This window comes from Rhipicephalus sanguineus, chromosome 3, assembly GCF_013339695.2.
Source record: "Rhipicephalus sanguineus isolate Rsan-2018 chromosome 3, BIME_Rsan_1.4, whole genome shotgun sequence".
Classification (NCBI taxonomy): Eukaryota; Metazoa; Arthropoda; class Arachnida; order Ixodida; family Ixodidae; genus Rhipicephalus; species Rhipicephalus sanguineus.
In genome coordinates, this window is record NC_051178.1 from 230,978,771 (window position 1) to 231,050,859 (window position 72,089).

General features: G+C 45.7%; 4 protein-coding genes across 4 annotated transcripts; 3 read left to right on the plus strand and 1 right to left on the minus strand.

The window, feature by feature from the left end:
• Window positions 1-7,350: 7,350 nt before the first annotated feature.
• LOC119385274 (zeta-sarcoglycan) lies at window positions 7,351-19,689 on the minus strand. Its single transcript, XM_037652753.2, has 8 exons — window positions 19,509-19,689; window positions 17,927-18,195; window positions 16,404-16,508; window positions 14,417-14,504; window positions 12,926-13,045; window positions 11,698-11,770; window positions 8,004-8,127; window positions 7,351-7,565 (listed from the first exon to the last, which is right to left on the minus strand). Exons 2-8 carry the CDS (start codon window positions 18,113-18,115, stop codon window positions 7,371-7,373), a joined length of 894 nt encoding a protein of 297 aa, XP_037508681.1. The 5' UTR covers window positions 18,116-18,195; window positions 19,509-19,689; the 3' UTR covers window positions 7,351-7,370.
• A 10,212-nt stretch (window positions 19,690-29,901) lies between these two features.
• LOC119386378 (sulfotransferase ssu-1) lies at window positions 29,902-34,340 on the plus strand. Its single transcript, XM_037653693.1, has 2 exons — window positions 29,902-30,086; window positions 33,578-34,340. The coding sequence occupies exons 1-2, from the start codon at window positions 29,902-29,904 to the stop codon at window positions 34,338-34,340; spliced, it is 948 nt and encodes a 315-aa protein (XP_037509621.1).
• Window positions 34,341-42,638: 8,298 nt separating this feature from the next.
• LOC119385276 (sulfotransferase ssu-1-like) lies at window positions 42,639-45,857 on the plus strand. Its single transcript, XM_037652754.2, has 2 exons — window positions 42,639-42,828; window positions 45,043-45,857. The coding sequence occupies exons 1-2, from the start codon at window positions 42,644-42,646 to the stop codon at window positions 45,803-45,805; spliced, it is 948 nt and encodes a 315-aa protein (XP_037508682.1). The 5' UTR covers window positions 42,639-42,643; the 3' UTR covers window positions 45,806-45,857.
• Window positions 45,858-55,425: 9,568 nt separating this feature from the next.
• Window positions 55,426-56,130, plus strand: LOC119386379 (sulfotransferase ssu-1-like). Its single transcript, XM_037653694.1, has one exon. It carries the CDS (start codon window positions 55,426-55,428, stop codon window positions 56,128-56,130), a length of 705 nt encoding a protein of 234 aa, XP_037509622.1.
• The last annotated feature ends 15,959 nt before the right edge of the window (window positions 56,131-72,089 follow it).

The following is a 72,089-nucleotide window of genomic DNA, read 5'->3' on the forward strand; positions in this document are numbered from 1 at the left end:
GGGCAAGCAACGTGAACGACGGCGAATTTCGGCGGCAGGAGAATTCCGTTGGGTTTAGGAGGCGGATTTCTCAGTGTGAACGAGACTTCAGAACGCAAGAACCGCATCAGAAGCGGTCACGAGGACCATCCCTAAAAATAAGAACATCGTCACGGCAAGGAAATCTGGCACATACTGTTTTACGCTATAGTGGATTAGGCACTGGTTATATTTTCATTATTGAGATTTCATTAGGCAGATATAAACAATGTAGCTCGGGAATAGTTGTTGTAATTATTCAGAACTATAGTGTTATGTGAATGAACTGTATTTTGTGTTGTTTCTCGCGTCGCTACATGACGTATATACATGAACTCTCCCTCGGTGCTCCTTTATGCAATGTTTCTTTCATTGCTTGCGATTTTCAGGAATTCTTTTATCCATGAAAAGAAGTACGGCGCGCTATATAAAGGCGCTAACATCTCCTGAACAACATATAATAAAAAAAGTGCTCCGTTTGTAAATTTTAGGCATTTCTAAGGGACACGTACCTACCTATTGAGCTATTTTCAGCCACGTAATAACTGCGTGCTAATTATTTCTTGATTGAAGTAGAAAGACAGCTAAAGCTGAGCATGCCACATGACTACATTGCCAGCTCGCATCATAGCGTAGAGCCCTTAAACAAGCTCACGGTGGGTAGCCATAACAAAAGAAATAAATCAGAAAAAGAAATGTTACCAAGCTGGTGCTTCATGCACCACGCCCCGTCCGAAGCAACGCGTCGCTCAGGTCTCGATATGAAACGAGCTCTGACAGGTGCTGTTGCAGCGTTCGCGAAGTGCACGGATGGAAGCGGGCAATATTTACGCCGACGGATAGGAGCTCAATACGGAGTGCTTAACACCACTGTTACCACATCTAAGCGATGATTACTGCTGTAATAATCTAGCTTTTATCCAAGGTGACTGAGGCTGAATAGTTTGTGCGCTCCAGCTGTAAATGTGTGGCCTGTTTTTTTCTTGTCATGAAGTGTGATGTATCTTTGAAGTGCATAAAATGCATTGCAGCACGTACAAAATAAGAAGTCGGGCAGATAACCACAAGGCAGTGCTTCCTTAATGACTCAGATCAGCTTTCAGGCTGGTGGCAACACAGCTGAGTCCCTGTGTGCGCTTCCGCGCTTGCAAATGTTGCAGAAACGCGTTGTGTGTTGCCAACGCAACCGGCCGCGTAATCATGGCATCAGACAGGAGTAATTTTGCTTCCGGAGCGAAGGCTCAATCATCCAAAGCGAGAGGGTGGGCATCGCAGCGAGTCTGGATTTGTATGGTAATGAGCGGGTTGGCACGCATTCAGCGAGCTAAATCTGTACCGTCCCATTGGCGGACGAGCTCCGGCGCGGCTATCCTTCTGCCCTAATGAGGGGAATTATCTGGATGCAACCAGGAGCAAGCCGGAAGCATCAGTTGCAATGCTTGTTTGAGAGTAAGTTTCGTTGTAACGATTATATTTCTCATATTTAATACCTAGATTTTTTCTCAGTATATTAGAATATGTACATTCATCACGCAATTTATGTATATTGTATATACCTATATATTTATATAGTACATCTTATTCTGCAGTTGTCGGCAGTTGTCTGCTGTACTCGTGCTTTCAGAAGCCTAGTCAAGCGTTCCCTGGCACCATGAAAATTCGTGACTGCTCATGTATTGTCAGAGCTGTCAATAAACTTCAAACTTCTCCAGTTCGTATGAAGAAACAGTGTGCAGAGAACAGAGTAAAATGATGGCGACAATTGAAGGGTTCTCACGATGACATGCAGCTGCAGCAGCGTTGTTTTAAAACACCTTCAAGACCGCACTCTCCTGCTTTCAAAATTGGTGGTATTACAAGAGCATCCAACTTTTTCTGAACGTCTACGACCCAGAAGAGGGTATCGTATCTGAGACGTTGGGACTCTTGTTTGCAGCTTCTGTGCGGTAATGTTGTCGGCCGGAATAGGAATAAAAGACAGATTGATTGCACAAAGGTTAGACCAACGCTCTTCATAAGGTTCCGTATTCACGCCCCGCTGTGGGCACACAGGAACAATATCCGGACAGTTCTATCTTTCTTCGTTTGGAACACAGGACCGCTGCTCGAAAATACGCGTACGATTGCGCTCGGGGACGTGTAGGTAATCGTGTGGGCGTGAGCCATTCAGAACGAACAAGCGTTTTCTGACTTGACATATTCCTTATCGAAAAAAATCTACAGCGATAGTGTTGAAAAAGTAAGGGCCAAACTAAACTGGTGAGCCCTTTACGTCTTCTCGAAAACGTAAACAGCCTGAAGGCTCGGCAGTGAGGCTCGGTGAACCTAAACGGTTCCCCTTCATATCACAAGCATCAGTTCCACAAGTCACCCCTCGAGAAGAAAGCCTTGCGTGCTGAGTATAAACTATCGTAAATTGTAAGTGTAACGCGTATTCAGACCTAAAAGTAGCCACACGAACTAGTAACGTCAGGCTGAGACTGTCTGACAACAGAGCTGTCCGTCTATCCGGAAGTCAAAAAGAAGTCAACATTAAACCAAACAGAGCACGAACGTATATGCAATCTGATACAGCGAGAGACGGAACCAGTAAGACCAACAAACTGCAAAGGAAACAAAGAAAATAGCAATAAAGAAAAAACTTATTCGCAGCTGTCACCAAAGACACCAAAGAAGCGTTCCTGGCTTCTCGCGTTCTCCTCTGCATTTTTTTTTTCGTCTTTCTAGGGAAGAAGTGAGCACGAAAGGTACGGTAGAGCCCCGGTGTCCGGTGGCGGCGTGCTTACAGACCTCTTTTCATGCGCCATGACTCCCCGAGCCCCCGAGTTTCGTATCGCGTTTCAGCCCGAACCCGGTGCCTGCTAAGGTTTCTAATGGACCCTTTTCTGGGGCCTTCGCTGTTAGCAGCGGTGACGCGGCGCGTCTCTTCTGCTTCATTACCCGCGCACACCTAGCCATTTCGCCGTCTCACTCGTGAGTACAGTTTTCTGCTACGGTGGCCGATGCATGTGACGTTAACCTCGTGCAACGTATTGAATTGCGGCGCCAGTGAACGGCAGGGAGGAATGAGTTCCTTTAGGAGGGATATCGTGTGGCCTTGAGGAAAAAGAAGAGAGGCTCTGGTTGTTCGGTTAAATTGGTTGATTTAAGTCTTGTTAAATTTCTTATTTGAGCTAACCACCATGCTTCCGTAGGGTAACAAAAAAGAAGCAGGTCTTTTCTTTCTCAAAGCTCTCAGAATTTTGGTGCCCGAGCTCGCGGGCTCGCAGTTCACGGTCTCCGTGTTCACATATTTCAGTGCAACGCGCGCACACCTGCTGGAAACATATGGTATTTTGGCTTAATGGAGAATACAGACCTCATAGGAAAGAGAAGAAGGGAAAGGCCATGGCGAGTATGCATTACTGAGGTCTGTCCTTCCCTCGCCTCAACCTCATCTCTGTACTGCGGTCTGGGGAGGTTTCATTGTGTTAATAAAACCTTTTTGAAGACGATCAGGCAAACACGCGCAAGAGGACGAGCTGTAGTCCTCGTTTATTTATGCGCATATCTCTGGTAAACGTTCGTGTCTTGAAAAAAAAAATGATGCTACTAAAATGATGATTACAGTGAATCACGCTACTACATAGCAACCATAAGATAATTCGTTGCTGGGATAGCTGGTTCATAATGGTAAACTGCAGAGCGCCAATTAGGTAAGGGACATACAACACACACAGCAAGGGACAAGCGCTACAAGAAGAACGCTACAGCCCAGGACAAGCACTTGTCCTGTGATATGCTTGTTCTATGTCCGGTACCTAATTTGCGCTCTGCATTTTACGATTACACAGCAAACAGTTGATTGTATTTCTTTTTTTATGCTAAATAACCCGAGGCGATCACGACTTAAATGACTGTTAATGACATTAGACCACAGACCACTAAGTTTAAGGAAACTTTTGAGCCCGCGACCAACGAGAGGTTTACAGAAGTGTGCTTTAAAAGCGTACAAAGTTTTTCTTGCATACAGTGGCATTCTTGGCCGTTACTAGCGTATTTAAACTTTGTTTTGTTTTAACGGCACAGTGTATTTTTTGTGTGCGTGTTGACCTTTTTTGTCTTGGTTATGCTATGCAACGGTTGCTCTTCATTTTTTTAACATCACCGTGTGCACACATGTATGTGATTGTTGAATATGTTTTTTTGGTTGTTACGTTATGTCTCGACTGTTACGCTAAGTTGTATATTGTATGTACTGCGGGTTAGTTGTGCTTAGAAATTTGGACCCTAAGTGCCCTATGTTAGACACCTCTAAGAGCTAAGGAGTAGCCGGCGCCTTATTTGTACGCCAACGTCTCCTTACATCACGTCAATAATAAAAAAAAAAACACTAGGTGATACATTTTTTTCCTGGATAATTATAGCTGGTGCATCGCGACGCCAGGCGTACAACATCTGAGCCGATGCAAAGACAGAATACTGACAAGCAAGAAGTTGGGAGACGACGAGAGTAGGAAATTAGCCATATTCTACAGCGTAAAGCAGGCTAATAACGCTTGCGTTGTCATACAGACTAACGTTCGCGAAAAACTTAAGCCTCCTCGGCTCTCGGCTTTCCCGCAACGTCTTTGCGCCTCATTTTGGCTTCGGTGGCGAGCGCTCCCGCTTTTTCTGTTCTTCCTAATCCCCCACATACTGACTTCTGCTCCACTTGATTGAGACGGATGAGCGCGATAACGCATCGTAGAAAAGGAAGAAAAAAAAGAAAGTAAATAATCAAATAGAAGCAAGAAAGGATAATGGAGATACGAAAGAATTGAGTGCGCGAACCGTCGACGGAAGGAGGAATTGTTATGAGCGCACTTGGAAGCGATTAGCGCTAACAATACCCGGCATTAGTCCGCCGCGCCGGGCGAGTGCGTAAACACATGGGCTGCGAAAAGGCAGATAGCGCTGCTTGAGCTCCTGCGGCGGCGCCGGCGGTTGCGGCTTAATTAGAGACGCGCCAGCGCCACTAGCGGGAACGACGCTCGAGTCAGCGTAGCGCTTCTCTCTCCATCCTCATCTCCATCCTCCTCCTTCATCTTGCCTGGTGCACTCTATGTGGTACAGTTGTGTGCACCACCACGCCGGCAAGAGAGTGAGGGCTCCAACGAGGACTGCCTAACCATCAGGGCTAAGACTAACGTTCGCAGTACAAGCATCGACAGCCGAATCGTGCTGACGACAAGAAGAACAGTTGAGATTCCAAACAACAGCTGACACTGCTAGATAGCAAGCGTAGCATGCCGCACACGTGTTAGTCAACAAAAATAGGCCAAGTTTCGCATGATGCATCAGCTGCGTGCAGCGTTGTCTATTACAGGTATGAAGGAGCGAACGTAATCAATCTTCGCGCCGCGACATGACGCCGAGTACTAACGTCTGTCTATTCTTCGGTATCCGCTTGACTTCGCGCCACAGAACTTCGGTGCCTGCCAAGAGCAGGCGCGCGCGCGGTTTCTTTTCGAATTCTGAAGGCGTTTGTCAAACTTTGGAAATTTCAGATTACAGCCACACAATATCAGGATCCTTGGAATTTGAGGGGGCAGCGTTTATCTTTGCATTTATCAGACCACAAGGATGGCAAGAACCCCTGCTAGCAGGAACTTCACTGTCATTGTTCAGTGTATGGCCCCGGGAATACAACGATTTTGTAAGCAACGCTCGCCGTATCTCATCACGCGCGATCTCGGCTTCGGCGGCGCTGTAGAGAATTAGTGAACGCGAGTTATGGTATAACCATCGGCGGGCTCCGAAGATAAGTGGTCGCTCCCGCGGTCGCACGCGCGGGTTAGTGCAAGGCTCGCTCCAAAGCGTGGTTACCGTCCCAGACCCGCTTGCAGATGAGCCGTCGCGTCGGCGCTTGTTGAGCGGCTCTTGCGGCCCATCGCTGGGCCATGGGCTGCGGTTGCCTGTTTCTGCCAGGCTGAGCGGAAAGGCCGATAACCCGCATCAATAGGCAGCATGCCGCGCGCCTTCGCACAATCTCTCCTCGACTCCCGTTGCGCACGCGAGCCCACTTTCAGCCCCTCGGACGAGACGGGCGTGCGTTCGAAAGTGATGGTGGTATAAACTGCGTTTAAATATGAGCGCCGTGTTTGCAAGCGCGCTGAATAAGCGGTACGCGCACTGCGAGGCCTCACTCTACCCCCCGAGACTGCGCTGCTTCGCTAACGGGGCTTCGCAGAGTAATTATTCAAGCGTGCCTTTATCTTTCCTTCCTTTGCAGCTTGAGAGACTGCGAGCTATGAGAGTACTGGGCGGAGTGCTGCAGTACCTGATAAGGGATGACACGGTATTGCTTCTTTCTGCTTTGATTGAAGGTAGCCCTTAGCGCAACAACGAAACGCTGTCCCTTTCTCTCAAACACACACATGCACGCACAAGCACAAACGCACAAGAGCTAGCTAGCTAGCTAGATAGCTCGCTCGCTCGCTCACTCACTCACTCACTCACTCACTCACTCACTCACTCACTCACTCACTCACTCACTCACTCACTCACTCACTCACTCACTCACTCACTCACTCACTCACTCACTCACTCACTCACTCACTCACTCACTCACTCACTCACTCACTCACTCACTCACTCACTCACTCACTCACTCACTCACTCACTCACTCACTCACTCACTCACTCACTCACTCACTCACAACACCTTCTGGGAGTCTGTAACGGGCTGCTAGTCGCATAGATCGGCTGCAGAAATAAAGAACCATTTTGAACCATTCTGCCAATTTTTGCGGGCTTTTCCGTGTAGAGCACCAAGCAAATCAACGCAAAAGAAACGAACAGCCACACGCAATGCACGAAATGACATATCGAAAAGCCCGAACATGTACGCCGTTTTGTGTGGAACCGTAACCACGTTATTTTCCGGTTAGCTTCTGTTGAAATTCGGTCATAACCAAACGGTACCGATTGGTATTCACGTATGAGCAAAATAATGGCTATAAGGTGCACTTTGCAGTTCATAATCGTTTGTGCACGCTGATTTTGAATGTCAAGTGAATAGGTATCTCTATACACCAGTGGACGTGCACTGGAATGTGGCAGCGTTAATTACCCCTATCAATGTTACTTTTTTCTTTCAAGTAGCGCACCAAAAGAAATAATGCGATGCGCAGTAGGAGCCTCGTAATAAGCTTCAGCAGTTCGAATTAGTAAATGAGCACCCTTCCCAGCAGGAAGGTCGCTGCAGTGTATGCGTTCCTTCACAAACATTGTAGGCGTGTTCGAAAGTGTGAACAGAGTGCAAAACACCAAGTACAGTGACGTATTCATTTCTGCGACGCGTATGTGGATTGTTTACAACTTTGGTGGTTTCATGCGGCACTCGATAGCCCAGGAAGGCTGGAGCAGAGGTCAGTTGAAGCTCGGCAGTGTCGTTCGGAAGGTGTGAGAAAAAGCATGCCATCATCGCAAGAGCACAGCTGGTATACACGCATATCCGTGGAACGAACAGCCGGATCAGCCACTTCAAGATCTCTGATCTCCAGTCGGCTGCAGTCCACGACAATCTGAAATAAAACATACCATAATCATCATCATCCTGACTACTCCCACTGCAGGGCAAAGACCTCTCCCAGGTTTCGCCAATCAACACGGTCCTGCGCTCGTTGCGGCTATGTTATCCCCGCAAACTTCTTAATCTTATCTGGGCACTTAACTTTCTGCCTCCTCCTCGTGAGCATCCCTTCCATTGGAATCCCGTCTATTACAAGTAATGACCAGCGGTTATATTGCCTTCGCGAAGCAATGGACATGGGTGGGGCATCTAGCACACCATAATAATGTAAGGTCAGTAATGCTCGACGCTACACTATGCTAATGAAAGGTCCTCAAGGTATGAAAATTGACGTACTATTGAAGCAGGAATCACATACGAGCACATACACACAAATACACGCGCACAAACACGCATGCGCGCACACAGATGTTTTATGTGCCATTTATACCTGTCCTCTCCTGGTGTGCAAATGGATGTCTTGAAGAGATGTAACTAATGTGTCGCCGGCACGGGCAATCATGGAAACCTCTTCTTCTCCGTGGACGCTTATTCTCTTCGTGGGAGATTCGACCCTGGAAAAGAATAAGAACGACACTCCTTGTTATTCTCGCACATAATTTGCTATTTTTCTTGTACTCAGAAACACCCTTCACTGTCTTCAGCGCCCTGTCTGTCGTTATTTCGCTGTCCCGTGTACAGCGCTGTTTGTCTCCGTCATAGCGCAATTTGTCAACGTAATCTTCACATAACATCACAATGTCATACAAATTTCTCATATTTGCTTTCGAAAATTTGCAACGGCATGCTTCGCGCAGTTTGCGAAGAAGTTTCTTCTATGCACAGAGTGAAATATCCCCAGAACTCAACCGGAGTGGAGCTTCAACATTACTGCTAGATTACATTGTATTTCAAGAGCTGCGTCTGCAGAATTACGAAAGTTGGCATCTCTTCGAGTCGTTTGGCATAAGATTGGCATATCGCGGAGACAATTTTGTCTGACGGTTCAACTATAGACGTCAAAATTTGCAATGTATGATAGCCGGTGCAAACGATAGCGTAACTGACTGGAGTGCTTAATCGTGTGACTACGTGCTGTCCACGAGTGTCTAGCGACAAGTATGGTAAGGCGCAGCACCAAAAGATTCTATAAATATCGCGTATTAGTATTCAAGTCTGCGTGCTAGCTCTTCGTGCAGAGAACTGGAGCTGCAGAGGGTCACACGCAGTTAAAAATCATTTTTATCAAGCTCCAGCAGCAAAAGGACATGCGTGTCAATCAATAAGCTTCCGCACTCACATTCACGAGTGTTCGCGGTGCTTTAGGGCAGGCCCGTCAGTTAGACTCAAAGCCAGAAGCTGCTACCAGGTGTTGCACGTGTAGTCATGATTGCTGTACCACTCCATGCATGTGCGACTCAATACCATATTTCTAATAACAAAATGTTATTATTGACAAATTATTCATTCAATGTTAATCAATGCGCAACACATGATTACGCCCAGGGCAAACTTGCCTTCTCCATTTTGTATCGGGTATCTGCAAGCTAATGCTATATATCGGAAAAAGCTAATGATTGTAAAAATAGCTAATGTTATTTTTCTGGTTACCTTTAAACAAACCGTGCTCCCTTTTGAATGGTTGAGTATACAGGCAACACTTTGCTTTTGACACACCTTCACATCACAGACACTTTGCAGACAGGTTCCAGTTGATGCAGAAACTTTTTTGTGGAAGACACTTCGGGCGTTGACAAATATAGTCCATTGAGCGAGCTTCAAACAGCTTCCGTTGGCTTTATGACCTAATCAAACACGTCCGAAATCATATTTATTTTATCGAAGATACTGATGAGATTCTCAAACTGAACTTGGTCGCTACCATGTTTTACCTTAAGTGAAACTAAATACAACAGCGAGTACAAGCAGATAGTTTTTACACAAAATTATCATCAGTATTTGTGTTGTAAGATGAACTTCTCTAACTTCTTACGTTGACTACACATTTTTCTTACGAGAATGCGCTCATTAGATTGGTGCAAGCATGCGCGATAACCCACTCAAGATAGGTCGAAGGCCTTACCTCCAGTGGCAGCTTTTCATAATCTTAAAAATTAGCATAGAAGTGTAAAAAAAACGTCATTAGGAAGACTAGTTGTATGATTTCAGTTTTTACTTTTACTCTTCATATTTATTTATTTATTTATTTATTTATTTATTTATTTATTTATTTATTTATTTACTTATTTATTTATTTGGAATACCCTCAGAGCCAATTGCATTACACAGGGGAGTGGTGGAAAATGCACAAAATCGAAAATAACTCCGGAACAGGAAAACAAGAAATTACACGATATGAGCGGAGAGTTAAAAAAGGAAATTCACAATAATTCATAGGTGAATTAAGAATAGATGACAAGTAATTACACAAATGTCCGCGACACAAAAGGAAAACAGAATACATGATACGTTAATTATTAACTAAAGTGCAAAAAGATCGGTGTATCACTGAAGATGGACACTTCAAATAAGTAATGATGGTGGTGCTCAGTTAAAGAAAAAGAAAAAAAATCTTAGAACAAGATATTGCGTAAGGTCTCTTTGAAGCGGTTAGTATCTTTCATAGAGACAACACTTACGGGAAGGTGATTCCACTCATCACTTATGTGTGGTACAAACGAGTGAAAGAAAGAGAAGGATCTACAAGATGGAATGCCGACTTTGTGTTGGTGATCAATGCGAGATGATATATAATGAGGTGCCGAAAGGAGTTCGTGTCTTAAAAGAGGGTGATGATATATCCTACGAAAAAAGAGCGAGCCGCGCGTGTTTAGGCCGTGAGGCTAAGGATGGCAACCCTAGATTTGCCTTCATTAAACGGATGATAGATGCCCTGTTATAGTTAGATAGAATGAATCGTGTAGAATTGTTTTGAATATTTTCTAATAAATCAATTCATTTGTGCTGACTGGGGTCCCAAACAGAGGCTGCATATTCAAGTTTAGGCCGAATAAGTGTTTTATAGAGAATTAGTTTGTGGGATTGCGGTGCACGTGAAAAATTTCGTCGGAGATAGCCCAATGATCTGTTAGCTTTGATTTTTAGGTATACAAAGTGCGTGTTTTAGGTAAGGTCAGATGAAATGTGGACACCAAGATATTTATGGGATGAAACACAATCCAGAGGGGTGTCAGCGATATTATAGTATGGTGGTTGCTAGTACGACTAGTAACGCGCATTCCCTTGCATTTGGTTATGTTTAGTTCCACCTACCATGTGTTACACCACGCACTTATAGCGTTAAGGTCGCATTGGAGAATGGCCGCACCAAATAATGCGCAGTCGTCAGCGAAAAGATAAATATTAGATGAAACAGAGGAAGTTAGGTTATTAATATAAATTAGAAATCATAGCGGCCCCAAAACAGAGCCTTGTGGAACGCTGGAACAAACCTGACTGGAGGGTGAGTCAAAGTTGTTAGCAGAAACATACTGAGAAACAAGAGCTTGATTTGGGCGAGTTGGTTCACGCTGAATATCGTAGGTGCAGCGCGACAACGCTCTTTGCTGTCTCTGTTGTTCCTTGCAACTTTTGTCGCGCTGCACCTACGATATTCGTACTGAGAACGACTGGACAGGAAGCATTCAAGCCGAGTAAGAAGTTGGGGATCTAGATAAGCTGGCGTAATTTATACATTAGTAGATTATGCGAGACTTTGTTAAATACTTTAGAGAAATCTATAAATACACAATCCGCAAAAGAATAAGGATTAAGAATGGCATGCAGTTGATGTGTAAATGATGTTAGTTGTGTTTCGCATGAATAAGCTTTTCGAAAGCCGTGCTGAGAGTACGTGAAAAAGGAATTAGAGTCGAGATAGTTAACAGGACTAGAAAATAATATATGCTTGAGAACTTTACATTGAATGCTGGTGAGTGAAATTGGGCGGTAATTAAACCGAGAGTGCTTGCCACCTGATTTATGAAGTGGAATTCCCTTCCCTATCATCCATTCCAACTGGATAGAACCCGTACCAAGTGATTGTTGAGAGATTTTGGTTAGTATGACAGAAATTTTCAGAAACTTCGGGCTAATTGCATCGCAGCTAGGATATTATACTGGTTTAGGGTGTTCGGCAAACTCACTTGAGGTCTCTGGCGGAGCCACCTCTGACGACTTCGGCGTGCAGAGATCCGTCCAGCTGAAATCCAGCCTTCGCTGCAAAATTCAAATCGGAGATGCAGTAAAACGCACTATAAACCGTTTTCATTATGAAAATGGCGTGCTAGTAGCATAGTATGCGGCCTGCTGTGTTGCGTATTCTGCAGACGTACGTCCCGCTAGATGTAGTGCCTATTTTGTGCTATCAATCTGGAATTCTGGAATCAATTTGGAATCTGAACGGAAACACAATGAGTGCCTATCCTGGCTGTAGTGCATTAAGAGTTAGCCCTGCAGCGCTATAAATACGACCGATGTAACTGAGTTGCCGTTTGGCATTGAAACTCGGTCTCGCCAATGTCGGATAGTGTAGCGAACAAAAACATATGCGATATGGCCTCTCTCTCCGTATTTCGTTCCACGCCGATAACGTTTGAAACAGGTAATGAGGCGTTGTTTGATGTCTCGCATCGTTGATAGAAAAAGACATTTATTACAACATAAAAGTAGAGAGCATCGACCTAGACTACTGCGTTATAGCATATACCTTGGGAGAGCGAGGGGTTCGATCCGAGGGTCTTCTTTTTTTGGTTATTGACAATAGTGCAGTGGAAAAGGACAATATAGACGCACAGGAAAATAATCTCTTTTGTGTCCTTTTGAAATGTGAAAACAATAATTAAAGTGTAAACCAACACAGACTAAGATACAACTTGTCACAAGGACTCAAACCCACAATTTCTGCATTATGCTTGCAATGCTTTACCTACAAAGCTACCGTAAATCATGACGTAAGCTTTGATGGGCGTGCGTGTATGTGTGGATGTAGGTTCTAAAGGCGCTGGCGACCACTAAGCGGCAAATTTTTCTGCGGACGCGAATGTCCGACGAAGTGAATTGAAGGATGTGAACGCATTTTAGACCTCCACGACATGGACACAGGGGCAGATGCAGGAGCTTCTCCAAAAGGGAGGTGGGGATCAGAACATCAGACCCCCCTCCCCCCCCGCCTCCTGGTTCCGCCAGTGCATGAACACACGTGGCACTGTACATATACTATGCCATTTCTTGCATCCACGTCTGGTTATAACAAACATGACTTATAACGATACAATTACAACAGTATAATTATAGCAATCGCCCTACATAAAGCAGCTTATCCACATCCTCAAGTTGAAGCAGCTTTACATTTCTGCTGGTATATATACTTACTAGAAATCCTGAGATTGTCTGTCGCCACGACAACTTCAGATGGGTCGCTTCGGAATAAAACATTATCTTGCGGATTTCTCACCAAAAAGTGACTACCACGCGATTCCAGGATTCCAGAACCTGCAATATAAGTGATGAGCGCATCACCAATACAATTTCAAAAATGCCACAAATAAAAGAGGGAGAGAAAGAAAGGCCAAGAAAGACAAGGGGGTTAATTAGGTTACAACGATTTGCTACCCCAAATGGAGGGCCGGGAAGGTGGCAGAGAAGTAATGAGGAAAATGAGAAGGATAGAGAGAACACGTGATACGCGCTCTAGTAAGGAAGGAGGTTCACTTGTGGGTTACGCACTCAATGAGGAGAATAGGTGTCATCAGAGGACACTAAAAAATAATGTCTAGTGGAACACTGTGAGTGTCATACCTTAATAAGACCTTCGCGCTTTAGAAAGCTGCGACGAAGGCTGGAAAACATGGACTCAGACGCATTTTAGCAATAAGCATGCATTGCGTCGATTTTGTACTGTTTTGTGATCACTGACAACTTCACGATGAAACATATTATGTAAGAGGAGCAGCTGGAGTCGCACCTAAACCAGTCAACCAACCTCTCCTTAAACACATTTGATAAAAAAAAGAAAGCGTGGAACGTTACATACGATGATTTAAATCAATACGGCGTTGGCAGAAAGATGAAAGGTACCTAACTAAACGAACTTGAAGGGTTCCCGCAGTTGGCGATCATTACATCTACGTGGGCTGCTCAGGTGATTGAGTTTTGACGTAAGCAAAGTTCCCAGGGCGCATCACATGTACCAAGACGGGGCGCTTTGCACGAGAGGAAAAGTTCGAAACGGAAAGTCTACCTGAAAAATAACTCCAATTTCTTTCGTTCAAATAGATGCGGAACGCATGAATGCTTATTAGACAACTGCTCAACCGTTGTGATTTTTTTACAGGAATTAACGAAGATACTTAAGCTAAAGAAATCTGAAGCTTAGATTTAATCAATCTAAGACTCACAACTGAAAAAATAACGCAGTTTTATTAATCGTGTGTGGTAGAGCGCCTAAGGTAGACAAACACAACGTCAGGTACAACAGCGTGCATAAAACTGTCAGAATGTTTGCATGGGCACCATGTTTCGCTTAGAAATTAGTGTATTTCAGAGAGGTGTACGTAAGATCAATTTGGCCCGTTTTTTATGTTTCATTAGGTGCCTTTACAGAATTGCGATATCACATTTATTAATGAATCGGAGTTTAAATTACAGGTGTATCACTTCTGGATATAGCGATTAAAAATTGATGCCTAAAATTATTACTCCGTAAGCAGTAGGTATACTTTAGTGTGTTTACTTAAACGCCACGAACTTTCAGCAAGCTTCCTGTAATAAATTCCGAGAAAAACGCTTTCTCATTTCCATGTATTTGGACAGGAACTCTTGAGGTAATCCTTATACTTAAAATAGTGTTTTAAAATTACTTACCAAGGGTCAAACTGTTGTGATAGCGACCCTGTCGGTTCATCGACTGCAGCTTGACGCTCCCAGCTGACTCAATTATCAGGCCCATTTCCTACAAAACGAATAACCATTTCAGTCAACCGGATTTATAATACATGTTTGTAAACATGCAATGTAACCAACCATAGAGCCCTTTAAAGTAACTGGACCTCTCTGTCCGTGCTAGCGCAAAAACAGAGGTGCAGACAGCTCCTCGTCTGTCCTCCCGTTAGTCGTTGGCATAGACGGAAACGCCCCAGCGTCTAATTTGAGACCCGCCACGCGGGCACCATCTTGACTCGATAATGGCGGGTGAATTCAGCTTCCGGCAAAACGCACATCAAATGGTTCCTTAATTGTTTGCCTAAGATGACTCGAAAGCGAAAGCCATCGTCTTTTTTTTTTTTTGAGCCACCCTCCTCCTGCCACTTTGGGAAGCTTTGTAGCCCTAACGTGGTTTTGCACTGCCTCCGAGATCGGAGGCATTCGAAGCTTTCTGCGTCTCACGCGGTTTTGAAGTGCCTCCGGGATCCGCCTACCTTTGGCCAAGTGACCTATCACGTGATGACGTCATCACATTACGTCACGTTATGTGACATCATAGTGACGTCATGATGACGTGCCAAATTTCGTCGATATGTGGCGTCATGATGACGTGCGAAATTTCGTCGATATGTGGCGTCATGATGACGTCACACGACGACCTTATGACATGATGACTTTTTGCATCATTTAGTGTTGACGCTGACGCCTCCAACGGCCACTTTTTTGCGTTTGACGAGGCATCTAAGGCTCATTTTACAGCGCAAAAAAGGACAAGACAAAAAGAGAGAAGCTACAAGACAAGCGCTGGTTGAACTGTACGAGCGCTTTTTTTTTTTGCGCTGTAAAAATGAACGTATACTAGCTACCCCGCATCTCGAGACATCTGAGGCTTTCGCCTTAATTATTGCACATCAGCGAAGAAACATTTCAAGAGAGAAAGCGGTATATAAAGTCGCGCCATATCAAATCTTACATATTCCGTCACAGCGCGTGGCTAACCAGTTTATGTCGTTAGGTGATAACATTTGCTTTTTTTTTTCAGTACCCATTTTGTGACGTCAGTATTTCGTGAACCGCAAGAGCTCAACTTCTTTCCTGCGTTCTGTCGAGTCTCTTGCCACCATTGTAATAGTTGAGGGTATTTAGAACAAAAGTCACAGTTTCGCCGCAAGGGCGAAGCAATGAATGCGATAGCAAGACATTAATGCTATACGAAGTGAGGCTCGCCAATGGATACTCTCAGTTTGAACAGCACTCCTGTTGGAAAGGCGGCCGAAGCAGCGAAGGAAACTAGCGTGCTTCAAGTGTCGAGCTATGACACTTGATAGTTCGCGCTCATCTTCTGTTTGTTCGTTTAGCGGCGTCCTTTGAGCTCGAGTGACTTTCGTACGCTCCGTAACATGAGCGCGGACATCACAGTGAAATCTTGAAACATTCCTCTTCCCCTCACCACGAGAAAACCGCGCGAACAGACAGCGGAAGGGCAAGGTTCTCCCTGCGCAAATATAAGAAGCGAGCGAGCTCGCCGACGACTTTTAAATGCGCCCGTCGCGCTCCTAGCGCCATCTCGCTGGTAATGAAGAAACGCTTATTATCGCCTGCCGCCTCTGAGTCCGTCCAGCGGTAAAGGGTGTGTACATAACGCTCGCCGTTAGCTCCGTGGAGGATCTGCGTTTCGTGGCGTAGTGGTTAGCGCCACTCGCTGCGGAGCAAGAGGTCCGTGGTTCGATTCCGCACTTCGGAAGCATTTTTCTGAATTATTTTTCTTTGGGGCTTTTATATATATATATATATATATATATATATATACATACATATACATATACGGTGCATGACGGCGGCGACGGCAAAATCCAGCCGAGACTGTCCATATAATTGCTATCGCAATAAAAACACGCACACACAAGCGTAGCCGAACTGCACATACCTGAGCAGTGTGCTGAATTCGCTTCAGAGTAAGGATATCCAGAAATTGGCCGTGTCCACTAATTTTCAAACCGTTCGTTGTCAAAGTCAAGACACCTGGTCCATCCTACGCGAATAGCGTCTTTAGTAAATATCAAAAATATTGACACGCACATACCGCGCTAACAAAAAAAAAAAAAAACGCCAGGCCCGCGCGGAAAGCGCCGCACAGTCACAGCGAAAGCTCGAAGAGCGGCATTTCTAGAGCCCATTATAAACTCTCTTGTGGCTACTAATACAACTACACTATCAACGTACCCACTACGCCACAAATCATAATTTTTGTGAAGGTGGCAAGCACCCACCACGACATTACTCGTCATTCTGCGGAGAAGCGATGTACCATATGTAAGGCATTATGTGCTGTTTCTTGATGCGACGGCTGATGACGATGAAGAATTATGACTGAGCCTTTTGTAATGGGTTGGAAGCTTTAAATGACCCACTAGTTACGTAATTCGCATTCTGAGAAGCCCGGTCGTTATTTCACTCTCCCACCACGCTTTACAACATACGCTAACGCGAGAAAGAGATAGAGAGAGGGGAATTAACTTTATTGAGACCCTGAGGAAACGGATCATGGGATCTTATGGGCTTCCTTGGCAACCAATAGAGGTGCACTTGCGAGGAACCCACTACGCTATAAATCATAACTTTTGTGAAGTAAGGAAGCAGCCACCACGCAATTTTTCGTCATTCTGCTTGCTAGCAAAGATCGGGAGAGCCAGCTGGCTCTGCTCGACCAAGCCCAGCGAGCCGCAAAGGCCAGTGGAGCCCTGGACTGAGGACCCCACTCACTTGCCCAGAAACGTTATATAGGCAATAAATGTTTTTACTACTACTACTGCGCAGAACCGTGGTACCTGCTAAACAGCTGTAAGGTATTATGTGCACTTTGTTGATGCTGTGGCTAATGACGATGAAGAATTATGGCAGAGCCCTTTGTAATGGATTGGAAGCATTCAACAACTCACTCGTTGCGCAATTCGCATTGTGTGATGCCTCGTTACAGAATTCGCGTTGTGTGACACTTGGTTGTTATTTTACTCTTCTACCACGCTACATTACATATGTTAATGTGGTTCCTTCCCGACATGAAGCCTGTATAGGGTCTTTTTGCAAAGCAGTTTCTAGCACCGGCATGGCTCTGAGGTAGGATACAGGGCTCCCACGCAGAGGACCCAGGTTCGAACCTCGTTCCATCCTGGACATTTTTTCTTATTTCGTTTATTTTGTCTTATTTCGAGCGATAGTGGTTATGGGCACCGGCGACGGCGGCAGCGGCGGTGGCGGCGGTGGCGGACAACTACGGCGCCAAAAACGGCCCTTGTGATCTCATAACAGCTTTCGCTGTAAAAAAAAACACCGGCGCATAGCAAGGAGATGAAAAGGTAAACTCAACTGATAGAGTAACATTTATCGAACGTGCCCGTATAACAATAACTTACAACTGTAGTGAATGATTAATGCTGTTGCATTCCTCACCGAGCTCAGGTCAAGGACCTTTATGGTCCACATCAGCAATGTTGCGTTCACCGATGTAATGATGATGGTGGTCGCCACGAGCACGTAGAGCATTTTCTTGCGCCATCCGCTCAGCAGTTCAGTGTCACCGTACGGTGGTGTCAGGTGCACGCTCATGATTCCATTGCCAGAAACTGTGGTGGATGCCATTACAGTGGCTCGAGTGACACAGCAAATCACAGCTGGCTTGCTCGTTCGCGGTTCCTCGCTACGCCATTCCGCCACATGAACTATGTGAGAGAGAGAGAGAGAAGAAAAAGTTGAACTTGTGTTTTTGAGCTTTATATTAAAAAGACAGCGTGAACAAACATGTACTACTTCGGAAAATGCCTCGCGCGTTGCATGACAACAGAAAGGGAATTGGGGAAGTGTGTGAAATTTTATACATGGATTGATGCTGTACAGTGGGGCTAATAATAATATCTGGGGTTTAATGTCCCAAAACAACGATATGATTATGAGAGACGCCATAGTGGACGGCTCCGGAAATTTGGACCACCTGGGGTTCTTTAACGTGCACCTAAATGTAAGTACACGGGCCTCAAACATTGTACAGTGGGGTTATGAAAATGCTTTAGAAATTGTAGACCTTGCGAATGTGAGCATCATGACAATGAATGTAACTGGTGAGAATAATTGAAGCCTATATATAAGATGGAAATATCACAACGCTCCTTAGCTCTCCCCAGAATGTCCCTTATCCACACACAATCCGTCCCCTTTAAAAAATCGATTAAGCAGAAATTAAGCAAACGAACGGTGCGGGCGAAGTACTTGAATTTAACGGGAGCAAGGAAGAAAATTCGCAATTAAGCAAATGTAAACACTCGCGCACTTTATCAGTGGTTTCATTCACCATGTGAGTGTCGCGCGCACCACTCAAGGTGACCACAGGAGTGTGGAGAAGGGATGACTTTTTGAATAATAAGAAAAGTGTTCTTCCCTCCAAGTATCGTCCACTAAAAAGAGCTAGAGAATCAAGGTAGGCTGCAATAAACGCTTATATGTAAACAACAGGCACAGAAAAAAAAAATACGCTCTAATGAACTTGTGTCAAGTTACGGCGCACTCGTCTGCTTATGTGCTTGCTATTAAACTATCAGATTAATATTTGCTATTAGTTATTGCTTCATCTCCTAATAAACTTTCAAAATCATGTTAGTTTTAATTTAATAAATGAAACTTCGGAAAATATATCCCGAAGTAAGTTGTAGCAGAATTAACACGCCACACCGTGGAAACTCTCGCTGACTGAAGCTCGACATCTGGTAAACTATTAAAAATTGCACAGTGCCGACTTAAACCCATTCTCCTTTCAACGCATGATGAATTGCTTAACCAAGCATGACTTGTTTTCCAATATTAAAGCTGAAAAAAATGTTAAGCACGGGCTCTCGGTAAGTGGCTGTATACTTTTGCAAAGAAGCCGCTCAGTAACAGCGATAAGGTTTTTAAAGCAACAACGTTGCTTGTTGGGCGAGTTGGACGAGTTTTTAAAGCACAAAGTATGCTATTATGTAGCGTTACAAAATCTGGGACTCACTTGTAAGAGAGCGGGCCTCCGTCTGAACTTCGATCAATCGCGCTGCCGAGGACTCGGTGATCCGTGATCGTTTGTGAGCGGCGCCGGGGGCAGTAAAGGACAGCACCACTTCCGTGGTGCTCTCAAGCTGCCCGATGGTGTGATTCTTTCATGAAACAAATGAGCAATTTAGTTTTCTTTTTTTCATTTTTTTAATAAGCGTAAATAATTACTACATCTCCCTATCGTAGTAGTCGACCCAACGGAGGCTTGAGATGCTCCGGCATCGGGCATTTTCGATCGAATACCGTGCCATCTTGTGTCGCTCGGTGCAGAGTAAAGTGAAGATTCCTTGCACTCTCGACAGATGTCGACACACACACACACACACACACACACACAAAACCATGATCCTTCGGCTTGCATTTGCTTTCGAGTCTCTTTCAGTAGCTGTAAGCAATGGGCGGGCTGTTTAGAACGTGTTCTCGAAGAAAGAAGGTTTCATATCGGAGTTAATCTATTACCATAAGTGTTACGGTCATATCGTGACTATTCGGGGAGAAAGAACACAAGTGAGAAAGTTTCAATAGGAAATTAAAAGCCTATTGGTTTATACCCAAGGTTATCGAACATTGCCTGCAACAGGGTGGCCAAACGGAAATCTCAACTGGCTACTTCCTGTCTTGGCCTCCTTTAAAATACGCTCTTCATGAGGAGAAATAATAGTCAAGTTTCTTGTTGACAATTGATATTCCCGTCTCGCAAAACCAGAAATACTTCCAGTTGGATCCATTGTATCGATTATGACCAATTAGTCACAAATGGCCCACATTACTTTTTAAAATAAGTCTGAGGACAGACATACTGTTACAGGGCCCTTTTATGACATGCTCCTTGTTTGCTTATTTGCAAAGTTCACATGATAACAGAATTTGTAAACGTCATATGTTTGTCATTCATCGGAATTCTACTTCTTCAGCTAGACTAATCTCGGGGATCGACAGTATTAACACGAAAGTTGAGTTAAATAATTAGCTCACTAACTTTCACTAACGAACGTTAAACTCACTACTCCATGGCACATATTAAATTTTACATACATCAGCTGGCAAATTCGAAGCTCCTAATCACTGCGAACTGACTCCAAGTACGAAAAAAAGCCCGAGTTTCCACTGCAGCGAATAGTTAGCAATAATATGCACGGTGTTGTACAATTTTTTAAGCTTCAATGTACGGAATGTATTCCTATGGAACACCACTCCTCTTTACGAAAAACTTTATGCAGCCAATCGCAAGGCTGGTGCTACGGTTTCAAAATTCGTTCCACGTGGACGTAGTTTTGAAATCACTGGCTTTATTTCGTGTATTCCGGTGTGGGTGATTGAGCAGTTATTTACAAACATTATTAGTTAGCTTTATAGATTTTATTACGCACCTTTTTTTTTCGCTCTTCGCCTATTGAAGTGATTTAGCTCGAATAGTATATTTGTGCTGTTTCACGCCCGAGATATTGGAACATTCTTTAAAAAAAAAACATGGTCAATCAGCAAGCATAATCGCACTGTAATACAACTAATAAGAACTACCTATAACCAAATATGCACCAATCCAAATTCATATTAGACTGACCGGACACAAATGAAACCTTGTATTACACTAATACAGACTATCAAGGTAATAAACATCTTGCACTCGATATGTGCAGAAGTTGCTTTATTAGTACAAATTTACAGGGATATTTTACATTCGTGTTTTCACAATTTAACAAGTATATCTTGACACGGGTTATTAATTTTGACTGATTAGGTTGCCAATTAGTCAAGAAAAATTATCTCGTTTGCGCAAGGCGACTTCTAAAAAACACCATTGGTTCCATCTTCGTACCTCGAGCGTCGGCGACCGTTTCGCTTTCTTTTTTTTTTCAGATAGCTCTTCCCACGTCATCTGGTAAGACAGCTTGGTGCATAAGTTGTGAGCTGGTTGTGTACAGATGAGAACGAACACGATGTCCCGGTCACCATTCCCGATTTTGATAAAATTTACCGTAGGCGCAGGTGTCTAACCCAGGACAATGATTTCGAGGTTAGTTTCGTGAAAAAAAGTTTGTTCTGCTGAAAAAAGATTGATAAATTTTGCTCGCAAAAAACACCTTTCCACCATTTTCGCAATTTCGGAACTTTGAGCGCACCTAGCGAGAAAACTGTGTACTTCTTGGTGACAATATTTATTCCCATCAAAGAACAAGCCAAATACAATCTTGAATCGGATTTTCAGCACATAACGAATGGCGCGGCCGCTAGACTGATTTGGCCACATGTGACGCATTATAGCTTGTTAGCAACCAAAATAATCCAATGTTGTTTTTTTTAACGCAGAATGGCTGACAATGTCCTTGACTTAAATCAGAGGGATTTAAAAAAAATTGCCTTTTTGCGAAAACTATTTTCAAACTTCGGCGTTTTTGGTAAACCACGTAGGTTTCGGCACAATCTTGAAGTAAAATGTAGCACGTGAAAACCGTGAAAATTATTTTTTTAAAAAAGCGCGAACATCAAAGTGAATATGTACCGAATTTTATAATTCTCAGTTAACTTGTTTGAGCAATAAATTCCTGAAATGCCGGTATTTTGTGTGGTCCGCCATGTTTATGATTTTTTGACCCAAGATTACATTGACATCCAAGGGAAATAATGTTCTCATAAGATTGTATTTTACTTGTACTTTCGTGGGAATAAATATTGTGACCAAGAAGCGCGCCGTTTTTTCGCAAGGTATGCTCAAATTTCAGAAATTGAGAAATTAACGGAAGAGCGTTTATTTCTTGCGGCAATAACCTATATATATATATATATATATATATATATATATATATATATATATATATATAATTATATATATATATATATATATATATATATAATATATATATATTATAAAGTATGTTCTGGGTCTAGTACCTGCGCCTACAGTGAAGTTCATCAAAATCGGGAATGGGGACCGGGGCCTCGTGTTCGTTTTTTATCTGTAGACACACCCAGTTGTTCTTTATTTAAGACTGCAAAGTGGTGCGATCACGACTTCACCTTCAAGTCCACGACATTGCATGGACTGCGTAGCCCTTCACTTGCGAATTGTCGCTGCGTTGGAACCTTTTCAACAAGCCAGTATAGCGTTGTTTCAGCAGTGCCTGTTACGCTATCTCGAGGTTGTCGTAGCCACTCTGATAGCAGCGCGGGCCATGCAAGCTTAATCTGAAGTTGATACCGCTGGTTCTGGATAGAGGCTATCTTGCTTAGCCCTCGACATTACACGTCGCCTCTGTACCTGGAAGCCTTGACCTTCTGGTGCGTACATTTTTTGCGCCGACAAAGAGACGGCCTCTCGCGTCAATCTGAATGCTCAATAGCGTTGATTCGCGTCTTGTGATGCTGCCTACATCGACGCCGATCGATTGGTTGATTGTCAGAGAACTGGGAGCGAGGGTCCAAAGGCGGCGGACGAAGAAGAATCACAAAACGCGGGTGCTCGTGTTGTGTGATTCTTCCTCGGCCGACGTATTTGGTCCCGCGCACCAAGTTGTTTGAACGAATATGAATTACCAACTAGCCCATCTATCCATCCTCCTGTAAGGCTGATTGTCTACCCAGTTTATTGATTGAGTGATCGTCTGAAACGTCGTGTTGTGCTTTTTTTTTATAGTATACAGACAAATGAGATAAGGGTGTGTTTGACAGCAATAGCAGGTAAAGTGCAAAACATTTTCTTGAAAGCGATATGTAGAATACCGAGAGTGTGCAGCGGTCGCATTTTTTTCCCTGCACAATAACGCGAGGTACGTGAAATAATGATAGCTTTTCTCACACGATTGGGTTGCCCTGTACCAGATAGTCAGCCTCCCACTCACGGGATAATTCAGTCGGAGGAACGCTTGTAAACAACGTTATCTCAGAACGCAACATATGATGTCAAATCCGGAAGCACCAGCTAGTATACGCAGCCGCTTGGTTTTCGTTTAATTGAGGTTATCGCTATATTGGGTGCGAAAAACGGTTGCAGTACTGTTGGCAGCTAGTAATCTTAAAGGTACATTGAGTATACCACCAGCCAATCAGAAGGAATTCAGGGCGCACTAATGTACACCCTTGCAATTTTCTAATAGTATCTCGGGAACGCTGAGTGCGGGATATGGTAGCGTCTAATATTCTCAAAGGTAATGAGATGTGCAGACGATGCGCGAGCGCCCAAAGTACACTGAACTGCGAGCGCCGTCTGCTACGCTGATGTCCAAAAAGAGGGACTTTAGTGGGCGCGTGTCGCGGCCTCCTCGACGCTTTCCAGGTGGATGTGTATGACACAAAAAAAAGAAAGAAAACAAAGGGATTGATAGCGCAACAGAAAGCACCGGTATTCAATGCGCCTAGCAGAACAACACAGCCGAGGACACTATGGCACTTGGCTGCGCATAGCGCGCATGCGCATAATCTTGACCAATTCTCCAATATGCTCCTGTGTACGGCGTTATTTACTTAAAGATTACTTAGAGGTATGTTGAAGTAAACAGAGTAGCAGGCGGCGCTCCCAGTTCAGCGTGGCCCCGGAAACTGAGCGCCAGTTTCGGTTTCAAAGAACATGCGCGCTCGTAGCGCTTGCCGGGCGTCCTAAGAACTGGTTGAACGAAGTGAGGTTGATGTGGATGTTCGCATTTACTGTCTTTCACGATTCTTTACAAATAAGGAAATTTGATTGAACTGTAAAGAACTCTTCTTTCGTTTATTTGTCTTTTTTATTTTTTTTTATTTTGTGAACTTGAAATCGGGCGAAGCGGGACCTGGTTGTGTTCGTAGCGTTGCCTCCGCTCACCTCGCCACTCGCTCAGCGATGTAAGTTGGATTGCGCTCGGTTATCTCGCTCGGTTGGCGTGTGAAGTATGAATGCGGGAAAGATAAGACATTTGATGGGGGCGTGTGGCGAACGGAAGCCGCACGGAGCCACTTAGACGAAGTTGGCTAAATAGGGGCACCGCATGTTTTGCGCGGCTCTGTGGTGCGTTAACCCAGGGATTTTTAGTTCCGCGAAGGTTTTTCAGGTTTCTTAGTGACAACGGGTGAGCACAAGTATCCAATATTTGAGCAGGTATTCGTTTTGAATGTGTACATGAGTAAATCCAGTTATCTACAAGCCCGACGCGACTGACATAAGCGCAGTGTCGCTAGGCTAAATTCTAGTACACTCTAGCTAGGCTAATTCGTCACGACGACAGCCTACCTTTTGCCGGCAAAATACGTTTATGAAAAGCTTGAATGCTTGTTTGGTTCGGCGACAGAGTTTGTTCATCTTTGACTTTTGCCATGTAGTTCAAATGATGTGAAGCAATTACAGGCTCCTTTCTGTTCATGGAAATGCATGTAGCCAGTTTGAAACTTTCTGGGCCTTTACTTTTAACACTGTCACTGAAATACATGCAGTCGATTCACTCATGCTTTGAGAAATCATTTAAAAGGGAATGTCGCTGGAGCCAACGTTTTGACGAGTGGACTTTTCTTCGTCAAGGTAATGCTGCTGCCCTGACGAAGACAAGTCAACTTGTCGAAACATTGTCTCCAGCGGCATTCCCTACTCAACGATTTCGCATCGCTTCATGCCTCCATCATTCCCCTGAACTTCTGTTTTGTTTGGTACCAAGTTCTGTAACGACATGGCCTGTTCATGATTGTTAATAATTTTCGCATTGGTTCGGATATTCTGGGTTCTATGTTTGCTCATTATGTGCATATTTCCGTTGCGAATTAAATCTGCTTTTGCAGATTGACAATTTCACACTACGTGTATGTCTGTTTTATGGTAAGAAATATGTGATTTAAAAAAATTTAAATTTTGCTTGTGTTGATCTAGTTTTGTCTTATTGAGGAATCCATCATATTTAGTTTGTCCCCTTCACAACAAACGTACAATATTAAAAAGATGGTTAACTAAAACGAATTGCCGCGTCGCCCGAGCGGCCAGCGGACCTGCAAGCGAGCGCGAACACATCCCGCTTGCATGCGAAATGGGAAAGGAGAGCTTTCGCGGCAACCCTCGTCCTCTCGGTTTCGCGCCCTTTCCCTCCATTTGCTGACCTCACCAGTGACGTCATGAAAGAAATGTTTTGTTTGTGAATTATTTCTAGTAGATACCCGGCAGCCGCCAGTGGTGGAAGCGGCGCTGCCGCAGCGTATCAGCATGCGAGAGCGCGTCCCATGGAAGGTATAGGGAGTCTGTGCCCTTGGTTCAGCGTCCTTTGTGCGCTTGCGCACCGCCGGCAGATCTCGTTACCTTTCGAGAATATTAGCCGCTACGATATCCCGCGCTCAGCCCTCGCGCGATACTGTTAAAGAATTGCACGGGTGTACTTTGATTTCAGGAAACCTAAGCTGACAGCTTCAGGTGCAGTTGCTTTGTATGTAATTCACAGAAACCTAAATGAACGCCCACAGCCTGAATTCGCCTCGGCAGAAAAATATGCTCTTTTCCCCTTTTTTTACGAAATAAACATTTAGAAGTTTTTAATGATTGTTCGGATTTAACGTCTAAAACCACGATATGATTCTGAGAGACGCCGTAGTGGAGGGCTCCGGAAATTTTGACGACCTGGAGTTCTTTAACGCGCACCTAAATCTAAGTACACGGGCCTCTAGCGTTTTCGCCTCCATCGAAAATGCGGCCGCCACGGCCGCGTTTCGATCCCGCGACCTTCAGGTAAGCAGTTCAGCACCATAACCACTAGACCACCGTGGCGGGCCCATATTGAAGTTGTTAACAAAATATACAATGCCGGTAGCTTTTTATCATTATCGTCATGATAAAAAAACTGAGGGTGAAATGACCGCGCAAGGTCAATGCCTCCCATTTAAAGATATAATTAACCATTAACGGGACTCCCACCGCCGCTTTCCTGAGCCCTGCAAAGGACTCAGGAAGGCACCTTCCGGCCCAACAAGCCATGATCTGGCGTTTTAGGACAACGGCCACGACCAATGGTGTCCCTGACTAGGGACCCCACCTGGTACTGGAAGGGGCTCGCTAGGGAAGGGACTCGCTAGGGACTGGTTTCCCGAACAACCTCTCTGTATATAATAGCTTCATAAATGTTTACTACCACCACTATAACCGACCCCCAGGGACGGACATAGTGTTGACGGTTCTTTTAAATGCGAAGCATTTCTTAGCGAACTTCTCCGACTTTGAGCGTATCTATCTATCTATCTATCTATCTATCTATCTATCTATCTATCTATCTATCTATCTATCTATCTATCTATCTATCTATCTATCTATCTATCTATCTATCTATCTATCTATCTATCTATCTATCTAGCCGCCTACGACTTTGTGCTCTTCTGGCCGTTTCGTTAATCGGATGTATACCAAAATTGGTGTGTCATAACATGGCCTTATTACGAACATAAATGACAGGTCATATCATGAAAATCATGACACGCATGTCATGATCAGTATGATTTACATTCCACGGCCTTTGGGCTCCCTGGCCGTTCCGTTAATCGGATGTATACCAAAATTGGTGTGTCATAACATGGCCTTATTACGAACATAAATGACAGGTCATATCATGAAAATCATGACACGCATGTCATGACCAGTATGATTTACATTCCACGGCCTTTGGGCTCCCTGGCCGTTTCGTTAATCGGATGTATACCAAAATTGGTGTGTCATAACATGGCCTTATTACGAACATAAATGACAGGTCATATCATGAAAATCATGACACGCATGTCATGACCAGTATGATTTACATTCCACGGCCTTTGGGCTCCCTGGCCGTTCCGTTAATCGGATGTATACCAAAATTGGTGTGTCATAACATGGTCTTATCGCAAACATAAATGACAGGTCATATCATGAAAATCATGACACGCATGTCATGAACAGCATGATTTACATTCCACGGCCTTTGGGCTCTTGCGGCCGTTCCGTTAATTTCATATATACCAAAATTGGTGCGGCGTGACAACAGTTCATGACGAACATAATGACAGGTACTAACATGCAAATCATGACGCGCATGTCATGTGCAGCATGATTTACATGACATGATCTCGGGGCGCTCGCGGCCGTTTAAATGAAGGGATACATACGAAAACTGGTATGACGAGACATTTCTGTTTTGACGAACATAACTGACACGTGGTAACATGCAAATCATGATTTGCATGTCATGTATGACATGATTTACATGCCACGCTCATGGCGCACTCGCGGCCGTTTCGATAGATTGATATACACCAAAATTGGTATTGTGCGATGTGACTTTATGAAGAACATGAATAACAGGTGGTAGCATGAAAACCATGATATCCATGACATGTATGTCATGATTTACATGCCACGCTCGTGGTGCATTCGCGTCCGTTTCGCTTGCGTGATATGCACCAAAATTGGTGTTACGCGACACGACTGTATGACGAACGTAAGTGAGACGTGGTAACATGATAATCATGACATGCAAGTCATGTACGACCTGATTTACATGCCACGCTCATGATGCGCTAGCGGCCGTTTCACTAGATTGATATACACCCAAATTGGTATTGCGCGATGTGACTGTATGAAGAACATGAATAACAGTTAGTAAGAGGAAAACCATGACATGCATGTCATGTATGTCATGATTTAATTGCCACGCTCATGATGCCTTCGCGGCCGCTTCGCTAGCTTGATGTAACCAAAATTGGTATTGCGCGAAGCGACTTTATGACGAAGGTAAATGAGACGTGGTAACATGAAAATCATGACATGCATGACATGCACGGCATGATTTACATGTCATGCTCATGACGCACTCGTGCCGTTTCGCTTGCTTGACATACACCAAAATTGGTATTGCCCGACGCGACTGCATGACGAACGTAAATGAGAGGTGTTAACATGGAAATCATGACATGCAGGTTATGTATGTCATGCTTTACATGCCGCGGTCATGGTGCATTCCCGGCCGTTTCGCTAGCTTGGTATACACCAAAATTGGTATTGCGCGACGCGACTGCATGACGAACATAAATGAGAGGTGGTTACATGGAAATCATGACATGCAGGTTATGTTTGTCATGATTTACATGCCGCGCTCATGGTGCATTCCTGGCCGTTTCGCTAGATTTATATGCACCAAAATTGGTATTGCGCGATGTGACTGTATGAAGAACATGAATAAGAGGTGGTAACATGAAAACTATGACATGCATGCCATGTATGTCATGACTTACATGCCACGCTCATGGTGCATTCGCGGCCGTTTCGATAGCTTGATATACACCAAAACTGGTATTGCGCGATGTGACTGTATGATGAACATTAGTGACAGGTGGTAACATGAAAAACCATAATATGCATGTCATGTATGGCATGATTTACATGCTCTACTCATGGTGCACTCGCGGCCATTTCGCTCCTTTGATATACACCAAAATTGGTATTGCGCGATGTGACTGTATGACGAACATAAATGAGAGGTCTTAACATGCGAATCATGTTATGCATGTCATGTACGGTATGATTTACATGTCACTGTCATGGTGCGCTTCCGGCCGTTTTGTTAACGTGATATATACCAAAATTGGTATGGCATGACACGAGTGCGTGATGAACATAAGCGACAGGTCATGCATTTATATACCAGAATATGCGTTTCATTGGCATGGTGTACACTAGATTGTGCATGCATGCGTGCATGGCAAACATGCCATATATGGTGGACTAGATGCCATGGCATGAATGATTTCATTTGGCTCAAAGACAAACAAGGCGATGTATGCAGCTCTTTGCTGGCTGCTTCGCATTACATCGATTCCCACAATGCGTGGGATCTGCCGAATTTTTTTTTCTTTCGTCCACCCCCTCCCCCTTTCTTTAATACCCCCACCCCCATATACCCCTCCCCCGACCACACACACACACACGCACACACACACACACACACACACACACACACACACACACACACACACACACACACACACACACACACACACACACACACACACACACACACACCACACACACACACACACACACACACACACACACACGCGCGCGCGCGCGCGAGCGCACATACACACACGCACACACACACGCACACACACACACACACACACACACACACACACACACACACACACACACACACACACACCACACACACACACACGTAGAACACATTTAGAGCGAAGTGTAATCCAACTTCCGTGCGATGTCGTTCCACATCTCGAGATAATATATACTATGTCTTCAGTCGCCAGCGCCTTAGTAGATTTAAGAATATATTTTAAAAGAGTTATCATACTCGTCAGCCCCGTTGTTTTTTGTCTCCTCCCTATCCGCACGTAATAACTATGACGTCACGGCGTCTTTTTAGGGAGCCATGGCTTTCACGCGAGCTCCCGTGTACCAGGTGATCGACGGCCTGAAGTACTCCAAAGTGTACATGCCGGAGCACGTGCGGGCTGTTCGAAGTTACAAGCCTCGAGACGGAGACCTAGTACTGGTGTCCTACCTCAAGTGCGGGAATAACTGGCTGGAGCAGATCATCCAGCTTATTCTGCACGGGTAATTACAGAGCGTCAGATAAGTCAGATCTGGTCGGGTATTTTGCTATAACACGTCGTTCACGAGAGATCATGGGCATTGCTTTACGTCTCCAAGTGCCCTTCAATTCATACACAATGTGTCTTACACGAGATAATCTTGCATCCACATACTTCGATCACCATTTTTAAACAGGTAACAAAGAGTCCTACCCATGTGGCACAACATGGAATGACACCAGTACTTCCGTACAAAACTTAAATTGTTTCTTTCGAAACGAAAGTGTCACTCAGTGATTGATTTCATTGAAGTTCTTTAATTTAGGATGTAACTATTTTTTAGAGGAAAACATTTCTCTGCGAGCTTCATTTGCTACTAACTTATTGTAAAGGGACGCATTTTTGGAGGCTTTGTTGAGAGTAAAAAGGAAGACGAAACAAAAGTTTCAGAACTGGTCGCATTGTCTTCTCTTTATTGATTGCACTTTGATGCTTTTAAGGCACTGACGGCTTTAATAGACTTCCTGTAACTATCCGAATTCTGTGTGATGAAAAAAAATTGGTGAAGGAATAATTGTAGCAAAAGTTCCATTTATTGAGCCATGCGTATTGTGAACGAAATGACGTGGCATTTATGTTGAAGTATGCAATCTAGAAAGTATATCAACGTATTTGTGTTTCCGGTGGCTGTATTCTCTTCTCATGCACTGGAAGGCGAGTAGGGTCACATTCTTTGTCCTGTTTATGTGGTCTGACCAGACCTCTCCTGGACAATGAAAACTAGGTGGATTCTGGCTGGATGTAGTGTGCTTTTCCCGCCAATATGCACATGAGAACATTTTTAGTGTAAAATAAATAAAAATGAATTAATTGGTCTTGCGATAGTTCTTTTTGTGTTGAGTTTTATTTTGTTTTCTTGATTACAACATGCTTCGATATAAAGTTTTCAAGATATCACCAGTGACATAGTTGTGTATGTTACAGAAACAGCCCCTCGCAACGTCGTTTTTTAATTCAAACGTTCGTTTACGGACTAAAGCAGGTGGAATAAGTAGAATGAAGGTATCATAAGAAAGCTACTAAGTCTTGCCGTTATAAAATGATCAAATTTATCGTAAATACTAAAACATAGCAAGCAGCGGACAAGGACAGACGAGAAATGACGAACCTCTGATTGGTCTGTTCGTTTTCAGTATGGATATGGTGGATATAAGGGGCAGTGTGACGGTCACCATATGCGCGCCGTGGGAGAGAGGCGCACAAAACTCGATGGCATTTTTTACGCCGCTAGGGGCGCGGCCGTCGTCGGGAGCGCGCAGGCGGCGCGGGCGTGCGGGATCTTCGCCGCTACAGCCATTGCTACAGCTGCTACAGCCACGTGTATTTGGCACAGTGCGCAAACTTCCACACCTGCAGCTGTGTTTGTGTGACTTAGACGCGCACCATGTAAATGATTCCGGATAGCGACACACTATTACCATGCCAGCAAAAGCAGGTATGTGTTTTTGTGCCCGGTTGTAAAAGTGGGTACAAGTCTTTTCCGCCAAGGGTGTCGTCGTTTCAAGTTCCCAAGGATACATTGAGACGGGAGCAGTGGGCCCGTAATATAAAACGGTGCGATAAGGAACTAACCAACGACGGCGTCGTTTGTGAACGTCACTTCGAGGCAACGTTTATATAGAAGACCTATCGTCATGTTATTTATAATGAGGTGGTTGAAATTCCCCACGATCGGCCGCTGCTAGCAGAGGACGGCGTTCCTACAATCTTCCCGGATGCGCCAAAATACCTCACAAAGAAAACGCCGACTAGAAGGAAGGAAAGAAACCTGTGTGAACAAGGTGAGCCCCTGACTGAAAAAAGGACTACTGTAAAGCAGCAGGCGCCGGAAGAAAGTGAACAAGTAATAGAAGCACAACATGCTGCAGAATCGGAGTTTACCGAAGCTGAACATACTGACACGATAGAAGTGGAGCCACAGAGTACGGAATATGTGTGCTGCAACATTGAACTTCCTCACACAAGCTGGAACAAACTATCGTTTTCTACTGAACAAGGGACCGTCACTTTCGGCCTTTGCGAGTTAGAGGATGCCGAGTTGGATCACCTACTGCTGCCGAAATTGGCGAAGTTTGAACAGGCCGTTGAGCAAGTAGGAACAGTCAGTTGTTCCGTTTTTCTTAGGGGCAAGCTGCACCTAAAACGCAATTTTTCCTCACCAGAGGAGGCGCAGTCGGTGCTGAACAGCACACATTCTCTGGTTTTATGTGCTGGCTGTGGTATGAAGCCAAACGCAGTCGAAAAATATGAGTATTTTGCCGGCTTGTACTTTTCTCCTAAGTACAGCCTTACGTTCGAAAGTAAGGGCCCTTGCATGCACTGCAAGTACCTACGAAAGCTCTTGCAAAATTAGCAATCACGACTGAAGCATGGCATCTCAGTTAAACGCCTTGCAATGCATGCCAACACTCACCGCCGTCTGGTAGCTGCGCAACGAAAACTGCTGAACGTACAGAGGGAACTCGACATGATGAAGTGTGCCAATGAGGAAATTGGAGATGAGGCATTAATGAACGCATTAAAAAGTTGCCTCAGAAACAACAGATGGCAATTATGGCATGCTTCAGTGCACCTAAAAGAAAATTGACATGTGGCATGCTGTATGAGAAGAATTGGACCTTGGATCCTAGAGTGTGTGGTGCTTCGCATGAGGAGTCCGAAGCTCTATGAGCACCTTCGGAAGCAGAAAATTCTCGTCCTGCCAAGCCGAGCTTGTCTACAGCGTTATGGGCGCAATTTCAAGAGTGGCTCCGGATTTAATGACACTGTGTAGTGCGAATACTGAAACACCCCTCTTCGAAACATTCAAGTTGCGCCCGCGCAGTCTGTATAGTTTCCGCGCGAACCGGAGCTTGTTTTTCTTTATTGAATGCGGGGCGTAACTAGGGAACAACAAGAATAAAATAGGTTAAGGAGCACCTCGTATCCGCGACGAACGTCTAACACAAATTTACATATTGCAAATCAGTTACATAACAAGGGTGACTGTCAACACCCTTCCGCCGTACGTATCGCATATCTCGCGCAGAGACTGGCAACTCAATAATATTGCTCAAGTTGCATCATATATGGGAAGTTTAGCGTGCAACAAATGCATGCCCGCATAACGAACAAATTCGAAATATATATATATATATATATATATATATATATATATATATATATCCCTCAGCCACGCTTTACCAACACCGCTGCACGCGCTCCCGACGCGCGCAGCGCCGCCTAGACCTACCGCCGTGTTTCAGTGCGCGCATGTGCACCTTCTGGCCCCTGCCCGTCACACTGCCCCTTCTAGCCACCACAGTATGGAGTACCAGCACGTCCATTAGCGTTTTATATTGTCAGTGGTTATTATAACTGGTACGAGTGCGTCTGCGTAGAAAATACATACACGAAATACTTGGTTGAGCGGAAACCGTGACAGTATATATTCTTTCTTCACCGACCATACAGGGGAGAGAGTGCCGAAGACTTCGCCGAGTTTCACCGGTGGTGTCCTTATCCGGAATTGTACGGCTTGCGCTACCTCGACGAGATGGAGTCGCCGCGTTTCTTCAAGACACACTTTCGGTACGAGCACCAGATGAAGAATCACAAAGCGAAGTTCATATATTTGGCTCGCAACCCTCTGGACGTCTGCGTTTCCTTCTACTACTACACGCTCTACGGCCCACAGTACGACTTTGAAAATTGTAGCTTCAACGATTTCGTCGAGGCCTTCGTGAACGGAGAGGTGGACCGCGGGGACTACTTGGATCACCTGCTCTCCTGGTACGCCCATCGCCACGAAGAAAACGTGTTCTTTATAACTTACGAAGAACTCAAACGAGATTTCAGCGGCACCGTAATGTCCCTGGCAGGTTTCATGGGAGATAAGTACAGGAGTTTACTAGATAACGAGCCGCACGTGCTCAGGAACGTGGTGGAGAAGAGCAGTGTGTCTTTCATGTCAAAGCTTTGTTTTATGGATAAGGAGGTTGTTTCAATGCTAACCGAGAAAGACGCCCCCTTCTCGGACGCCTGTCGTCGCTTCCACGCCATGAACCGTCGTGGGGTCAAAGGCCCGGTAATTGTAAGAAAAGGAATCGTTGGCGACTGGAAAGCTCACTTCGAGAATCGTCATCTCGAATTGGTGCGCCAGTGGATCGAGAAAAAAGGGGCTGCTAAAGTGATTCGGGAGATCTGGGGGCATTTGGATCTAGGTGGAATTGTATGAACTAAGAACCTAACTATTAGATGCGAAGTATCTTAAGGCGGAGCTCAATCCGGTGGTGGTGGTGGTGGTGGTGGTGGTGTGCGGCGTGACCACCCTTACTGCGCATGCGCATACCCTCTCCACTCCCCCTCTCCCCTTCCCATCTCCACTTTCCCTCCCCACTTTCCCTCTCCCCTCCCCTCTCCACTTTCCCTCTCCCCTCCCTCTTTCCACATAGAGTTTCCTAAAATGACCTAGAGGGAACTCTGGCGCTGCGATCGTTCAGCCACCATGGGAATGATGGGTAGTACACGGATTTGCCTAGTCTTCGTGCTTGTAGGCTTCGAACGCACTTGTGGCTTTGTTTATTGCTATGTATTGGTTTTCTTTCGGATAAAAGAATGGATCGTTGTGAACTTCGTGACCATATTTGAATCGGTGAGCCTAAAGAAGTTAAAGTGGTGAAGTGAAACTGCTGATTTTTGCTGAACTTCGTTTTGCGACAAAGCGGATGCAGGCGACGCGGAGCCAAACGGAGCCGAAAGAACGAAGTTTAGACAAATCTGTGTACTACCCATGATTCCCATGCTGGCTGAAGCGCGATGCATTGCAGCTCCCATAGACACTAGCGCCAGAGTTCCCTCTGGTAAGTATTGTAGGAAACTCTATGCTTTTCCAGTCTTCCTCTGAAACGCGGGCTAGACATGCCGAAATTCTCTCCTGCACAACGCCGCGATGAGCTCGAGCGCATGCGCATCCCCTCCCCTTCTCTCCCCTCTTTTACGCTGCCCCCCTCTCGCCCGCCTGTCGACCGCGTTCCCCGCTCGCCCTGTGAGAATTAACGGCCAGGCTAAATGGAAGATACGACGCGCGTAGCGTCCCTCTTCGCGTTCCACGACGCGAGGTCGGTAGCATGCCCAACGGAACGCGATCGTGCAAGTGCTCCGGCTTCGCATCGCCTCATGGTCCCCTTTAGCGGGAGATGGTGTAATTTTATCTCTAAGGCCTAACTATATCTCTTCTGACGTGCAAAATCAGGGTGGATCACTTGACCTGGACATTTAACGTCGTACGACTGCTCTTGTTAATGCACTCTTTCTTCTTGCTTATCTTTTTTTGTCTCCTCCTTAGTGATTTCACACCTCCAAATAACTCGTGATGTAGTCTATATCAAAATGTTTAGCTGATACATCATTTTCTAGCCTTTAATTCTGAAATTTTCGGATAAACGAAAAAAAAAATATTTTCGCGAATACGTGCCAACAGTAAAGCTAACAGAGTTAATCACCGGCACTAATGAAACTCTTATATCACCGTTCTCTCCACTGTCGCACTTAACCTGTCCTATATATTATCACCAAGATTTTTCCGGCTGTCAGCGATGTTTGATGAGAGAATAAACGTACGCGAAAAGAATTGTCATATTGTACGTTTGTTTCCTGGTTTTGTTCCAAAGCCATCAGAGTTCTTGTTGTGTTTGCGCATATAATAAACGGTCTTTTTACGTAACGCGAAAAACACACACAGAACATACGAACACTGGGCGCTAAATTACATATGCGTGTGTCCGTTCTTTTATGTCATCGCGTTTTTCGCTCGACATAAAGAGACTGCGAATATTAAACGAGCAAGTCTACATTCATACACTGCTAATGAACGGCATCAATATCCAATAAATCATGTCTGGACGGCATATTGCAGTTCACACAGGCATGAAAATGACGTCAACGATTTGAACCACAATAAACAAAGGCCACTCACATCTAGCTCTACATCTACACTTAGAAGTGACCCCGTTAATTCATAACTAAACATCCACATTGAGCCCTACGGCTCCTGATGAGCCTTACGAAAGATATCTTCATTCGTTGTTTTCTTCACGATCTTCTTTTCAAAGATATTAACCCTTTGCGCGACAGCGGGGCACATACGTCCCATTTTTCTTCTGCGGAAAAACTTTTCTCCCACATCACCTGTCAAAATTAGCACAACGCTAAGTGCTGTTATCTCACCTAAGCATGTGTAAGCTCGAAAAAAATTGTTTTACCGCGGTTTCGGAAGGTGGAAGTAGTGCCACAATGTCTCTGAAATTTGTTCCATTTTTAACAGCGAATCTGTTTAGCAAATCGTTCCTTGTGAGTCGGTCGCAGAAAACTATCACCACCTTAACGGGTATGTGCCACTGTGTGGCTACCTGAGAACGAGTACACAGAGAGAGAGAGAGAGAGAGAGAGAGAAACAAACAAACAGGTAGACGGAAAGAAAGATATAAAGAAAGAGAAAGAGAAAAATTCTTGCCGAAAAAAGTTCTTCACGAGGCGGGATTCGAATCCGCGTGCCCTCGATCCGAAGGCCAGCGTCCTAACCACTCGGCTATCCAGGCACGCTAGCAGAGCATAGGATAGCCTTCTATAGTATAGTGTAGCAAGGGGGTGGGAAAGGGGAAGTGAGCATGCGGAGGAGAGATGTGATGGTGAGGAGAAGGGGAGAAAGAGTAAAGCGCAGCACAGAGAGAATGAGAAAGAGAGAAAGAAAGAGAAAGAAATGCAGAAAGAAAAAGGAAGAGACAGAGAGAACATCAACGAAAAAGATAGAAAAAGAGATAGAAAGAAAGAGGAAGCAAGTGTCGCGTCGTCTAGCGACCAGATACCGCACCACATGGCAAAGCCGCGCATGCGCAGTAGATAAGCCACGCCCACCGACGGAGACATTGCGCACAACCTCCGCTCTACAGTGCATAGCCTGGCTGTGTACTCCCGAGGAGGAAGCGGCGCATCTCGAAGCTAGACGTGTCGGTCGACGGGGAGTACGAGTGGCGACGGGCCCGTGCTTCGCGGTGCTAAGCTTTGCGCGACTTAGTGCAAACTGCCCGCAATTTTTTTTTTACGGAAGCTTCTGTATTTTCGTCCCGTTCAGGTAAAAGAGACCTGTCATTCAAAATGCCTGATAGTCTTCTCTTTTTCTGGTTTTCAAGAGAAGCGATTTCAGCTCCCAGTCATCATGTGTTTATGTAGATTTGTGCAGTAACTTGACTGATAAATGCGTCGAAACACAGCCTTTTTCAAAATTTCCACGCTCTTCGGTGAGCCTAATTGGGGATAACGGTGCATGGGAATAATTTTCTTTGTGTCATATACCTCTTGAAAAGTGGGCAGATATTCAGGGACAACATCAGCACTCGACCATTTCGACGGCGGAAGAAGGGACAACGAAACTGACAAATAAAGGTTGGTGTGTGTGGTGAAGCGAACTTTACAGGAACAGACCAAAAGCCGTATATGAAGGCTTGCAAGGCGAATGTGCAGGTGCTGTTCCGCTGCTGGAAATTAGGTGCGCACAACGCTCCTCTGCCCAGCATCACAGGTGCTCCTCGTCGCCGCTTGTTACGGCCGTTTCATCCCAAACACTCGTTGATGTGAACGCATGATGTACCTTCAGGAGTCAGTGGGACATGCGTGTCCCCCTTTTTCCCAGCAATGCACTGGCTTTATTTTGACGAAGTTTGTTTTGTACATTTTTTCGTACTTTATATTTATATACCACAGCCGATTTTTATACCATCGTGTCAAAAACATAAACAAATCTACAAAGCGCTAACCTACCAACGAGATCAGCTTGCTGCTTTAGTTAAGTACATAATTCACAAAAACATTTGCAGCAACCATACTTTGTATTGAGACAATATGTTAATGCTGCGTGAAGCTATTATGCTTGTAGTTTCCGCGGGATACCTTTGCGAAACGTGCTATAACTTTAAAATGATTCTGCTGTGCCAATAGGTGTTCGCGATGCCCAAGCAAGTAATATGACGAAACTTTTGAGCAACTTAACAGACCTTCAGAAATCGAGTCACTCGCTTCTCTAACATAGTGTGCAGCGAATAAGCTGTTATTGGTCGAGCCTTTCATGTCCGGGATCCATGGTAACGCTTGTGGGCATCATAAGTGGGTATGCGCCACAGACGTTGGGCAAATCCCGCTACTCACCACTGGTCCACTAAAAATGAAGGCAGCAGTTAGCCCAACAAACGGTTATGTGCCACAGAAATCAATGCGGCCTATCAGAAAACTATCATCATCATAAACGCGTATGTTCCACAGAAATTGGGTAAATCCCACTACACACAAGTTCCACTAAAAAGGAAGAAGGCAAGAGTTAGCCCATCAAATGGCATGGGCGTCGCCACAGTTACACCACTGTCACGTGATACTTTGTGGTTATAAAAGGTGGTGGCTATACTACCACCTCAAAGCTTAACAAAGAGTGTTTATTAGAGAGCCGTGACACAACATATCGGAGCATCTTAAGACTATCTTGCAAATTTTCACCAGCAAAGCCATATTGTCACCGAGAGTTCTAGCAACAACTCGCTGTGTCATGCCATTCACTCTACTAATGAAATAACATTCAGGATGTGTGGAAACCACATCAACCTCTAGTGGTATCTATGGAAGCGAACCTTGACACTGCCCGGGAATACCTCCGCACAACAAGGTGCTTCCATCACAACTGCTTCCTTATGTTAATGCTGTCCTTATCTCTTCTTTTCGAAAGCAGGTATCTTGGTGGCCAGTTGCCAGCTGTCTCTTTCTCTCCTCTTTGTGGTCGTGTTCATGTATGTACAAACGCAATAGCAATAATAATAGTGAAAGACGGCAGCAATGTCGAGGACTCGACGCCTCAGCAGGGCCGCAGCAGGGCCGCCTGACCAATTCTACGAATGAATAACAGTAACCCCTGAATAAGTGTTTGTGCCTGTATGAACTTTCAATAGCAAACAAACCACTCACTGATAAACGACGCTTTCACCGACTGCCTAGTGCTTATGTCGAAAGATAATATGTCTTTGAAATATTTGGCAGTGCAAAGAAAGATATGGAGGCTGCACTGACTCTCTACGTAAGTAGACCTTATTGCTGTTATCGCTGAACAGCTTTGAGAGATGTCCTTGCTCTTGTCTATCGCAATAAGCACGGCAGCATCGCCCTTTCAGAAGGAATCTTGCCTTCCTCGTAGACAGAGCTTCGTAGGACTACAGCTTAGCTCAAGAATTCCTCAATCAGCGGGTACGTACTTCCTCATTACGAATATTACGAATATCAGACTCCAGCTTTCATTGTGACGTAGCATCGATTAACACTTTGCGTACGCCTTGGTGTGTCACGAAATTACGCAACAGTGTTGGACGCTTGTGTGAGCTCCCAAGCGCGCGACATTGGTAGTGTTTGCAAATCGGCTTGAACAGCAGACGCGAAGAGGAGAGGTGAATCCGTTTGCTGAAGTGAACGTACTTTCGCTGATGCAACTTATAGGGACCTGTATATTTCCTTTGCTTCATTAGTGATTGTCATTGCGTTATAAGCTTGTTCATAGGCGCGCGCAGGGTTCACCTTCAGGGAGGAGGAGGCGAAGGTTCGTCGCAGCGGCCCCCCCTCCCAATTATGTCAATGAATGGCGCTGACATTGCGCCCCCCCCCCCCCCGAGTCGCAGCGGCTCCCTCCCTATTATGTCAACGTATGCGGCTGACTTTGCGCCCCCCCTCTTAGGTGAATAGGGGAGGCGGCCGCCCCCCCCCCGTGCACACGCCTATGAGCTTGTCGATTACCACACCCTGACGACGTCATATACTTGGCTCCACCAAATAAACCCTACGCTGGAACTCCGACCTCCATCCGGACTTCGTCGACGTGAAGCTTCGCTTCTTTGTCGGCTTTGGTTAGGAGTTGCCTTCACGAAGGCATACACAACATTAATTGGAGTGACCGACAGTGCGGCATGCGAGGTCTGCAGTACTGAGGAAGACATCGATCATCTGCTATGCCACTGCCCTCAATTTGCCTCTGAAAGACGAACTCTTTCTGATGCGATGCGACGATTGGACGATCGGCCGCTCTCCGTGCAGATGCTGCTGGAGCACCGTCCCCATCGCTCGGTGGCCCACAAGGCAGTTAAAGCACTTTTGTACTTCTTAAGGACTACGAGCCTTTGTGAACGCCTATGACTGTTGTGCAGTGCCACCGCCACATACGTGTCAGCGCATTTATTGATCATTTCCTTTTTATTTTTCTTCTCGCCCCCCTCTCTCTCTCTCTCTTTGTCTCTCCTATCTTTCCACTCCCCTTCCCTTTCCCCCGGCGTAGGGTAGCCAACCGGACTGCTGTCTGGTTAACCTCCCTGCCTTCTCCCTTTTGTGTTCCTTCCTTCCTTCCTACCATGACGACACAGTTAATATGTCTTTATAGTGCTCAGTCATGAAGACGCAGGTTTAATTCTCTTCTACGGTAAGGTAACTCTGATATACGAAACACTAAGAGGTGAGTGGATTAAAATCGCACCGATGAAAGATGGTGTGAAGGGAAGGAGTAATATACCGGGTGTTTTAGAAAACACTCAAAAATGTCCTAACCTAAAATTTCCGAGATAAGAGCAAGGTTTCTTTAAAACTGAACTGCCAGGTGTGGCACGGATTCATAACGGTTTAAATTACTCTGTTTATATTAAATTATATGTTAAAAATTAAGGCTTTAGTTACACAGTATGTAGCACGAATTGTAATTGACGAGTTGTAGCCAGTAAGATTGCAAATAATATTCACTAGGATGAAAATCTGAAGATGCAAGAACACCCGTGTATTTATATTTCGGTCCCGTTAAAGAGCCCCTGGTGGTCAAAATTAAACCATAGTCCCCAAGTAAGGCGTGCCTCTGAATCATATTATGGTTTCGGCATCTAAAACCCCAGAATCCTTCTAAGCTATAGTCATTTTTGTCTGTTACACAATGTCCTCCAGAGACACAAGCATTAGTCTGAGGTTCAGCAAAGGTTACGAGCGAATTATAATGATATGTGTGCCGCTTTGCCCACACTTCTACCCGCCGCGGTTGTCTAGTGCATAGGCGTGCGCAGGGTTCCCCATCAGGGAGGCGAAGATTCATCGCAGCGCCCCCCCACCCTACTAAGGCAATGTATGGGGCAGATTTTGCGCCCCCCCCATCTTAGGTGACTACAAGTGTCAATGTACGGTGCAGATTTTGCGCCCCCCTCTTAGGTAAAAAGGGGGGGGGGCGCCCCCCCTGCCCCCCCTGTGCGCACGCCTACGGTCTAGTGGTTATGGTACTTCATTGCTTACCCGAAGGTAGCTGGATGGAATCCCGGCCGCGGAGGCCACATTTCGATAGAGGCAAATTGCTAGAGGCTCGTGCGCTTAGATTTAGTTCCACGTTGAAGAACCACAGGTGATCGAAATTTCCGAAGCTCCCCCCCCCCCCCCTATTGCGTCTTTCATAACCATATCGGAGTTCCGCGACGTAAAAGCCCAACAATTAATATTATAATAATTATTATTATTCCCACACTTCTAACACCTAACGAATATTTTTTGAAACCCAGATCATACTCAATGAAAGCCTAACATCCCACTGCGATTTCATCTTTATGGTCATCTTTAAGTGTACTTTAATTGTTCCCCCGAGAGTCCAGATAAGACGTGGCTCAAAGAGCCAGAAATTGCGCCATAGTGATTACAGTCACTTATCTACACGCCATCAAGCCATCTAAAAGTGCCTTTATTTTGTATAACTTCGGCTCGGTGATGTTTATGGTTTTTCGGCCTCACGACGCAGATAGATAGGAACAGAAATTTCATCCCGGCAGATATCGGTGTTTTATTCAGTAAAGTCGTGTACTTATACTACGTTACTATTTATTTTTTGTGCATGCGTGTGTGGCTGCTCTTGGCTTTCGGTGTAAGTGATTGCGACAGTGGAAAGGATTAACTTAAAGATTTGTTTTCGTCTAACTTAGAATACAGCAGTAGGCGTGTGCTATACATGAAAATTTAATAACTGTTGGGGTATAACGTCCTAAAACCCAATATGGTTATGAGAGACGCCGTAGTGAAGGGCTCCGAAAATTTCGACCATCTGGTGTTCTTTAACGTGCACCTAAATCTAAGCACACGGGCCTCTAGCATTTTGCCTCCATCGAAATGCGGCTGCCGCGGCCGGGATTCGATCCCACGACCTTCGGATCAACAGTCAAGCACCATAACCGCTAGATCATATGGTGGACTACATATGAAAACGTACCTTGTGGTTGTTATTTTCATTGTTTCTTGCTGTAACGTAAACACTACGCTATTTTGCCGTACTTTATTCGAGTCAAGAACGTCTGTTTAGCTGCTGTTTGTTTTGATAGGGAAAAAAGTAAGCATAGAGTCTGAATGCACCAGGATTCAGGAAAGAAAAATGCTGTGTCATTCAAAGTGCAACAATAGATTGAAAGGCACATCCGGCTCTTGGATTTTACGTATTTTCAGAAAGACATGTCGGCCAGGCGCTTTCCTGCCTACCAAGTTATTGACGGCCTGAAATACTCAAAGACGTACTTGCCCGAGAACGTGCGCGCCATCCGCAGCTACATGCCGGAAGACGATGACCTTGTACTGGTGTCCTACCTCAAGTGCGGCAACAACTGGCTGGAACAAATCATCGAACTGATTCTTCACAGGTAGGTACATTTAAATGTTTGCACCTAAATGTGAAACAGCGGATGAAAAACGTACCAGCATTGGGCAGTTAACGTTCGAAACCTTTTATCTACTTTACGCTAAGTCAAGCTTGCCTCAATCACTAAATTTCAAATGAAAAACAATTCTAGCACAACCGACCTCACGAATATTATCGGTCTCAATGAATCCACAAAATACTCACAGGATCGCTTATGCATTCGCCTAAGACGACTCGAAGTCGAAAGCCATCTTCTTTTTCTGCTCAGCTGATGTATTGATCCTGCCGGCCGCCACCCTCAAAAATGTTTCTGCACCTAACATGGTTTTGCATTGCCTTCAGGGTCGGAGGCATCTCACCTTATTTTGCTCTGTCTCCGTGATCGGCCCACCTTTGACCAAGCAACGACGCAATGTGATGCCATCCTGTGACGTTACGTCACGTGACCGCATGATGACGTCATAAGGACGCCAATATTTCCGCGTTCTGTGACGTCATCACGTGATTTTTTTGGGGGGCATCCCTCGTGTTGTCCCCGACGCCGCGGGACGCCGACGACAACGCCGACGGTCAATTTTCACGTTTGATTACGCATCTAAGGCTCTCGCCTTAATGATGAAGCTACATGCTGTATGGCAAAATTCATTGCTTCGGTGCATCGAGGCATACGTTCCTTGCCTGTCAAGACATCGCCTAACCATAGCGTATGATGCCTAAATCTGTTCTAACAGCCCGTGCCATTTGTCGATGTACATTTAACCATGCCCTGCACGAACACTAGCTAGTTCATTTAGATTATATTCAAGCGAGTTATCAAGTCATAGACGCTCTAACAATCGACAAAATCGAAAGTAATGGTTCTCGCACGAAACAGCCCTGACCCTGAAATAGCGGTGACGCGGGTGCGGAAGGGGAGTGTGACAACGGACTGTAGCAGCGTAGCTTATAACTTGCGGCTGCGGCTGCGCTGGCTAAGGAACACCCAGTGACTGCTGGATTGCCTGGCGTAAAAAGTCAACAAATGACGCCACTTGAGGCTGCGAAAAAGATGACAACTTTCGCAGCTGCTCTCGCATGATGGCCAGCATGGTTTCGCGCAGGTCATCGGCGCATAGTGTTCGAACAGCTACGCTGTCTGGAATCGAGCGACGATTGTATCACCGGGTGCGCATTCTCAGCGTCTTCTCTATTATCATTCCGCAGAGCTTTATTAAGATATGCTTTTTCGTACGCAAAGCCACAAATTTCAAACAATCAGTTTCTTCTCAAGCCCGTCTTATATTATATTACGCTTACTTAAACATAGGTAGCAGGCAAAACGCCTCAGGCATACTTTTCAAGCAACCTATCTGGGACATGTGCCAATACTGCTGAACCCATGTTAGCGGCCATTGATCGCAGCGCTGTTTGGGCAGACACATTCATAATTGGTACGCTACGTTGCACTGCACACTTATGGTGTTTTACGTCCCAAAACCACGATATGATTATGAGGGACGCCGCAGTGGAGGGCTCCGGAAATTTTGACCTCCCGAGGCTCTTTAACGTGCAGCTAAATCTAAGTACACGAGCCTCAAGCATTTCGTCTCCATCGAAATGCGGCCGCCACGACCACAATGCACATTTGCACTCATGCTTTCTCTCTCTCTCTTTCATCCTTTATTCTCATCCACACGTGTAGCGTAGCCAAATGGACAAAGTATAGTTAACCTTGATACCTTTACCGTGTTCCCTACCCATCTCTCCTCCCTGTCCAAACAACTAACGTTAGCACCACTGTCGAACTCGGACATGCATTCCGATAGACTGGATAGTGCAGCTAATGCATGACGGTAGCAAGCAATGATGGCACCATTTTGCAGTTTGATGAAACAGTACACTTATAGCGTTAATTCAATGATCTCATACAAGTTAAACGTGATTTGGGGACACGTACTCCGCGAAATTTAGCGTATCGTTGGTTAAGTGCGAAAGAGTAACTGTCATGCCCGATTTAAGGTTGCAGTGTATTACAAAATTGCTTCGATATCATAAAATTGCGTAGGCAAGTTTTACGCTATTAATTTTTCCCATCCTTCGTTCCACCTACGATAACATGACGTCTGAACATTTGGACATGGTTGCGATTTAGAAGTGAAAGATTCGCTACGTATTCTTCTATCCACGAGCAATAACCAGCGTCTAATTTTTTTTCTCTATCTGCTATTGCACGTAGGGGAGAAAGCGCGGAAAACTACGCCGAATTTCACCGATGGTGCCCATACCCGGAGCTGACGGGCATGCGCTACTTGAATGAGATGCAGCCACCACGCTTCTTTAAAACGCACTTCCAGTACCAACAGCAGCTCATGAACCCAAAGGCCAAGTTCGTCTACCTGACACGCAATCCGCTGGATGTCTGCGTATCGTTCTACCACTACGTGCGGAACGGTTCAGTATACGGATTCGAGGACGGCACCTTTGACGACTTCGTCCACGCTTTCGTCGCCGCAGAAGTGGAGCGTGGAGACTACTGCGACCACCTTCTGTCCTGGTACGCGCATCGGCACGAAGAAAACGTCTTCTTTCTCACGTTCGAACAGCTGAAGAACGACTTCAGAAACACCGTCTTGTCCCTGGCGGGCTTCATGGGAGAGAAGTACAGACGCATGCTGGTGGAAGACGAGGACGTGTACCGGAATGTTGTTGAGAAGAGCAGCGTGCCGTACATGTCCAAGGTGTGCTACGTCGATCAGTCTATCATAGAAAAGCTGACAGAGAAGGATCAACCTTTCATAGATGCGGCTCATCGCTTCACGTTGTCCTCTCCTGGCATGCTGAAAGGAACGACCGTCGTACGAAAGGGCGCAGTGGGAGACTGGAAGTCGCACTTCACGCAGCGACACCTAGACTTGGTACGCGAGTGGATTGCGAAGAGAAACGCCGCCCCTGTGATTCGTGATCTTTGGGCAGACATGGACCTCGGGGGCATTGTCTGAAAGCCGAGAGTATATGAAATTGTGCTAATGAAAAAAGAATGCGCTCCACATTAACGTTTATTGCTAAGGGAATAAAACATATTTGAGCTAACGCGTACATGATCAAAGTGCGTGGACCGTGTAAAGAAGTTTGGATTGAAATACACATCAATTTGCGGTTGATGTGCCACTGTGGCTGACAGGCGGCGCCGCTTGTCGTCAAGGGGCCAACCGCGTCAACTTCCCGGATCACTGCAGTTACATGTGTCGCGCTTTTTGAAAGTGCGTAACTGTGGAAAATTTCTGCATTCACAGTGATAATTGTATTTTATTCCCCTGTCTGACTGGCTTTATGGTGCCCCTTGTGTTGAGCGCTCATTGTTGTGCTTTCGTCACAAACACACTCTTCAAATCTATATTAGTATAATGAAGGAAAGAGAAGTAGGCTATATTGAACACTGTAGCATGGCTATCAGCGCTTCTGTTTTTTTACACACAGTTGCATGATCCTCTGACGAATTTGATTTTGTTGTATGAGGTAATGTACAATTCTAGCGATCCTCCCAACGAAAATTACAAACGCGTACAGCAAAAAATATGTGAAGAATGCTCTATATACAAGAAACTCGGGAATCAATACGTTCATACAAAATCCCGCTACCACGGCAGCGCAGAAGTATACTTTAAAAACACCGGTTTTACGGCACACATATAATACACTTATACATACAAAAAGTATTATGTCTTACGGGCAAATCTATATCGCAATAAAAAATATGTCCACTGGAAGCATCGCGGAGCCGTTATCGCGGCGAGACATCTCGCACGGAACGCCACGTGTTGTGTAGCGCAACATGTCGAGCAAAACTGTCAATTCTTTGTTAGCCGAGCTGATAACTCGCCCCTTCGAGATAACGCTGGCACGTAGCACTCTACTTCCTTCGTACTGAGGTGAAACAATAATATCAAGGCGGTCATTGTTTTTTTTTCTCATTCCTTTTTACTTATCACCGCGTCACTGCATACGTCAGGGCGGTAATTTTGAATTCGTGGTGGCACTTTCCCCGTGGTAGTTTTGAATTCACCACGTGGAAACCACGTGGTGAATAGGACACGTGGTTTCGTTAAAGCGAACTGTTCCAGCCAAGCCATATATTGTCGCCGCGAGTTATTGTTACACGAAGTTGTGTCATTCCATTTGTTCTACCTATGAAAGAACATTTAGGATGTGTTGAAACATCAACCCGTACATGTGCCTACTGAGGCGAACCTTGGCACTCCCCAGGCATAGCCGGGCATCTATCACAATGTCATCTATCAAGATGCCCGGGCATCTATCACAACTGCTTCTACCTTTCAAGGCTACTCCTGTCTCTTCCATTCCAAAACTGGAATCATGGTGACCAGTTGCCAGCAATCTCTTTAATATCTCTCATCTTGGTCGTCGTGTTCATGCATGTGCGACCGTAATAGTAGTATCAGCAATAATAATATTAACCCTAAAAAAATACTTGCGCCTGCATCTGCTTTGACTACAGAACAAACAAGTGGTAAATGACGCTTTCCCCGACTTCCTAGCGTTATTGGCAAAAGACGATTTTTCTCTAGAATATTTGCGAGAAATCCGCCTGACCTTGTCTATCGCAATAAGTACGGGAGCATCGCCATTTCAGAAAGCACCTTCTCGTCTTCGTAGGAAGGGCTTCGTAGGACGACGGCTTACTTCAGGAGCTCTTCACTCAGCGGGTACGTATTTCTTATTACGAACAACAAACTCCGACTCTCCATGACACGTTGCATTAATGAACAATTTCCATTGACCTTAGTGTATCCTGCTCATTTCCACAAATAGTAAATGATGCAGTGGTGTTGGAAGATTGTGTGTGCTTCTAAATGCTTAACATTGCACGTGTTAGCAAACAAACTTAAAGGTACCGACAACCAATTTTTATGGTACCTGTTTTTCTTAGTGCGACGGAAAGGTTACCGGAAATGGTAACGCGGAGAGTGCCGTTCAACATTTATGATCAGAATTTTTCGATATGCGGCGACTGTGAAGCCGTACACAAAACACTTGCTGCAAACAGTCGGCTGTGAGCATGGCAGCGGTTCGTGTTCCTGCGCTGCGGTTGCTGCGCATGCGCCGCAGCTCGACATGTTCGCGAATGCAGCGCCGCTTCTCAGTGACAACTCCGTTTATCTACGTAAGCAGCACAGAATAGAGTGTTAATGGATAATAATATGCATGCTCTAATTTTGAGCCCTCCTTCTGGAGCGCATGAAAGCATCAGACTACGCACAGCAAAGTGAACGGCTCTATAATTCAGCTTAAATGCTCTTACGCTAGGCCGCGCGACGTACCGGGTTTTTGTGATATTTAAACGCGATTTGGAAATATAATTCCTAGTCAGATCACGAAAAGGATGCCTGAATCTGTCTCTATAAGTCACAGCCTTTTCATTTCCACCTAAATCTAATCCCATGTTCTGGCCAGTTGTCGTCCCTTTAAACTTCGGATGCAAATAGGGGAGCTGGATTCACGCTCTAACGAAGTAAATGTACTTTCACATGCACGAACTCGGATATTTCTTTTACTTGATTAGTGATTCTCTTTGCATTACAAGCTTCTTAGTCACTTACCACGATGACATAATATCTGTGTTTTTATAATACTCAGTCATGAGGGCGTAGGTTCGATTCTCTTCCACGGTAGGGTGACTGTGATGTACCAAACCCTAAGCGCACATGCATGAACGCCTGCACATGACAAAGAGATAGAGAGCTAGAGAGAAAAAGAATTATATTTCATGTATGTATAGAGACAGATAACTTCATTGGGTTCAGCGGTATGGGCACCAGGTCCCCGCCTAAACGGCGGCTAGTAGCCCTGGTCCGCCGGCGTAAGGGCTTTATATGTAGCCTGCTACTAGGAATTAGGTAAGAGGCGAGTGGAGTAAAATCACAGCGATGAATGATGGCCTGAAGGGACGTCTAGAACGGTCGAGCAGCCGGCTGCAGCGGACTGCGCCAGCATTGCTTAGCTGCATCCGCTGGGAGCGAGAGAAGTTGGAACCCGCCACGATGGTCTAGTGGCTATGGAGATAAGTTGGATACTATTACCAGGAACGCGCGTACGGCGCTTCCACTCGAGGTGTTGTTATCGCTGTGCCAGTCTGTATACTGCCTCACGTGCGATCGCGACTTAGCCTCGGGCTATTCTTGTGTGTGCTGAGCATGCCATTTGTATAGTATATCTGCACTGGTTAGCGATAATCATTGAAATGCAGTTGCGTGCAGCAAAGGCCTTCGCTAAACAATGCATGCGATAAACGTTGTCTTTGTTTTGCAGCACCAGCGCACTGTACACGCAGTGCGTAAGAAGGCAAAAAAAAAAAGATGTCGCTTTCGCCATCACCCCGAAGAAGATCCACAGATTGACACAGCGATAACAGTTGGCACTCGTATACAACTTATCTCGAATCCAGCGGCTTCCGCTAGGCGACGCTGGCGCAATCTGCAGCCGGATATGCTCGACCGCTCCAGACAAGTGTGACTCAGAGTGTACTTAGATGTAGGTTCTATTAATTTGCCTCGGTGGTCAAAATTATAAGTTAGAGTACCCCATTACGGCATGCCTGCGAATCATTTCATGGTTTTGGCATGCCGACCAGAGTCCCTTACAAAATGTGCTCATTACAAAATGTTCATTGCAAAATGTGCTCCAGAAAGGCAGGCAGACCATGAAACTAAGACGGGATAAAGGTTACCTGAAAATAAATATGCTACAAACGCGCCTCTTTCCCCTCCCTTCTGACAAATTACGAATATTTTTTTGGACCCAGATAACAAGCATGGAATGCCAAATATCAAACTGTCATTTAATTTTTATGGTCAACTTGACTGCGTTGTGTTCCGCTGACCATCAGATAAGAAATTGCAGTAACAGGTACGAATTACACAGCTGTGATTACAGTCACTTATCTAGGCGCCATCAATCCATCCAGACGTGTCCTATATTGCGTAAACTCGGCTATCGACGAAGATAGGCCCAACTGCGGGGATAGAAATTTCATCACGGCAGATATCAGTATTTTATCCAGCCCAGTCGCTCCCTTACAGTATCGTATGATTTTTTTTTCTGCGGCAGTATTGTGTTATCGCTGCGAGTGATTACCACTATAGAAGAGATTCACGTAAGCTTCACGTGAAATTAACGTGAGATTAATATAAGCGCAAAGCTATGTTTTTTTTTTTTATTCATGCTGGCAATACCTATTTAACTGCTGTGTAAATTCGGACGTCCCTGGGTCTAAAAAAAGAGCTGCGCCATGAAAAGTGCAACAAGGGAGTGATAGGCGCATCACCTTTTGCATTTTCCGTATTTTCAGAATGGAATGGCTCCCAAACGCGCTCCTGTCTACCAAGTAATCGACGGCCTGAAGTACTCGAACACGTACTTGCCCGAGTACGTGCGGGCCATCCGCAGCTACATGCCACTGGATGATGACCTTGTACTGGTGTCCTACCTCAAGTGCGGCAACAACTGGCTGGAACAAATCATCCAACTGATTCTCCACAGGTACCTCTAAATGTTTCTACCCGAATAAGAAACAGCTGATGGCATACATGCTAATTACGTGTTATAGGTTAGAAAACTGTGTCTAAAACATACAATGTCTAAAGTGTCTCAACAGCTAAGTTTCAGAGGTGAAAAAAATAACTCTAACGAAACCAATCCATCACCCAGCGGGATTCAACGGAACTAATTTGCAATATTCATAGTCGATGCTCCTCAAGTTATCGATCGATTCACCCTCGCTCTGCCAATCGCACTGCCTAGCATCCTGGTTAGCTCAATTAGTATAGCGACCACTCTGGGAAGGCGTTTTTCCCAAGTTCGATCCCCCGACGAGGATGGTTTCTTTAGTGAGCTAATTAAGCTTGCTGAGAATTTTGTACAGGTTTTCGTGTGGCTTGGTACTGCAAACTTGTTGTTGCCAACTTGCCCTATCTTTGCCTTTCCGACATCTTGCGGAATTCCGCAGAATCAATTTGCAACAGCCAATCTCACGATGAATATCGACTGTAATGCAATCGAAATTGAAACAATGAATCTAGAAACATTATTCTTTCGACATTTCTTTAGCAAAATATCACAATTTGATGTTGCTTTATAATCTGTCGATTGGTGTTGCCTTATATCTTTAATGAGTACTAACAGACAATAATGCCAAGGAAAGTTTAGGGGATGTTATTAGTAGTAAATGTAAGGCAAATGTGAAGAAAGAGGACGGCGGCCATCCCCCCGTCTACTATAAAGTGGACGGGGGGATGGCCGCCGCGGTAGCTCAGTTGGTAGAGCATAGGACGCGTTATTCGATGGTCGCAGGTTCGGTCCCTGCCCCTGGCAAGTTATCTTTTCGTCCACTTTTCTTTTTTCACATTTACCTTAAATTTACTACTAATAACATCCCCTATACTTTCCTTGGTATTATTGTCTGTTAGCGCTCATTAATATTGCGTATAACAAAGAAAAACGAGCCCTCGAAAATTAACACTAATTTCCTTATATCTTTAACCACGTCTGAACTTATAGTGCCATCTAATCTTATGTTTCGCGCGACGACAGCCAAGTGGCTATAGAGTTGTGCCTTACAGATGGAGGTCGCTTGTACGAACGTGGCTGCGGCGAGCGCGCTTCGGTAGAGGCTACATGCAGAATAACGCTCGTGTGTTAAGACTCGTAATTAGTGCAGGTTAAAGACCCCCGATGGTCAAAGCATTTCGTATCTCTTAATTTCGGAGTGCTTCATTAAGGTGCGGTTTCCGGCCTGCAAAACCAAGAACTAATACAATTCCTCCATCAAGCTCATCTGATTCTCATTTAAACTTTACAGTCACTACGCTAAACCATGTAGGCGTATTTTTCAAGCAACCTATCTCGGGTCCTTGCCAATACTGCTTAACTTGTGCTAGCAGCCATCTATCGCAGACCTGTTTGGAAAAAAGAATTATAACTATCTGCAGTTAGGCTGCTGCTGGGGTCATGCTTTGCGATAGTATTAAATGCGAAGCATTTCTTAGCGAACTTCTGCGACTTGAGCGTATCTATCTATCTATCTATCTATCTATCTATCTATCTATCTATCTATCTATCTATCTATCTATCTATCTATCTATCTATCTATCTATCTATCTATCTATCTATCTATCTATCTATCTATCTATCTATCTATCTATCTAGCCGCCTACGACTTTGTGCTCTCCTGGCCGTTTCGTTAACCGGATGTATACCAAAATTGGTGTGTCATAACATGGCCTTATTACGAACATAAATGACAGGTCATATCATGAAAATCATGACACGCATGTCATGAACAGCATGATTTACATTCCACAACCTTAGGCTCTTGCGGCCGTTCCGTTAATTTCATATACACCAAAATTGGTACGGCGTGACAAGAATTCATGACGAACATAATGACTGGTCCTAACATGCAAATCATGACCCGTATGTCATGTGCAGCATGATTTACATCACATGGTCTCTGGGCGCTCGCGGCCGTTTAAATGAAGGGATATATACGAAAACTGGTATGACGAGACATTTCTGTATGACGAACATAACTGACACGTGGTAACATGAAAATAATGACATGCATGTCATGTATGACATGATTTACATGCCACGCTCATGGCGCACTCGCGGTCGTTTCGCTAGATTGATATACACCAAAATTGGTATTGTGCTATTTGACTGTATGAAGAAAATGAATAACAGGTCGTAGCATGAAAACCATGACATCCATGACATGTATGTCATGATTTACATGCCACGCTCATGGTGCATTTGCGGCCGTTTCGCTGGCATGATATACACCAAAATTGGTATTGCGCGACACTACCGTATGACGAACGTAAGTGAGAGGTGGTAAAATGAAAATCATGACGTGCAAGTCATGTACAACCTGATTTACATGCCACGCTCATGGTGCGCTAGCGGCCGTTTCAATAGATTGATATACACCAAAATTGGTATTGTGCGAAGGGACTGTACGAAGAACATGAATAACATTTGGTAAGATGAAAACCATGACATGCATGTCATGTGTGTCATGATTTACATGCCACGCTCATGATGCATTCGCGGCCGCTTCGCTAGCTTGATGTACACCAAAATTGGTATTGCGCGCAGCGACTGTGTGACAAACGTAAACGAGACGTGGTAACATGAAAATCATGACATGCATGACATGTACGACATGATTTACATGTCTTGCTCATGGCGCACTCGTGGCCGTTTCGCTTGCTTGATATCCACCAAAATTGGTATTGCGCCCAGCGACTGTGTGACGAACGTAAATGAGGCGTGGTAACATGAAAATCATGACATGCATGACATGTACGACATGATTTACATGTCAAGCTCATGGCGCACTCGTGGCCGTTTCGCTTGCTTGATATCCACCAAAATTGGTATTGCGCGCAGCGACTGTGTGACGAACGTAAATGAGACGTGGTAACATGAAAATCATGACATGCATGACATGTACGACATGATTTACATGTCATGCTCATGGCGCACTCGTGGCCGTTTCGCTTGCTTGATATCCACCAAAATTGGTATTGTGCTATGTGACTGTATGAAGAACATGAATAACAGGTGCTGGCATGAAAACCATGACATGCATGACATGTACGACATGATTTACATGTCATGCTCATGGCGCACTCGTGGACGTTTCGCTTGCTTCATATCCACCAAAATTGGTATTGTGCTATGTGACCGTATGAAGAACATGAATAACATGTGCTGACATGAAAACCATGACATGCATGACATGTACGACATGATTTACATGTCATGGTCATGGCGCATTCATGGCCGCTTCGCTTGCATGGTATACACCAAAATTGGTATTGCGGGACGCGACTGCATGACGAACGTAAATGAGAGGTGGTAACATGGAAACATGACATGCAGGTCATGTACGACATGATTTGCAAGCCACACTCATGATACATTCGCGGCCGTTTTCCTAGCTTGATATATACCGAAATTGGTATTGCGCGACGCGACTGTATGAAGAACATGAATAGCAGGTGGTAACATGAAAACCGTGACATGGTGTCATGTATGTCATGATTTACATGCCGCGCTCATGGTGCATACGCGGCCGTTTCGCTAGCTTGATATACACCAAAATTGGTATTGCGCGAAGCCACTGTATGACGAACGTAAATGAAAGGTGTCAACATGAAAATCATGACCTGCATGTCATGTATGGCATGATTTGCATGCTATACTCGTGGTGCACTCGCGGCCATTTCGCTCGTTTGATATACACCAAAATTGATATTATGCGATGTGACCGTATGACGAACATAAATGAGAGGTCTTATTATGCGAATCATGTTATGCATGTCATGTACGGTATGATTTACATGCCACTGTCATGGTGTGCTTCCGGCCGTTTTGTTAACTGGATATATACCAAAATTGGTATGGCACGACACGAGTGCGTGATGAACATAAGCGACAGGTCATGCATTGTATATACCAGAATATGTGTTTCATTCGCATGGTGTATACTAGATTGTGCATGCATGCGTGCATGGCAAACATGCGATATATGGTGGACTAGATGCCATGGCATGAAGGATTTCATTTGGCTCAAAGACAAACAAGGCGATGTATGCAGCTCTTTGCTGGCTGCTTCGCATTACATCGATTCCCACAGTGCGTGGGATCTGCCGAATTTTTTCACCCCACAATCCCCTCTCCACGTGTAGCGTAGCCAACAGGACAATTTCAAACTGAATTCTCCGCATGTCCTGCACTACCTACAGTTCTCTCTAAATAACTGTCTAAACAACTCATGTCTAACACCCTCTCGCTCCGACACGTATTCTGAGAGGATTGGATGGTGCAGTTTATGGATGACGGCAGCACTGATGACCTCATTTTGCAGTTCTATCCAATAGTCCTGATTATGGCGTTAGGAGGGTGAGCTTGGGCAAGCTAAATGAGACTTATAATAATAATAGTAATATCTAGGCTTTAACGTCCCAAAACCACGATATGATTATGAGAGACGCCGTAGTGGAGGGCTCCGGAAATTTCGACCACCTGGGGTTCTTTAATGTGCACCTAAATCTAAGTACACGGGCCTCAAACATTTTCGCCTCTATCGAAAATGCAGCCGCCGCGGCTGGGATTGGATCCCGCGAACTTCGGGTTAGCAGTCGAGCGCCATAACCACTAGACCACCGTGGCGGGGCGAAAACGAGACTTATGGACAAGCAGTCAGCTAAATATTACGTATCATATGTTAAGTGCAAAGTAGTAGCCATCATACCTGTTAAAAGGTTTCTAAGTATAATGGTCTTTGATGTGGTATAAATAGCGTAAAGGGAGCCATATGGTTTATTTATTCCCACCATATGCTCCACTCACCATAGCATGCAGTCTGAACGTTTGTCAGGTATGGCTCCAATTGAAAACTGAGGTTTCATTCAGTATTCTTCTGTCCTCGAGCTGTCTACAATTTCGCGTTGTTCTTTCTCCATCTACTTTTGTACCTAGGGGAGAAACTGCCGAAAACTATGCCGAATTCCATCGATGGTGTCCGTACCCGGAGATGACGGGCATGGGGTACTTGAACGAGATGAAGCCGCCACGCTTCTTTAAAACGCACTTCCAGTATCAACAGCAGCTCAATAACCCGAAGGCCAAGTTCATCTACCTGACCCGCAATCCGCTGGATGTGTGCGTCTCATTCTACGACTACGTGCGGAAAGCTTCAGTATACCACTTCGCCGACGGCACCTTCGACGACTTCGTCCATGCTTTCGTCGCCGCAGAAGTGGAGCGCGGGGACTACTGCGACCACCTTCTGTCCTGGTACGCGCATCGGCACGAAGAAAACATCTTTCTCACGTTCGAACAGCTGAAGAACGACTTCAGAAACACCGTCTTGTCCCTGGCGGGCTTCATGGGAGAGAAGTACAGGCGAGTGCTGGTGGAAGACGAGGACGTGTACCGGAATGTTGTTCAGAAGAGCAGCGTGCCGTACATGTCCAAAATGTGCTACGTTGATCAGTCGGTCATAGACAAGTTGACGGAGAAGGATCAGCCTTACATAGAAGCGGTTCATCGCTACATGTTGGCCACTCCCGGGAAGATAAAGGGCTCGAACATCGTACGAAAAGGCGCAGTAGGAGACTGGAAGTCGCACTTCACGCAGGAACACTTAGAACTGATGCGCGAGTGGATTGCGAAACGAAACGCCGGCGCTGTGATCCGAGATCTTTGGGCTGACATGGACCTCGGTGGAATTGTCTGAAAGCCTAGATTGTATGAAAATGTGCTAAGAATTTTTGAATAAACTTTATTTGTCCAAGGGTAATTTTTGCTGGTGCACAAGGCTAAGCTGCCAGGGGTTCATCGCTCGAGGAACATTTTCAGAGGTCCCAGGTGATGGCCCTTGCCAACGCCCTGGCTCGCTGGACAGCTCACTCCAGGTCTGCAGTCCACGTTTACGTTTATTGCTCAGCAATTAAAACTTAATTGAACTAGCGCGTGCCTCTTCTATGACTGTGGGCCGTATAACGATGTCTCGACTCAAATGCATGTCAATTTGTGATTGATGTTTATGGCACTCTCATGTCCTCCTGTAAGTTTAGAAGTTCTAATTTTATTAACAAGTCTTCTAGTCATGCCATACAGATTAAATACGTGCTTTTTCAAGGTGCTAGAGCGCGTGTGCGCTGCTGTTCACTCTGCTCTGACACGCACGTGAACGAACACTTATTGCGTCAGAAGGTTTGGCGTGTTAACGTTAACGAGACGAATCTGTTCAGAGGGCTCCCTGTGCGATAAAATGCATCGCGAGGAAATAGCCATTTAAACAAACGGTGCACAGAGAAATGTGTTCTATTTAATTCGTTAAGTACAAACATAGCACGCCTTTCACCTCTGCAATTCATGAAAGTATAATTTCGGCTGGCAGTTTCTTATTGCTATGGTAACACCGAGTGCCACTACCATATGGCGATTCGCTTGCGATTTAACATGAACTTCTGGCAAACCACGTTTAAGCAAACACGAGTGTCTACACATGATATCATGCACAATGTCGTGCCGATCTAGTTTAACTATTTCTGGACAAAGAAACAGTTAGGCGGAATACTGCCCGAAATGCCTCTGGGACAGCATTTTTCTTCTTATGTTAGAACGACAGCTCTGCTCCTCCCGGTAAAAACCCAGAAACTATATTGTGCATGCTTTTGACCTCGAACCTCAGCCAACGTCAATTTCAACCTCTTCCTTCTCGCACGTGCGTCTTCCTAGAAACGGGCATACGAGGTTTGTTCTCTACAGCGCAACCCTCTCCTTCGGTCACGAGAGCCGCGTGCAGGCGGGCTTCCGCGCCTCGAGACCTCAACTCCTGTCACGTGACACCCGCTCCGGCAATACAAAAAGGATTCGAGGAATGCGGACCGTGCGCCTCTGCATTACACGCGGGGGCGCCGACGCGCGGGACAGCCGTAGCATACTTTCCGTGGTAGTTGGTGCTATCGCTCGACAAGCTTGGTATTAACCGCGTTCACCTACAGCATTTCTTGCAAGGTCAACTTGCAGACTTCACAAACGTGGAAGCTGGGAGAACATCGATAAGTGAAGTCGGTCCGTGAATGTATGCATATACGAATACGCCGCGTTGCTAGCACGTTACTAGCTAGCCTGCTACCTGTTAGTGCGTCAAGTTCAACTTACTCGATCATGCAAACTCGACCATGCAACGCGAAAACCAGCGCGAGTAATTTCCGTAGGCTTCTTTTGTTCTACCCTTACAAGATCTGATAAACAGTGCCACGCTCGTGTATCACGAATACTTCATATAATGATGCACGAAGAACTCAACCAAACACTCACTCCATCATTCAGCGATCCTTTAACAAAAACGACGTTTGCTCTTAAGCATGAATGATGAAAGCAGAGAAAAAATAAAACACAGTTTCGCCTCGCGGGCGAAGAAATGAATGCGATAGCAAGAACTTGGAATGTCACTGGAAGAACGGCAAGCAGCTATAAACTTGCTGCGCGCTGCTCAAGCACAAATGACGCGAGAAAAGAAAACACACAAGGCGAGTGCGAACTAACAACTGTCACAGCTCGACACTTGCAGCGCGCTGTTCAAACACAAATAAGGACGCACGAAAAGAACGCACAGGTATACATGGGACGAGCGCGAACTGTCACAGTTGTTACTTAAACCCTGCTTTCGCTCTCCTAGCTAGCAGATCACTCCTTTCGCAAACGCGGCCGCTGCAGCGAGCAAAGTGACCTTCGTGTGGTCTATAGCTTCAACGAAATCTTTGTGGTGAAAGCACAAGACGTACAAAACTCCCCCTCAAGAGATAATCGGGTGAGCACGGTCGAGCACGCCGCGTATGTCGAAGTACAAGTCGAAGGCACACATCCCAACTCCGGCGAAACACTAGACAGTTTTAGAACAGGGGACCCAAGAAATTTGCGAGCCGCCAGGGGACATGCGCAGAATGCAAGCCACTCTCGTACTCTTGCGCTTGCGTTGTCCCAAGACCCTGCAGCGCCTTCCTTTGGGCAGCACACAAAACCGCAGAGCGCACGACCACAATAGAAGAAAATAAAGACGGCGCTTGGCAGTGGCACGTGTAGCCGCGGCTCGCGTTCCCTGCGGGCGTCGATTCTGGTCACTAAGACAAAACTTCATTTGGCTCTAGTTGGTACATATTCCCGAGGCCAAAATTACAGCGCAAACGCACTTCTTTCTCCTTGTTACTCCTTGCCTACTTCTTTGACCCTGCACCCAAGTGAATATGATTTCATGTCTTCGCGTATCTAATACACTATCATCCTTGTTACACATTTCAGTTTAGAGCTAGTGTTGTGTGCACATGCGGTAAGGTTGCCTTGGGATTATATATGCAATGGCGTATGAAAGAATGAAGCAGTTGTTAGTCAGCGCTTGTGTCGTACGTTTCTTTTCTTCGTGGGTATCTTGTGCGTTGCGCTGTAATTTTAGCCTCAGGATTCTGGTCACGGTGTAACATATATACTGTTATTATGGTTCAGCCGTCTCGTTTCTTCCTTCCTGTGGCATAAGTCTACAAGAGCCAAAGCATTCCCACTATCTCGCGGCACCGCGAGCCACGGGACGCTTTTCTCTTTCCCTGGCCGACTGGCCACGAGTGGCATGGCGCTACAACCCCAATATGGAAAACTAGCGTGGGTCGCCAGCGAAACGACGAAAACGCAGCGCGGGCAACGATGCAGCATGGCCCGCGTCTCGCGTAATTTTAATATCGCCACGTGCGGAGTCCCGTGCGTTTCACCCAACGCCGCGTGCGTTTGTATTCAGCCGTTAGTATCGTGGAGAACGAATGACGCATGGCGTGATTGTCTAAGGCAGCGAGCAGCGGAACGGCGGATCGCAGGTTCGAAACCCTGGTCGAGCGCTTCGGAATTTTTTCTTACCGAATTTTTATATGTGGCTTTTATTTATATATACGCACATATACATATCAGGTACATGACGGCGACAGCGAAAACCCGCCGAGAGTGTCGATATAATTCCTGCCGCAATAAAAGTGAGTCCCTTTAGGTAATCCAAAGGGGAGTAAAAGTGAAGGTCTACGCCTTCACGAACGAAATAAGGGGTATAATTCCAGGAGCTCGTTCCTACGCTACGAATAACCTAATGAAACCAAGGAAAGAAGTGGAAATCTTAAAGGATCGTTTTTCTTTGTTATACACAATATTAATGAGCACTAACAGACAATAATGCCAAGGGAAGTATAGGGGATGTAAGGTAAATGTGAAGAAAGAAAAGTGGACGAAAAGATGACTTGCCGTGGGCAGGGACCAAACCTGCGACCTTCGAACAACGCGTCCGATGCTCTACCAACTGAGCTACCGCGGCGGCCATCCCCCCGTCCACTTTATGGAGTATATATGTGAGAGTTTTCGTCCACTTTTCTTTCTTCACATTTACCTTACATTTACTATTAATAACATCCCCTATACTTCCCTTGGCATTGTTGTCGGTTAGTGCTCATTAAACTAATGAAACCAAGAGGCAACAGCTTTTAACAGACGAAAGAGCACCTTGTCTTCGGTGGTACCCGAACTCGCAACCATTAGGCGACACACTTAATTACGCTGACGTTCCCAGTCCACTGAAATATCTCAACCTCACCTCCTAAAGCTTTCTGCATCTCCCCCACTGTCGCGGAAGCTTCGGGATTGACCCAAGCGACGATTTCATGTTATCTCGTCATCACATGACGTCATGAAGACGTCGGGTGACATCTTAGCATAATGTGATATGTCAGAGGCCATGTAATTATTTAGTATCTTTCGGGTCCACGTCGCCACCGGACGACGACGCCGGTCGCCGACGCTAGGCACTGGAATATTAGAGAATCTGGCACAAAATGACTATGTGCACTTCGAAGGTGCAAGGCATCGAGCTTCATCAAACAGCGTACGGGACGTATATTTCTTTTCTACTTCTTATAGTTTGCAAAGAACACTTTGCGCGGCGACATCGGCAGCGCATCGCTGGACTCGCTGCGCGACCGAGGCTCGCGGGTCGTGGCCGAGTAGCGAGAGCTGCTACGGCTGCGCAGCCTCGCCAGGGGCGACCGCCTGTCTTCATCGTCGTCGTCATCGTCAGCCGGTGCGTAGCGCTTCGACTTTCCAGGGCGGGTCCCCGACCCAGGAAAGGAGCGGAACGATGAAGTCTCGTCACTGCACGTGGCCAGCGGTGCCCGACGCTGATGCGGCGGCGAGCGCTGTGACGAGCGGCCACCGATTGCCGCAATTCTGCACATTTAGTGAGACTTCGCTTTACGACCTTTAGTCGTTTTTCACGTTATGGCTATCTATCTATCTATCTATCTATCTATCTATCTATCTATCTATCTATCTATCTATCTATCTATCTATCTATCTATCTATCTATCTATCTATCTATCTATCTATCTATCTATCTATCTATCTATCTATCTATCTATCTATCTATCTATCTATCTATCTGAGACACGCCGTAGTTAGTTGCTGGAGTCGATCATAACTTTGACAACCTGAGGTTCTTTAACGAGAATGGGTATTTGTGCATTTCGCCATCAAATTGCGGCCGCCGTGGCCCCGAATCGATCCCGCGTCCTCGACCTAGCCGCGCGACCAGCTACGTTACGGCGGAGTGTGTATAAATGCATGACATACAAGATCATTCAAAGCGGGATGGCTGGAATCAGTGGAACTAGACGCAATATGGCATATTATCTGCACGATTAGTAGATACTGTTCTTGAAAGTAATGGAGAAAATGTATAAAATCAACAATATGCTTTATAATTTCTAACTTTCGGTCGCAATAAGTGAAGCATTTTCTTATTATAACTGCGTACGCAATAATGTACCCTGACCACTACGCACATTACAAACAGTTCGTGTATGTCACTGCAACTACGCATACTCGCGTAAAATCCTCTTTGCCCTCAAGAACAAAAGCGATGGATGAGCATTTGAAAGCCTTGACTCTCAGAACTCAGTATAGTTGAAACTCGATTTAACGAAGTGACTAGGGCGCTCGAATTATTTCGTTAAATCAGTAATTTCGTAAAACCGAGAAAGATTTTTCCGCCTTTCAATATCTAAAATTGTAACTTAGCGACACCCAAAAGCTAGCCCGGCAATCGTTTTTGCCGGATGCCTGCGCGTCTGAAAAGTCCGCGAGAGCGGTCCAGACATGAGTACACCATGTCCGGGCGATGCAGGCCAGGTAGACGGTCACATGAAGCTATGACAGACTACTGATATGCGATGACTCAAAGAACGAATGCAGTGATTCTGCACCCAGGTCGAGCGAGAAAGAAGCGAGGAGATTATCAGTGCTAGCTGTCGCATGAACCGTGAAATAACCAAAGTAACCACCGCCGCCTCTTGCACCATTCGGTACGCAAGAGTGCTATCGACTGGCGAGTCAGTTGTTCATTGCATGGGCGCGGCATGTAGCTCCGTCAAAATAAGGAACTCAACTAGAGCGCCTAAATTTTTTAACGCGACAGCTTTAGAGCACACACTGGAAGAAAAAGGCTTGTCGGCCAAAATTAGAAGGAAATCACCGTTTTTTCACTCAGTTACTTCAGAAAAAACTTCCTTAAATTGGGTTTGGTGGCCAAATTAGTTAATCCGAGTTGATGACAGAACTGAACCCTATGGAATTGCGTGCAAGGAGGACTTCCACGATGAAGACCCCGGTAGTGTTGACTTATTACTATTTTGTCCCATGCCTCGGCATTTGGTCTAATGGTAACGCGCACGCGGCTCAGTGAACAAGTAGCTCGCGATCGAAAGCCTGGGAGGGTACGCAAAGATAGGTTCACTTGAAAGGCTTTGGCAGTACTTAAAAAAAGCTGGACAATAAAGTAAAAATATATCGAGCATCACATGGTGACCATAGGTCGGCCATAAAAAGAGGAGCTCACTCATACTCACTCAAGAAATATATCTTGCGCTTAGGACTCACTCGGACTCAGACTCACTAATATTTTCCTCAACCAGACTCACTCGGACTCAGACTTACGGCCCGATCTTACGGGCCGAGTGACTTACGGACCGAGTGAGTTGACTCTTGAGTGGGCACAAAAAGAAACAAAAACACTATGCGTTTCTGTAAAACTACCCAAAGCGACACGAGGGCCTGCTCACCCCCTGAATCCCTTCGGAACGCGGACCCATTCCTTCATGGGAGGCACGTTGAAGCGGCTGAGCATGTTGCTGGCCTGGTAGCCCCTGGGTGCGGCGCCGCCTCCTTCCGCGCCGTATACGTGGTATTGTTGCTCGGGAGCCTGCTGACGAGCTGATTGTTGCGGTTGATGCAGCTGCTGCTGTTGTACTTGGGGCTTCTGGCGGCTGTTAGACGAGCCGGGTTCAGCATCTGGCGCGCCTTCCGCGTCGTCGTTGTCGTCGCTGTTGCCCGAGCTCGAAGCAGATTTCTTGTTGCTGGCAGGTCAAGCGGAAGCGAAGACAGCTTTAGGGCTAATGTCATGACCACATATGAATAAAGCAGTTAATATGGAGGACAAAAAGTCACACAGGCACTTATGCATTTGCCCAAAACGACACGAAGACGAAAGCCATAATTTTCTCCTTTTGCATCTCAGTCGACTGTACTGTTACCCGTGATGTCATTGTGACGTCACAGGGCGACGTCATCACATCATGATGATTTTTTTTAATCATTCGTGTTGACGCCGACAGTCACTTTTCTCGCTTGATGAGGAATCTAAGGCTTTCGCTTGAATATAGCTTAATTAAATACGAGAGCCTTGAGTTTCACACGCTTATCGCGCTGAGATGACGTAGGAGAGTGCAGTGACTATTTGCCGGCAACTTTGGAAGTCCACCTCCAACGTGACACCCATGGCCGAAAAGATGCTCACTATCCGCCGCCACGGACGTAAATTGAGCTTCGTAATAGTTTAAGAGGGAGATACAGTATGTATTCATAGGAGCATACGTTGGAGGGCAAAAAGCCGACGCTCAATCGGTAGATCACTGAACGCGCAAAGTTGCGGATATAGATTCGCGTCCCATTGGTGACAAGACTTCACTCACATTTACTTTTCTTGATACTTTCGCACTTGAAGTTATAAACTATTTTGCCATGTGCTCTTTAGCAAGCCTTTCTGTTGAGTTTTTGTCTGTGTTTGTGAGTGATTTACTATGGGAGACACGTATGCAGCTGTCCCTGACGAAGGTATGATATCTGAAGAAGTTCTTCGTGTGAAATGCCACCAGAAATCGCGGTTAGAAAAAAGTCACAGTTTCGCCGCAAGGGCGAAGCAATGAATGCGATAGCAAGAAAGTAATGCTATACGAAGTGAGGCTCGCCAATCGATACTCTAACTTTGTACAGCGCTCCTGTTGCAAAGGCGGCCGAAACAGCGAAGGAAACTAGCGTGCTTCAAGTGTCGAGCTGCGACAATAGATAGTTCGCGCTCATCTTCGGTTTGTTCGTTTAGCGGCGTCCCTTGAGCTCGAGTGACTTTCGTACGCTCCGTAACATGAGCGCGGACATCACGGTGAAAGCTTGAAACATCCCTCTTCCCCTCACCACGAGAAAACCGCGCGAGCAGACAGCGGAAGGGCAAGGTTCTCCCTGCGCAAATATAAGAAGAAGCGAGCGAGCTCGCCGACGACTTTTAAATGCGCCCGTCGTGCTCCTACGCCATCTCGCTGGTAATGAAGAAACGCCTATACGCGCCTGCCGTCTCTGAGTCCGTCCGGCGGTAAAGGGTGTGTATATAACGCTCGCCGTTAGCTACGTGGAGAATCTGCGTTTCCTGGCATGGTGGCTAGCGCCACTCGCTGCGGAGCAAGATGTCCCTGGTTCGATTCCGCGCTTCGGAAGCATTTTTCTGAATTATTTTTCTTTGGGGCTTTTATATATATACACATACTTATACTTATACGGTGCATGACGGCGGCGACGGCGACGGCGACGGCAAAATCGAGCCGAGACTGTCCATATAATTGCTATCGCAAAAAAAAAAGAAGACGATTTCGAATACTATGTGCTCCGCTATATAAGAGTGGTGAGCTGCTCCCGCAAGAAAGCAAGACAACTAAAGAAAAGCGAGTCCATTTCAAACCCGAAACAGCTGTTTTCAGCACATGCTTTACATAAGCAGCTTATGTTTCTTTTGTGTAGACTCACTGACCGGTTATTCAAGGCTCCTAATGCTGAAAAAAAAGCTTTTTTTTCATCCGCAACTAAAGCAGTGTTTAATCTCTAATGACGAAAAAGATACGGTATAAAGACTGCAGGGGAGTTAAGATACTTCCACACGTGGAACGAACATAGAGTAGCTCGGATACTTACCGCTTCGTTATCAGCCACGCAGCCATTCCCACCCCCGTGACAGCAATCACTGTCACAGGAATAAGCCAGGAAATCCAATCCTCTACCGAGCTACCTGCACACCACACGAATAGATGATAACAGATGCCTTTAGCTGCTGTTTAAGTTTCCCATACGTGGTATTTTAGGATGCGCAGATGAGAGCTACAATATCACAAATAAACACTGTAACGGGAGCTCGTATCTAAGAAAAAGACATGGTTGATCCCTTTGTCATAGGAATCGGAATAACACGAAAGTAAAGCGTGCCCTTACAGAAGTAAATGGTTTACTGCACATTGATATAAGAGAATTTGCACAATGTATATTGATCGTCTGGCAGCTATGGCACCGTTTAACGTGTATGCACCCACTTTCATGATTGGTGGTACATCTCCATCCCGACCACTAACGTCCATGTTGAATGATTAAACAAACCCTTGTGGTAGCTGTATGTTACCGGTGAAAGCGTAATCAGAGAATGAGGTGTGATAGCCAGAAGAGCGTCGCATATTGGACGCGGAACTTGGTCGCAATCCCGCGGCATGTCAAAATGTGATTGACCACCACGGCCGGACTAGAGGGAAACGCAAAGCGCGTCGTGCCGCCCCGGTACCTCGGCCGCGATTTTTCTCGAGGCGAGCGCGTGAGCGGGGAACGCGGTGTTACAGCCAGGTTACGCAGGCGCGTGTCGCAGAAATATTTTTGGTTTGCATTAGCGTGATGCTATGAGCGAGGCCGACGCTTTTACGACGCTTGGGCAAAGATCGCCACTTCGCGGTGTGTTAAGGCATTGACAAAATTGAACTTCAATTGAAAACGCGCCGAATGGGAGGGTCGTGTAACGCGTTGCAGGTGCTAATCGCGGAGGCCACAGTAATGACGAATTTATTTTACTGCTCCCAGAGGGCAACACCACCCCGCCGACCGGGAGAGTGGTAAATATAAAAGGCGCGTTTGTAAAGCTGCTGCAGTCTGTGACCATGGCGCAGTGGATAGCGTGCCCGGCAGCTGTTGTTGCGGACCGAGTGGTCGTGGGTTCGATGCCCGTTGACGGAACTTTTTGTCTTTGCCATCTGATCGTGTAAATTATTTTGACGTCATTTCCGTGACGGAAATACGTCACTGAAATCTTGGTGGACCCCGGAATAAAACACTTTCGTGTTAAAATTATGAGAAAACCCCTGAGAACGTACGTGTGACAATCATCATCATCAATAGCCTGCCTTATGTCCACTGCAGGACGAAGATCTCTCCCAATGTTACCAAACCCACTACGTCCTGCATGAGCTGGTTCCATATTATGACTTCGACTTTTTAAATGCAAAGTATTTCTTAGCGAACCAAAGACACTTTGTGCGTTTCCATATATCTATCTATCTAGCCGCCTACGTCTGGGTGCTCTGGTGGTCGCCTTCCTAACCTGGTATGGACCAAAGTTGGCGTAGGAGGGCATGAGGGTATGACGAACATGACTGTCTGGTCATGGCATGCATAAAGTGAAAATGCTGTCGTATACGTCCTGAAACGCTTTCCTCCACCCACATGCGGCACATACCCGTATTCCACGGGGTGCGGTATGCGGGTATGCGCCGCATGTGATTCAGAGTTTATATCCACCAAGTAGCAATGTAGATGCGCTGAGTGAAGCACAAACGAGAAACGTAACACGGGACAGGACTAGTGGTGCGCTATGCTATGCCGTACCAACTAGCCCAAATTGAAGCTTTGCTATATCTACCAAGGAACGTCGAGAACAGACCTTAGTCATTTAAACGCGAGATCGTTAAGAAAATCCGGCATTGAGCCGTCGAATGCTGAGAATAAAAATCAGGGCCTCATCAGGAATCGAACACAGGCATTTTGCGTGGCAGTCAAGTATTCCACCACAGAGCTAAGCCAGGGGTGCTATGCAGGATGGCCCGAGTTTGGCGAAACTCGGGATCTTTCCGAGCTCTGGCGACACCCCCGTTTGAACGAGCTAATAGTACGAGAAGATGAAATCCATCCCTCAGCGCGCGCTCCGTTCCATTGGTTACGATGGAACGCGACGTCACATCAAGGGCGGTCGAGAAGGCTGGGTGGTGTCGTCAAACTAGAGGCAGCTTCTTTCATTTGTTTGTCGTTCCACTGAGTGCAGAAATGCACCCATGCAAGAAAAGTGGCAGAAAGTTCTACTAACTATATTTTTTATGTGTTCGCGGGCCGTTTGAATCCATTTTCAAACGTTTATTGTATGCACTAAGTAACCTTTAGAATAATCAGCACCGTGGCCTCCGAGATTAGTTCCGACCGAGCGCCTTAAAACACCGCGGCTAGAGCTAATCGCCAAGGCCACGTGTATAATCACAATGGTGCGCCTCTACATTCTAACGCGTTGCTCGGCCGGCGCGCGCCCTCTTCCTCATCTTATTAGTCGTCTGCTCGCTCCCCGAGCGGGTGCGGCCGGCTGATTAGCTAATTGGCTGGGCGGTATATCTAGCTAAGTCAGGACATGCTATGACGAAGCTGATTAAGCCAAATCATACTAGACCGAGCTAATTAAGCCACGTCTTACTAGGACCATGCTAATGAACCGTGTAAAGCTAACAAGCAAATTAAGACCATGCTAATTAGCACGACACTAATTAAGAGCGTGTAATTAAAACCAGGATAATCAAGACCTTACTCACCGATATCGTGTTAATTGGTATAGTGCGAATTAGGATTACGCTAATTACCTCTGTACTATTCAGGACCTTGCGAATTAAACCAAGTAATTAATGCCGTGGTAATTAAAACGTTAACAATAAAGACAGGACTATTCAATACCATGTTAGTTAGGACCGAGCTAATTAGGGTCATTCTAATTAACACGGCGCTAACTAGGAGCACGCTAATTCAGACCACGATAATTAGGTACTTTCTACCAAGTACGCGGTAATTAGGATCACTCTAATTAGCATTATATTAAGTACATTCATGCTAATTAGGACCTTGGTATTGAAATCTGAGTAATTAATATCGTGTTAATTAAAACATTACGAATTAAGACAAAACTATTCACTGCCATGTTAATTAGGGCCTAGCTAATAAACAATACGAATATTGAGACCGAACTGACACGGTCATTACTCCGAAGCAGGTCAAGCATACTGAGTAGACGAGCCACGTAATAAGCGCGAAGAAGCTAGGTGACCACAAGCTCCTTCGATGGCCTCAGCCTGCACAAGTAGTGCAAGCTGACTAAATTATTTTATATGCAAAGAAGCTGCTGAGTAGCGTCCACTGCATGAAGCACTCGACAGGCACAGCGGCACTATAACAGTCCCGAGTTGAACTGGGCCCTTTTCAGAATCAACGAGTTTGTTCCCGAGTTCGCACGTCAGTCAAGTTGATTGACAGACGTCCGCGGCGAAGATCGGGTCTGCCTACCGCGTTTGCTCTTGCGGAGGAGCAGTGCTCACGGCGCAACGCCAGCGAGCGGCATGATTAATCTATCAGCTTAATCACACAGACTATGCACAGATGCACGAAGAACTAAAGCTTATATCATCACGTGTCTACGATGTCTCGCATTCAACTTCACCGCGCTCACGACGTACCACTCACAGCCACGAAGCAAGCGCCCCTGGTAGGATTTGCGGTGAGAAATGTTCTTATTTACTTGTTTGTGCAGACATTGTTTCTACCGATTCGGTACTACAAAAAAATCTTCAGACTTGTAATGTAAGTAAAGCAGTAACCTGTCCATTTATTTATCTGTAATATTCCAGAGAAGCGAAACGAGCTGCACCAGAGTGCTGCGTGTGCGCCCTTGTTGCCTTCGAGAGTGGAAATTTCCATGCTGCGGGTGGAACGAAAGAATTTTCCGAAAGAGGACAAACGCCCACGAACACGCCCATGGGAGGCACGATGATCAGTTGGCAAAAAGATAGCGCGACAATCACGCTGACGTCGCTACACTGTCAAAATGCTGACTGAGTGGCGGCGCTGACGTGTTCGCACGCGGCGTTCCTTCGAAAACCGCCGCAAATGCCGCACATGCGTATGTGACGCCATGCTCGTTCTTGTAGCCGTTTTTACCAACGCTGCTATCGCGTGCTCCGCACTGTCTTCCTGTCATGACCGCCGTAATGCGAGCTCGGAGCAAACTCGTGTGCCCGAGAAGCTCGGGCCATCCTGCATAGCACCCCTGGTCTTGAAACTGCTTTGGAGAATATACAATGCAGGCGTCATGTCGGTGCAACGTCAACTGTGGTGCCTGTGTTGGGTCCTATGACTCAGCAAGCTGTAATAATAATAATAATAACAATAATAATAATAATAATAATAATAATAATAATAATAACAATAATAATAATAGCGTCTTAAACCCACGATATGATTGTGAGGGACGCCATAGTGGAGGGCTCCGGAAATTTCGACCCCCTGGTGTTCTTAACGTGCACCTAAATCTCTGTACAAGCTGTTGTCAAGCATTGATCGACCCCTTAGGAATACGCTTACGAATGCTACGTATGACATTCACATCATCGCACTGTCACGTGCACTTAATTTCCATGAAACTGACGTCTGTGCTCTAACGTGAGTGGTCATATTACGCCAGACGGTAGGTGACCCTTTAAACGCCAGCGTAGTCGACGTGCCTGGTACGATGTGCACACACACACACACACACACACACACACACACACACACACACACACACACACACACACACACACACACCATATCGATCCATATCGTAACACTTAGCTCAAAGCTAAAAATTGCAGCGTAGACAACCGAGTGCTTCGCATGAAACAGATTTCCACAATGTGTGGGATCTGCCGAATATTTAACACGAAAGTGTTTTATGCCAGGGTCCACCGAGACTTCAGTGACGTACTTCCGTCACGGAAATGACGTTGAAACAAAACGCCAGGCCTGCGCTGAAACCGCAGCACAGACACAGCGAAAGCTGGAAGAGCGGCGTTTCTAGAGCCCGTTAAGTTCTCTTGGGGCTACAATACAAATACACTAGAAAGGTACCCACTACGCCATAAATCACAATTTTTGTGAAGTTAGGAAGCACCTACTAAGCCATTATTCGTCATTCTGCGGAGAAGCGAGGCACCAGCTACACGTCTGTAAGGCATTATGTGCACTTTGTTGACGCGACGACTGATGACGATAAAGAATTATGGCTCAGCACTTTGTAATGGGTTGGAATCTTTAAACGGCCCACCAGTTATGTTTTTTGCATTGGGTGATGCCCGATCGCTATTTCCCTCTCCCGTCATGCTGTATTACATACGTTGACGTGGGAGAGAGACGGGGGGGGGGGGGGGGGCGAAGAACTTTACTGAGACCCCGAGGAAATGGATCATGCGCTTATGGGCTTCCTTGGCAACAATACAAGTGCACTTGCGAGGAACCCACTACGCTATAAATCATTGTAATTTTACTGAGACCCCGAGGAAGTGGATCATGCGCTTATGGGCTTCCTTGGCAACCAATACAAGTGCACTTGCGAGGAACCCACTACGCTATAAATCATTGCAGTTTTTGAGAAGTAGGGCAGCAGGCACTGTGCCATTTTTCATTCTACGGAGAGCGTTGGTACCTGCTAAACCCATGTGAGGCATTTGCGCACTTGTTGATGCTGTGCCTGATGACGATGAAGAATTATGGCAGAGTCCTTTGTAATGGGTTGGAAGCATTCAACAACCTACTCGTTGCGCAATTCGCATTGTGTGACGCCTGGTTACAGAATTCGCGTTGTGCGACGCTTGGTGCTTATTTTACTCTTCTACCACGCTATATTGCATATGCTAATGTGGTTCCTTCCCGACATGAAGCCTGTATAGGACCTTTTTGCAAAGCAGTTTCAAGCACCGGCATGACTCAGAGGTTGAATGCTGGGCTCCCACGCAGAGGGCCCAGGTTCGAACCTCGTTCCATCCTTATTTCGTTCCATCCCAGGTTCGAACCTCGTTCCATCCTTATTTCGTTTTTTTTTCTTATTTCGAGCGATACTGGTTACGGACACCGGCGGCGGCGGCGGACAACTACGACGCCAAAAACGGCCGGTGAAATGATCTCATAACAGCTTTCGCTGTAAAATATACAGGATCAGATAGCAAAGAAAAAAAGTTCCGTCAACGGGCATCGAACCCACGACTGCTCAGTCCGCAACAACAGATGCCGGGCACGCTATCCACTGCGCCACGGTCACAGACACTAGATGCTTTACAAACGCGTCTTTTATATCTACCATTCTCCCGGTCGGCGGGGTGGTGTTGCCCTCTGGGAGCGGTAAAGTAAAGCAATTCGTCATTACTGTGGCCTCCGCAATCAGCTCCTACAACGCGTTACACGTCCCTCCCATTCGGCGCGTTTACAATAGAAGTTTAATTTTGTCAATGCCTTAACACTCCGCGAGGTGGCAACCTTAGCCATGCGTTGTAGAAGCGTCGGCCTCGCTCATAGCTCTGCGACGCGCGCCTGCCTCACCTGGCTGTAACACGGCGTTCCCCGCTCACGCGCTCGCCCCTAGAAAAAGCGCGACCGGGCTACCGGGGCGGCACGACGCGCTTTGCGTTTCCCTCTAGTCCGGCCGTGGTGTTCAATCACATTTTAACATGCCGCGAGATGGCGACCAAGTTCTTCGTCCAATATGCGACGCTCTTCTGGCTATCATACCTAGTTCTCCGATTACGCTTTCACCGTTAACTACTACAGCTACCACAAGGGTTTGTTTAATCATTTAGCAGGAACGTTAGTCGTCTGGATGGAGATGTACCACCATTAATCAAAGTGGGCACATCCACGTTAAACGGTGCTATAGCTGCCAGACATCAATGTACATTGGACAAACCCTTTTTATATCAATGTAAGGTAAACATTCATTTACTTCGGTAAGGGCACGCTTTACTTTCGTGTTATTCCGATTCCTATGACGGAGGGATCAACCATGTTTTTAGGGGCGAAGCTCCTTAAAGGGCCCCTCACCAGGCCACATAGCAAATTTTAGTTAGCCGCTGGAAGTTGTTGTGTGGCGAATGAAGAGCAGTATGCCGCAAGAATTTTTCAAATTGGTCCGTTACGAGCTGAGAAAAACAATAATTTGTAGCGGCGGGAAACCATGATGCGAGGAGGCGAGTTTCAAACCCTTGCCACTCGCCCCGTGTAGTCTTAGCAAGCCAAATCCCTTCCCTGCCCTCTTCACTTGACACATACGCATGAACACGTCATGCGCGTGCATGGTCACGTGCGCATGACGTGCCCGAGCCAGCCCGAGCACGCGAGCGGCGTCGCACGGCCGCTACCTTTGTTTTTTATGTAGCGGCCGTGGGCGTTTTGTCGGCGTTCTCTGTGATGTACTGC

Coding starts and splice junctions, on each gene's coding strand:
- LOC119385274 (XM_037652753.2), bottom strand. CDS start 18,115: ATGGCATCCACCACAGTTTCTGGCAATGGAATCATGAGCGTGCACCTG. Junction 14,505..16,403: donor GAATTCAGCACACTGCTCAG/GTATGTGCAGTT, acceptor TTCGTTTTGTAG/GAAATGGGCCTGATAATTGA. Junction 8,128..11,697: donor GGCTCCGCCAGAGACCTCAA/GTGAGTTTGCCG, acceptor ATTCTTTTCCAG/GGTCGAATCTCCCACGAAGA.
- LOC119386379 (XM_037653694.1), top strand. CDS start 55,426: ATGACGGGCATGGGGTACTTGAACGAGATGAAGCCGCCACGCTTCTTT.
- LOC119386378 (XM_037653693.1), top strand. CDS start 29,902: ATGGCTTTCACGCGAGCTCCCGTGTACCAGGTGATCGACGGCCTGAAG. Junction 30,087..33,577: donor ATCCAGCTTATTCTGCACGG/GTAATTACAGAG, acceptor CCGACCATACAG/GGGAGAGAGTGCCGAAGACT.
- LOC119385276 (XM_037652754.2), top strand. CDS start 42,644: ATGTCGGCCAGGCGCTTTCCTGCCTACCAAGTTATTGACGGCCTGAAA. Junction 42,829..45,042: donor ATCGAACTGATTCTTCACAG/GTAGGTACATTT, acceptor TATTGCACGTAG/GGGAGAAAGCGCGGAAAACT.